The sequence below is a fragment of the Puntigrus tetrazona genome, unplaced genomic scaffold, assembly GCF_018831695.1.
Source record: "Puntigrus tetrazona isolate hp1 unplaced genomic scaffold, ASM1883169v1 S000000270, whole genome shotgun sequence".
NCBI classification, from domain to species: domain Eukaryota; kingdom Metazoa; phylum Chordata; class Actinopteri; order Cypriniformes; family Cyprinidae; genus Puntigrus; species Puntigrus tetrazona.
This window is the reverse complement of record NW_025047932.1, coordinates 574671-646759: the sequence shown is the minus strand read 5'-3', so window position 1 is coordinate 646759 and position 72089 is coordinate 574671. Positions and strand designations below refer to the sequence as shown.

Below are 72089 nucleotides of genomic sequence, written 5' to 3'. Positions count from 1 at the left end.
TCAAAATACGATTTTTGACCACTTCTACAAGCTTCAGATGCGTCTGTTTCAGTGAAGTATGTACTGTGTGTATCCCAGCTTCAACCTGTTCCTCAAGCGTGCAATAAAGACCGAAGTGGATCAAAGAAATGTTCTAAACGTTCTTAATCTTAGAAATGAATAGATGTGAATAACAGATTATTGTGACTATTATTTTTTATTCATTATATACTACATGCACTGCATGAAGCTAACTGAGACATAGCACTTCGCATAAAGCACTTGCATAATATTGCTCTTTAGTTGTTTTCGATTGCTTTCATTTCAAGCCTCTTTGGAGAACAGCATCTGCTAAATGACTTCGTATAAATGCAATGCAAATAAAAGAATGGAGAACAGAACAACCGATAGATTGAAAGAGCAAAGAAATGAATGACAGAACTCAACAAATGATAGAGAGAACAAGTGAATGAACAACAGATGATAGAACTAAAAAAAGACAATAGAATGAACAACAGAAATGAGAATGGAAGGATGGAGGAATTTTTGTGGATGGATGGATGTTTTGATGGGTGGGTGATTGTTTTTGGGTGGATGCACTGAAAGTGAGATGAAGGAGTGTGGGTGGAGTGGATGGATGAAGGTGAATGGATGGATTTATGTTTTTGGGTGGATGCACTGATGAAGGAGTTAGTGAGTGGATGGATGGATGGATGGATGGGTTTATGTTTTTTGGGTGGATGCATTGATGGAGTTAGTGGGTGGATGGATGGATGGATGCATGGATGGATGGATGGATGGATGGATGGAGTAATGGATGGATGGATGGATGTTTTGTAGGTGAATGGATGGATGGGTTTATGTTTTTTGGGTGGATGCATTGATGAAGGAGTTAGTGGGTGGATGGATGGATGGATGGATGGATGGATGGATGGATGGATGGATGGATGGATGGATGGATGTTTTGTAGGTGAATGGATGGATGGGTTTATGTTTTTTGGGTGGATGCATTGATAAAGGAGTTAGTGGATGGATGGATGGATGGATGTTTTGTAGGTGAATGGATGGATGGGTTTATGTTTTTTGGGTGGATGCATTGATGAAGGAGTTAGTGGATGGATGGATGGATGGATGGATGTTTTGTAGGTGAATGGATGGATGGGTTTATGTTTTTTGGGTGGATGCATTGATGAAGGAGTGAATGGGTGGATGGATGGATGGATGGATGGATGGATGGATAGATGTTTTGTAGGTGAATGGATGGATGAATGTTTTTGGGTGGATGCATTGATGAAGGAGTGAATGGGTGGATGGATGTTTTGTAGGTGGTTGGATGAATGAGATTATGTTTTTGGGTGGATGAACTGATGAAGGAGTTAGTGGGTGGATGGATGGATGGATGGACGTGGACTATCATTAATTAATTTTTTTTTAAATCCATTTCAGGAAATATATTTTGTTAATGTATCACGTAGATGTAAGTATAGTTTTTTCTCAGTGTGGTTAATAATGGTAATTTACATAAAACGGGAAAGGTCCACATTCACCTGATAATAAATGTTACGAGATTTTCTTGGCATTAGATGAGGTTAAAACTAAATATATACTTATCAAAAAGTAAGACTACTATATGGATCATATATTAAAAACCAAAAAAAAGTCCCAATAACAAATTTGTGATGATTAAATAAAAAAAACTATATATTTTTTATTTAAATCACATCCAAAATGTCTATGCACTGTATATATTTATTATGTATATATAAAGAGAGACAAATACAGCATATATTTAAAATATATTTATATGTATTTCAAAATCATATATAAATATATTTCATATATAAATTATTTTTTTAATATATACATGCACGTGTATTTATACGCACTAAATATAATGTATACATATATATTATGTAAACAAAAACTTTAATTTTGTATGCAATTAATCATGATTGATCATTTGACAGCTCATTTCTATGTTATAATAGTAATAATCTTTGACCAAAATGTCTAACTTGTTCTCAGCGTGTTTAAAGCTGTTTCTGTGAGAAGGGACCCTTCTCTTTTACAGGCCTTACACGATGACACTCCGGCTTTGCTTTCCATCCTCTATAACCTCAGTATTCTGCAGGTTTCCCGAGGAATAAATCACTCCGCTGTATCTGTCAGTGGAGCTCCGTAAAACCACCTCGGCTCCCAGTAAACGCTCACGTTCATTTCCACACTGGGATGCTTTTGGGTGGCCTGAGATCTTCCAGCATGGATGCCCGCGCAAGCGTTCACTGCAAGGAGGAAGTGAAGCTGATTAGAGTTCACCTGGAACGAGGACCGACCTCAAACAGACTCGTCTGAACGACTGCCACATAGACCGGTGCAATCGCTTTCATTTTCTGCATGCAACTCCAGACTAATCTACACTCGTGTTTCAAAAAAAACTAAATAAATAAACATTTATGTAATAAAATGCAATTGCCTTTAAAAGACGTTAGTCTTAAAGAAAACAAAAGATCTGAGTAGTTGTGTGCTGTTCTTTAATACGTGTGTAAATTAATGTCACACTGAAAGAAAGTTATTTATTGAATTTAAACATTTTTTTAAGGTTGGTGATGGCAATCAATTTACTTTAGCTAAAATCGTTCAAATGTAGCTAAAATAAATGGTTTGCAACCACTAATAAATAAATAAATATCTTTTGAATTAAATTCATTTGAATTAAAAGTTAGTAAACTAAATTTGTTTATTTCGATTAAAATAAAATACATTGATAGCAACCACGTTCCTTAAAAAAATCTATTTTATTAGTGTATTTGAAGCTGTTAAGTCTTTGTGATTAACTGAATTGCATTACAAAAAAGTAAGTAAACAGCTTCAATTAGTTTTTTTTCTAATGCAACATTTTCAACCGAGCACGTCCTCCAGTATTTCAGAGTTTCTTGTGTGTTGTTTGGGGTTGGGGACATTTTTGTAAAGATTCTGCATGTTTTTGAGGTCCTTTGACGGTTTCACGGCTGCGGAAGAGCATTTATTTGAAATCTGGAAACTATACTTGTGACTGTGACTCCGGATCAGTTTCACGCGTCCTCAGGGACGAAGAAAAGTGAGAACGGCATTTTCTGTGAGAAAGAAAAGGTCACACAGAGAGCTTGTTGCCGTGGATGTAGCTGGAAGCACGTCTAGATCAAATGATTAAAAAGCTACGTGTGCAGCCGTTCCAAGCAAAACAACAACAATTTGCTGATGCTTAACCAACGCCAAGGATGCGTTTATCATGAAGTAAATTACCAGCAGATGGTGCAGATGAGCCATGAAGAGCTATTTCGAGAACGGGAACAGATGAACAGCTTCAGGAGGAAACCCAGGGTTTCTTGAGTCAACACGGGGTCAGAGCTCACGTCTCGGTTTGTCATTTTTAGAAATCCACCGTGAAACGTCGGATGAGGAGGCATTTTTAATTCACCCAAAATATAATGATGCATAAAAGAAATTCTTTTAAATATAATAAAAGCCGATATGACGTTTACAGTACTACAGTACAAGAATTTTGATTCTAAATTGAATCGTTTCAGAAATGATTTTGCTTATTTAGACATTCAAAAGATGCCAGCCCTGTTTGTTCAGTGTCTCATCAACGGATGCTCTGAAGTGAATGGGTGCCGTCAGAATGAGAGTTAAAAAAACAATAATCCACAACACTCCAGTCCATCAGTTAAACACTATTTCTTAAGCTTTTAACTGAAGGATGAGTCCATGACCATAACCATTTGTAAGCACTAATCATCAAGCTTCTTCCAGTCGATGTCAGACACAACAGGAGACTATGCATGCTTTAGTTAAAAAACCTCTTAATGCTAGATTTGATCCAGCTTTTGTGTTCTCAAGATGTTAACTGATGGTCCGGAGTCGTGTGGATTATGTGAGAGATAATCAGCGGCTAGCCGCGCATTAAACATCGATTAAAGCAGCGTATTAATATGGAACGATGAATAAACTGACTTGGAACTACCTGTGCATTAAACGGTTCTACTGCATACCCGCCAGCCAATCAGAATCAAGTATTTAGACAGACCATGGAATAATGTTATTTACTCGAGGACTCTAATTCTGACGGCACCCATCCGCTCAAGAGCATCCATTGCTGAGACACTAATGCAGAGACATGCATTTCATTAAATTTTCATAAATTCAATAAATTACGTCAGGAAGGCCTTGGAGGTGACCACACTTCAGGTGGAGTGAGCCTTGACCCCTAGGGATGGCATCAACAATCCACCTACTGAGGGTCTGCTTTAGCGGGTGGATGTCTCTTGAAACGATCCACAGCAGACAAATAACTCTACACAGCAGCTCTGTGGACATACACGTCCACCATTTAGCTTCTGCTGGTCAGTGCATGAAGTACAAAAGCTTTGACCAAGCAGAGGGCAAATTCAAGGAAGGAGGAGGCAGATCTCAGACTCTCTTCAGCAAAGCGATGGCTAATAGGAAGGCAGTCTTTAGTGTCAGCATTCTATAGGGCCTGTTCCACCGCAGGAACCATTTCATAGCACCACCACTAACTTGCTGATGCAGTTCTAAAGTCAGTCTCTCGGTGTAATAACAGACCTCCTCAGAGAAAGCGAGCCCCCCAGAGCCGGTATTTTTTGGGACCCTGGAATGTGCACTTCTCTCCTTTTAATCTCCGACAGGGTCAATCAGAGATGATGGAGATTTCAGAGGAGTGAGATAGCCCGCGAGCATCTGTTCAAGCTGGGGCATTGCTCTGTAACTGATTCTGCTAAGTTAGATGTGCTCCTAGGCCAACATATTTTGCTGAGCCCAGAAACGACGTTTTAATAAAAAAAAATTATGTATGATTTTGCCCATGATCTCAAAATCTCGGTGTGGAGATCAGAGAAAAATGGCTAGGAAGGGCTTAAAATATTAAGTTAATATAATACTGCATTATTTATATATATATATATATATATATATATATATATATATATATATATATATATATATATATATAATGTTAACTAAACAATAAATAATATAATAAAATAAATAATAAAATTTTGTAAACATATTTATAATTTTTTTATTTACATTTTTTGTATTTAGTAATTTAGGAAGGGCTTAAAATATTAAGCTAATATACTACATTATATATATATATATATATATATATATATATATATATATATATATATATAAAATTTTGTAAACATACATTTTTTTTTGTATTTAGTAATTTATTTGAGCTGCATTTTATTTAATAAGTCTTTTATAATCACCGACAGCTAAGCATTATGACAAAAAAATAATAAAATAATTAAGCGAATCAATAAAATAATAACAATTCTGTGTGTTTCACATGCACAGCATCACCACACACTCACAAAACACGGCAGCGCTGCTCTCACAGCCCGCTGATTTGGACACAGACTCTGCGGTGGGCCTGCGTTATCAGGGGAACAGCAGCCGGTATGGGTGGTCAAGAGGACGCCCGCAGGCCTCCAGTCTGGCAAAACACCCCCGCTGCTCCCCAAAAACAAACAGCTCTAAAACAGCCTTTGTCTTTACATTACACACTTCCATCCGTCAAGCTGCGCTCCGGCGGCTTAGAAACAAAGCGTCCCATCAACGAGGAGAACCGTAAACACTTTGCATGCTTCGTGGAGGTGTGCGTCCTGCGCTCCGAATATGCGCTCGCCAATGCAACAATTAAGGGAAATCTTGGGTGTAATTTTGCGAGTTAATGGCCGACGCAAGTTCTCGAAAAACAGCCTGTGGCGACTTCTGGCCAAACGTCAAGAAGTTTGTGGCTCTGAATCAACTCTTTCTAAAAAACTCATGCGATGCTTTCGCATGCGGAATCAACTACCCAGCAACGCCGAATCATGATCGCTGTCATTCATTAAAGACTTTCCATAAACAGATGAACAAGCCACTAAAAGTAGGGCATTGGCTATTTTCTATTTTCTACATTTTGTTTCACAATACGATGCCGCTTTGCGGAGTAAGTGATATTAAAATATTTTATTGAATAGATTTTAAAAGCTCTTACCTAAACTTAAATGGGGTTTGATGAAGCAGACGTGCTTTAAGTTACATGCCATGCAAAACGTATATTCAAAATGAGCTGTCTTTCTGAAATCTGCTCTTAATGACGGCGACTGTAAGTTTTGAGAGGCGCTGACGAAACCGCATCTACCTTTCAACGGGCAAGAAAGCGGGCAGCAATGCAACTGTGGCTCTTTTGTGCTCGCGTCCGATCGAGCAGAACGATCTGGAGACGAGGGACGGGTTTAACGGATGAGTGAAGAGGAGCTTGTAAAGACACAACCAAGAGAACTTTATGACTTTTCAGAATAACGAGACAAAGCAGAGGAAGAAAGGCACTTTTACGCGCCTTTCTTTTGTCTGCTTCTCTCTGTGTGCAGTGACATGTTGAATATATATCTCGAAAGGGCTTCTGAGGAAAACACAGCTATTACCTAGCGCTCGTTTAAGACCGCGTCGGTTCTTTTGTCACTGCATTTTATCCTTCTGCGCTGCTTCTTGGTGTCCATCCAACGTCAAGTCACATCACAACCCTTGGCATATCAAAAGTAATGCTAAAAGTGCTCTTAAAAACAGGCACACTTGAAAAAGAAGTGCACTTTATTGTGCTACAGATCTTAAACATATATACGAAAGAGTTGAAACATTGGAACCATACGAAAGATAGATGCATATATATGATTTCTTTTATGGCCAAACAATGGAAATCAATGGGGTCCAAAATAACTTTCACGATGGACCTAAAATGATAGTTTTGTAAATAATGACCTAATTCTCATCTTTGTGGTAAACTGTCCCTTTGAGATGCTGTTGGATCAAGTAGTCCTTGGTGAAACTTCTTCCAGTACAGTTGCCATATTGTTTCTCTTCTGATTCCCAGCGAGGGAAGTGACAACATGACGGAGTGATTGGGGACAAATTCCTGCTCCTGCCTAGACAACTTCCCAGCAGGACGACGTCTGCTTTGTCTTCGCAACAGAGATCTTACTGTGATGCTCTTTCTGGACCGTCCCAGAACCACGAAGAGCCTCAAGAACCTTCAGCTTCCTCACGCACTGAAAGCATTGAGGCAACGTTAATGGTTCAGTTCTGTACATCATTCGCATTATTTCACACTCGCATGCAGTTTGAGAGAAGGACATTTCGTACTGACTGCAGAAAACTACATAAAAGCAGTCAGTTCAGCAATGCCTTTATAAAGAGGAAGTTATTAAAACATGCATAATAAATATCAATACTATTTTTTTCACTTGCAAATGTGACATGTCTGGTGTCTGGTTAGTTATGAAAATACAATCACCTTTAAAGTTGTCCAAATGAATTTCTTAGCAATGCATACTATTAAATCAAAAATGAAGTGTTAATATATATGCATATACTTAATATCCTAAATTTATTGTTGGCCAATGCTTACGACTGCTGTTGTGCTCCAGGGTTGCAAAGGTTTGCATTGTGCTCTTTCAATCACACGAAGACCTGAAATATAGTATTTTCTAATGCACAGACTCACAAAACAGCCCAAGGTCCAAGAGCGTGTCTATTTCCTTGTATTTATTTACTGCAACTGAACTTCATCAAACATGATAAATGCATGCAAATGAGGGAAAAGCTAAGAAATAAGGCATCGTGTCAGTGAACCGCCTCGAGACTGAGCAGAACACCGACCGTGAATTTGATGGATTAGATGAAAATGATTTTATTTTGGCGTAACGAGTGGTATGTTTTAGGACTAAACAGTGCTGGAACGGGAAAGAAAGAGGCCGCAGAGACTTTACAAAAGCACAGTCGAGGCCTAAAGAAAGGCCGCGTACTGAAGGCTGAAATGTGGCTGGGAAAATACGAGATAGAGAATGACAAATACGTTATCCAGAGTAGGTGTGAACTGGGACTTTCTGGAAGCTTTCCTGTCGTAATATCTCACAGTTGGCTCTGGTTAGGGTTTCTCCGCCTGGTGGTCTAAGCTCAGTTCAGAGGATAAATCTGGGCATGTAAGTGAAGGCGCACCAAGAGATTCAGTAGTGATCTTAGTTTTCATCACACGTCGCTCCCAAATACCCGTTAAGCCCGTCCAGACAGCGACATATTAGAGGCCAAACCACATCAGCGTGCCATTATTAACAGCAGGTTTTACGCTCCTCTAAAGCCGGCGAATACGCTCCTTGTTATTGCGGCTCAGCGAGAGCGTGAGCTTGTTGAGAGTTCGTTTCAATCTGACTTACGCCTCACCAGACGCTTCAACACACGCAGGAATGAACTCCGACACAGCTTCCCTTCGCTGGCGTCAGAGGCGCGCATGCTCTCGGGAGCGACGCCGGCTCTTTCGCAGACAACTTGCGAGCTGATCTTTATCGAGGGGTCTGGCTTGGCCGCGCGAGCTATTATTCTGAAGCGTAACGGAGGAGGGGAATGATGAAAGACACGCTCCATACGCTGCTTCTGAGTTATTAAAACTTTGCTTGAAGCGAACACGTCGATGTTCAGACCCTCCTATGGCGTCGGCTAGGGCCCTAATTGGGGCCCCTTGAGATGGTTCATAACAAATGAGCAGATTTGTGTTTCAAGGCCCTTCACCCATTCTACGTCAAACGCCACATCATATCACAATAACCAGGACTATTAAAACTAATATCAGAAATACACAGAATGCACACTTTATTTATCTCATACTCTGCACCAGCGAGCTGACTCTGGGTTTTGATGCATTAAACATTTAGTCTACATATTTACGCAGATAACCTGAAAGAATTGGTAAGTTGTATTTAACAGAAACACTGCGTAAAACAGAGCTCAAGAGTAAGGCTGGAGAAAGACTGCTATGGTTATAGAAACAAAAAATAATCGTAGAAAACTCCTACAAAAACAAGTTCAAAAATTTTTGATTTAATATTAATATTAAAACACAAGATAACAATAACGAGTAATCCAAAATATGAATATATATCTTAATGATACTAAAATACCACTGGAATGAAGCTGTCGAAAGTCTGCCGTATGACACAAAATGAGGTTTATTTTATTTTTTATAATTTTTCTTTATTTATTTTTATTAATATCGCTGCAAAACACCAAGCACAAAATTGATCTATTATATTCTGATATATTCAGCATTTTTCACTGCGCTCCCATAATCTAGGAATATATCAAAATCATTAATATTTTGCATCCAGCAAGAGTGCATTAATGCATTTACAATTACAGTTACAATTTTTCAGCTTGTTTCATATTTTCATTTGAACTATTTGTAAAGAAACGGTAACACTTAAAAATGAAATGTTTATAGCTAATATAAAAATGCTTTGCTTTAAAATAACAAAAATGCATTCATTTTTAATTGTAGAGCCAGTAAAAATATTGTCAGCAGAAAATCTGAAAGATGTTTACATTTCATGGATTAATTCATAATTATGAAAGAAAGTATCATGATGTGCTGCTGAATGGATCATTTCACACTTGTGGGGCCCGCTTTCACGATCAGGCCCCGGGGCCACGAAAACCCACAGACCGGCCCTGATCCAAGGCTCTTCAGAGCTTGATATTATAAAAAGCTTGATATCGTCACTGACACTGTTTACTGTTTTTTTACCACGTCTGCTTCAATCCGAGCACATATACGCAGGTTTGGTTTCGTGGAGAGGGGTGAATATTTTCACCTGCACACACCCACAGCCTGACTAATAAAACATTCACAGGAGGACAGGAATTTCCCTCTGTCTGTGGTAACTGGCTTCCTGATGGGACCCCCTACGGACCTCCATTCTGGGTGCGAAACAATGGCCCAGTGTTTCATCACAAGAAACACATCTCAGGGAGCCGCACGCCCCCATCATACTCTTAATTATCATTTAACAGAGCTGCAGGCCGTATGTGACGCACAGGAATAATATGATACGATATCATAACATTATATAGAAAGAAATGAATCGGACATTAATGAGTTCATCGGATTTGTAAAAATACGTCTCAGTGTCTCAGCAATGGATGTGAATGGGTGCCGTCAGAACAGCTGATAAAAACACACAGTTAATGTTGGGAGAATACAAACGCTGCATGTTTAACGTTAATATGCTGGACAAAATACGAGTCTAACTGGAAAAAGTCCACCTCTTGTTGTTTTCTCACATCGAAATCCAGGCACGTGTTTGTTCTGAACAGTTTTGGTTTGTAAGCGCTGCTTGATCTGTGCAGATTTCTCTCCTGACTCAGACCAGAACGCTTTTTAATGGAGGAAATGTCATTATGGATAATGGACTCGTATTTCAGTCAGAATCAAGGGGTTTTTTTGGCCTGGTTCTGGCGGCACCCATTCACCGCAGACACTGGCGCGGAGACACATCCCTACAAATCTGAAGCAGTCATCTAGATCTTGGACGTGCGCATTTTAAACGGTGCGAACTCCACCACCTTTCCACATTATCCTGATACTATTTGACCGCAGGTTTTGAGATCAGAAATTCGTGGAAGTAAAAAGCCACACAAAGGCGCAACTTTAAGATGTCAGTTTCCTCGCAAAACCGCATTTAACGCAACAGCCTTCGAAGTGGCATCTTACCGACAACAGCGACAAAGTCAAAGTCAATCTTTACAAAAAGCTCAGCCTCACGTTGAGCTCATTCCCGTCCAACACCGCGCTGACCTCCGCCTCATTACCGATCACACTGGGGCTAAACACTTACAGAAATAATTCTGCCAAAATTCATTTCGTTATTTCAGTTTTACAATGCCAGAGATTAGTCTGCACGGTTGACGTTTCCCTCAAACAAAGAAACATTTGTTCAAGCACTGTACCTCGTAAAACCCTACTGCAAAGGAAAAGGAAAAAGCAGGAAAAATATCCTCTTTTTTATTGAAATCATGTGACGGTTATGGATTCGAAAGAGCAAAGAGTGGGTGCGTAATTAGATTGATTTGACTACAAGCTTGTTTTACGTCTCAAGCATGGATATCAGCCTGAGACACATCGTAAAATCTCACGCCGTTATTTACTGCCAGTAATTGTTGCGGAGCTATTGAAAAACTCTCGCGTCTGGCCAGATGTGCCCGGCCACTTCTTAAACTCAAAATACAGAGCGCTGTATAACACAGCTCCCTCCATCCATCAACTCGGTGAAGTCATTCGCAACTCTTTCTCGCAAAACACAGTCTAGGGCTTTGAAGAAGCCCGTTTCCATGATTGATTCTTGTTTCTGTGATGAAACGCTAGATTGGTTCGTATGCGATCTGCAGATGTCAACACTCTGCCGCAGTAAATCACTCGGAGACAGATGTGGGACAGCCGAGCGAAAAAATACCAATGTTCTGACTCCAAATGGATCGCGATCACTGGGAAAGTGAACTGTGCCTCTATCACTTTGTGTCAAAGCATAAAAACCAAAACCTGGGGAAAAACAAGAGAGTTTTGGAGCCTAGGACTCGCTTCTTTAAAGTAAAAGCTAATTGAACGCAGGTCTGGTGGAAGGCACCAGAGGAAACGAGTATTTATGGTTCTCAAAATAAATGCAGATTCTTTTCGAAATAAAAACAGGTTCACGCTCAGATTTTTCTGTTTAAAGATGACATCTGAAAATCACACAGCAGCTGAAAATAGATTTATTTAGCATCTTGTATTTATTCATTTAGCCCAGTCATGACAAGTGTTTTTCGTTTTAGCTACGTCGACTTAACACGAGAATGAAAAATGCTGCTTTTGGCAACTAGCTGACACAAGTTTACTTTATTATATATACATTTCATTTGAGTGTTGATGCTTATTATTTCAAGTAAAGAAAATGTTAATATGGTTTTAGTTTTTAGTTAACGATAATAACCTGAGTGAGTTTCGAACAACAGCACGAATGCATAAAATAAACGTTACGCAATATGCATGTCATGCTAATCATTTAATCATCACAGTTTAGCCAGCTCCCCTCGATCAAGGGCAGTTATTAATTCAAGGATGCAGTTCTGATGATTCTTTAAACTTCTTTTTAATCAATTTAGGGATTTCAAGTGCCCTGTTATGAGTTATGAAAGGTTTGTGTTTTGGTTTTGTGAGGACGACGTGCATGCAAGGTCAAAAAACACAACTCAAGTCATTTTATTGTGATATGCTTTTTTTTTTACCTTATTTGCTCAGTGATTCCCAAACGATTTGTTCAGTGAGTCATGTTTCCAAACCCCTCCTAATTGGTGATTGGCCGGTTTCATTTAAAGCCATGTTTTTAATTTTAACGCTGCAAAGGCGGCACCTAGTGGCAAAGAATGAATTAGCGTTTTCTTTCAGACCAACGGGAAAATCCATGTTGACCCAGGTCTGCGCGTGCAACAAGTGGGCGGGCTATATGCTAATGTTTCACTTTGACATCATCATGAAACGCCTCGGGAATCGTTTTTTTGAGAGAGACAATAACTTTATACCCAGTGCACTTTCAGATTTAAAACTAGGCAGGACGTTATCGTTCACTTAGAGCTGCGTTACAAAAAGCTCATTTTTCCAACTATATTTCCAACCAGTACCAGCTGATGAAAGCACGTTAACCCGTCTGAGCTGTTAACTCGGTGCTCGTATTCAATATTTCAGCCCCTCATCTGGTTCAAATATCTTCCTTTGATAAACCGGGCAAGTCTCCACTGCACCAAGATTTGCCCGAGTGGTGTAAGTCTTGGAACAACACTGTATTTATGACTGCCTGTGGTCAGGATTTTGTAGTTCATTATTTCATTTTATTATTGTTTTTTCTAACCGTGTTCTGAAGTTTCACAGTATTGTCTATCCTCCTTTGGCAGCGGCGCTCGCATAATCTTTAGCAGTTCCTCAAGACTCCGGGTTCAGAAGGGACCATCGGATGTTATGATGTCTGGACAAAGGTGTAGCTGTACTTCATTGTTAGCTTTTGAAACGCGATCTAACAAAACCTACCTCTCGAGATGCCATGACGTACGTTTCGAGCGTTTCCTCTCATATCTACAAGGTCATATTGAGTGTAAGTATAGAACTTGGGCTGCAAAAAGACACAAGATAGCTATGTGAAAGAAATATCCTTCAACCGCAAGCTTCCTCTGACCGAACGTTTGCCAAGTCGCAAATTAACATTGATTTAGTAACAACAGAAGCCTTTTGTTTAAATGCCTTCCCCCGAAACAAAAAAAAGACGAGAAAATCACAGCGCTCGGGTTTCCTTCTTGTTATTTTTCTGCACATAAAAATTTCACGATGAAATAAAGCAGTCCGCGCTTCGGCTGAAGAGACGGATGACTTGCTGGAGCTGGTCAGCGCGCTCGACTGATGGCCGTTGAGCAAACATTGTCATCGCTCTGATGAAGCGCGAGAGCTGTTTAAACAATCACTTATCTTACACTTCATTGTTTCGCACACATGCGGGAGGACAACGGGAGAGATGCGGAGGGAAGGAAACGTCCTGAAAGAAACGTCGGAATACTTCACGCTTATCGGGAAGGAAAAGAAAAGCGAAAAAGACATCCATATGGAAATAAAGAAGTGGAATGTTATCCATCCCCAGACAAATAAATTACCGACTCGGTCTTTGGGAACCCGAGCCTGACGTCTGGGGAATGTCAAAAAGTAACGATAATCAAATATTTCAGCCGCTGCGTTTCTATTCATCGCTGAATGGGAATAGCAACAGTCGACATCACCTTCGCCCAAACGTCTGATCAGCTTCACATATGCTGGCTGGACCTCTGCTTTTGCTGGCCTCCGATTCAAAGGAATTCATTGAGGAAAGCGAGAAAGAGCAGGTGGAGAAAGAGGGACCGTTTCTGGTGTTTATCTGTGATTTTGCACCAACGTGTTTTGCATTTTCATGGGTTTAAATAAAAAGTAGACACACTGGGAGAGACGAGCAAAACGACTTTGCGCATCAAGACCAATCCTGATTTTTTCCTAAAAACGCCATTGCATAAAATAACTGGAATGCAAAAAGCATGTTTTATAATTGCGCGAGAATCAAACATAGGTCATTCCTCGCCTACGTTATCATCATGTCTGTCAAAAAGCTGGCTGTTGGGTGAAATATTAGAAATAAAAACACGCATCAATCATTGGACAAGAAATAAACAGCCTAGTTATTGATCTTACGATCGGCCTCCTTTCAATTCCACAACATGTGAATATCATAACATATCATTCACGAATGTTGATTAAGCAAAACTAAACGTAGCATAGCATTTGCTGCGTATCGTCTAGTTTCGCATCACATGTCGGTTACAATGACTTTAAATCAATTACAATTTTGCTCTACTTAGCTATGCATTTTCCTACAGTGTTCAGTTAGGTCTGCATGAACTGAAATCGGTGTATCGGTCAACTTTGCCAAACTTTTGCAATGTTTAAAACAACTCAGTTAAGTAAGTCCAAACAGCGGCGTAAGCCAGTGAGACATATTGTTCACATTTCGTTATTTGGAACGTTTTTATGCCGTCAGTTACATTCGCGCCGATTGACGCAAAGGTAATGCAATGCAAAGACTTGTGTTAAAAATGTCCATACATTTACAATATATGTCGTCAGTGTCGTGTAGTTTTTCAGCTTCAACCTCTAGAGGGCAAGCGGTTTTAAAAAGCAGTCTACTATTCTTTATATTTTTAGACGCCCCAGCAAAAATGACTATTGAAAGTGAAGCAGAGTTATCCATAGATTGTTGAGTTGTTAAATCAGGGAATATCCCTTCTTGATATTTCACGGCGTCTCTATGATTGAAGAGATATGAAGAGATCAGCTACTGGGAAGTGTGTATGATTTTTCTGGAGATTGAGCATTGCAGGTTTTCTTGACACCCGGGAGCAGGAACATAGAGTATAAGTGCCCTGAATCAGCGAGGCACCCTTCAGCTTAATGACAAATGCAGCAGTCGCCGCTCGAGGCTCGTACTCTCCAATGATTCGATGCTGAGGGTTCATCCAAGGGTCACACGATAATTCTTGGAAATCAGCGAAGGCCTCCGTCAAGAGCACGCGCCGAGAGGATTCAGGTAAAACAAGATATCGTGGTTATTGTCGAGCCCTAATTAAAGAGAGGTCCGTGTCTCGTAACTGGTGTGCTTAGATCAATTACATTTTCTCCACAATGTTTTACAAGTCACTTTTTAAAAAGCCTAACCCGAATAAATCCGCTTCTTCATCGTGTTGCTTTTATTTTTACATCGCCGTCTCTTTTCTTACTGCTTCATTTATGTCTTGCACAAATGTGGCAGCGAGTGTGCGTTTGTATGAAATACGTACGGTTTGTCGCCACGCAGCGATCTTTACGTTAGGAAATAAAGAAACCCTCAGCAGTGATGTTCAGGAGGCTCATGAAAGCTGTATTAAAGCAGAACTAATGAAGACTGACAGCAGTCCAGAGTTCTGTTCAGACTCACTTTAATGAGGATTCTGGTCCTGAATGAGCTGGTTTACATTCATTTGAATATGATATATATATATATGTATATGCATGCACACACACAAACATTTGTTTGTTTTCACTAGTGCTGTCAAATTATTAAGTAAGATGTATACTGTATCTGTGTATTTAGAATGATTCATGATTCAATATGATTCAATATGGTTCATCTTTTGACAGCACTAATAAAAAGAGTCAAAGTTAAGCCTATTAATGTATAAAATACACATGCTTAAATGTCATTTTGATTAGCTTTACATTTATATTTTTTTTGGGCTTTAGCCCTCATATTGAAGTATTAGCGTTCATGTCACTTTTTCTACAAAGCAAACACATTTAAAGCGCCGCCCGTGACACACAGGTCCCGTCAGCCGTGATCCAGCGTGTCCTCTGACACACCAAACCTGCTTCTCATCTGTGATTCTGACAGCAAAATTGCAATAAATTATGACCTGTGCGGCTTCACGGGAAAGAATCGACTTGAGAAGTGTACGGTTTTGAAGATGATTTCTGAAAATAAATGCTGGATAATTGTGGTGGAGGTTTGCAGACAGAACGTGCCTCTGGAGAAGATTCCTGCCTGACCCTTCTCGTGGTCAGCGTTCCTGTGGTCTGACTCCTGATGATTGATGATCCGTTTTATATGTCTGTATTATTGTGGAAATTACAGTAATAGTCGCAACTGTATCTGCAAGTCTGTGCTGCACTCAACAGATATCTTTATATTTTTATATTGTATGTCATGGTTGTTTTCTGTTTAAAATCTCCTATTAAGCAAAACTGAAGCATGGGAACTATGTATGACCAAAAAAAAGACAAAATAATAAGCGCTTTTTTTATTTATAGCTTGTCTCTTACAACAAAAAAAGTGTTCGAAATTAAATATTTAAATATATTGCCACAATTTAGATTTTTCAATCATTTTTCTAAAATCAGAAATAAATATGATAACTATTTTCGCCATTTATACTAGTGTTGTCAAATAATAAATCATCATTAAAAGTTTTTTCTTAAATAATAAATGTGTTCTGTGTGAATATATATATATATATATATATATACAAACACATACAGCATATAAAAATATTCACATCAATTTAATTTATATATATACATATATTTATATGCTAACATATATATTTTTATATATATATTTATATATACATGCATGTTTGTCTATATACATAATAAATATACAGAACGCACCCACTTTCATTACGTAAGCGACAACATTTTCCTTTTTGACGTAATTAACCGCCATTAATATTTCACAATACTAATATGTATATTTTTATACTTTGTATCACTTTGAATTCTCCCAATGACAAATAATTTATTTTTTTCAAATATACAATTAAAAATAAATCAGGCACAATGTCCATGTTTGGTAAACAGTACCTTATTGAAATGTTCCCCATTAAAAACTACATGATATTTGCATAATGACTTTTCATCGCTCTTCTATTTGCAGAAAAACAGTAAAGTGTAAGACGTCTCTGAATTCCTTTTTTTGTCCCATTCAAGACCTAGTGTGTAATTCAGGAGATGCAAGTACAGTTCATCTAGCTGTATTCATCAGCCCGGTCCGCATGACTGGTCTCCATAGAGAGACTGGACCTGTCAGAAAGCAGGCCGCTGATGTGCAAGAGAACAGAGGTCAAGCCAAACATTGATGAGTCTTGGCAGAGCCGGAGGTTTTCACATCCATGACCGAATCGGTCAAAATGGTCATTTAGCTGGAGCCAGTGGGGGGCTGGTGAGGGTCCAGAATCAACGTCGCTTACACCGTCTTTTAGTTTAGATGCAAAAACTCAATAATGAGAGCGTTCGGTCCAGAGAGCCTTACCAGACATGTTCGTCATGTTCAGACCAAAACACTGCAAACATTGAACGGTTTGGCGGCCATTTATTACTTTGAAGACTTCTTGATCTGGGAGTTTGCTTTTTCCGTTGTGTATCTGTTAAACAGTCACGAAAAGTTCTGAAACTCTGAAACTCAGCAAATCTGAAACTCTTTCGCTCCTTTAAGTTGAACGTTTATGGCTGCACGGCGCATAAAGTCACGCTTATTTATCATTATAGCGGCATTTTTAAGTATCGGGATGAAGTCTACCAAACTCTGCATCTATAAAGTCAGCCTGACAGAAATGAATGCGGTGTTGTAAGATGTTGTATAATCACAAACCGCTTTGCTTCATCGTTCATTATGGGGCAAACTCAAGAACAAAACGAGGGCATGTCGAGCCCAGCGTGAAAAGAAACCTCTAACTGCGTTGAAGAGAGCAGCTGGAAGTGTTTTAGCAGCTTGTCAGCACCTCATTCACTCTCCCTGCTGTCTGTCCTCCTCGCGCTGGTCATGCATTGACTTTTTTTAAGAGTTTGCACAGAAAATCTTTACCCGTCACACAGTTTCTGAAAGCAGCAAAAAACTAACTTGATTTTCAGTTTCACGAAACACTTTTTGCAAAACATCTGACACGAGGTGTCTTGATTTCCGCTTTCAGAACACAACCAATCCATCACTAACTCCTCACTTCGCTGAACACCAACCAATCAGAGCTTTAGAACAGGCCTATAAACACGCATCTTAAAACTACTTTTCTTTGGTAGGGCTACTGTATAATGCTCTATCCACGGCCGCAATTTCAACATCTTTCTACCAGTTACTTTCAGTCTTGCACGTTGTGAGCCCTGTCTCAAGTAAAGGTGAATGCGCTAAATAAAAACGAAAACTCGTGGTACTGATGCAAAAAAGCACACGCGCGCACGTGTTTCCGCGTGCATGTGATACCTATCGCGTGACAGTTACACGCCAAAGTCATTTTTTGCGCATCTATACCATGCGTTTTAATTATTGTTTATTTGGCGTGCTATTTATGCGCACGTTCACGGAAAAGTGATGTGCACAGGAGAGCTTTGGGTTTTGAATAACTAGGATATGCAAAAATATAATATAACGGCAAAAGCGTTAGTGGTTGCGTTTGAGATGCGTGCGCGACATTTTAAGTGCGCTGCTTCTTCTTGCGTTCTTGGCTTTGCGCGTAAAGTTTTCAGTTAGTGTAATTTCAAAACGTTTTTAAAATGAAAAGTGCCACGCCAAATGCAGAAAAGTGAACGTCAGAGGAACAGAGCGAGTGCGTCGCAGCGCGTGCTTTCAGGATGATGCGTCACGCTCCTGGTCGGCTGCGGGCGTCATCATCTGTCATCTGCTGCGAGAAACAAGTGTATGAGCACCGAGCACCAGCCTTCCTCCAACGACACGCGGATTTCAGCAGCTTTCCGTCACTCCGCGTTAAAGGGACTGCGCGCGACAAACCGTGAATATGGCATCAGTGTGCGCGGTGGCACGCGCTCTTCTCTGCCTGAACATCGTCAAAGTTTACTTCGTGAACTCGTCTGAACCGAACGGAGATGTTCCTGCGACCCAGCCGTCGTTCCACAGCCCTGCTCGAGACATGATGACTGTTAACATGTACAGAGTTTATGATAAATACAGCAAGAAGCATCATCATCATCATCATCATCATCATCAACAGAACATAAACACCGTCCGAAGCTTTAAAGGAGTCCCGGGTGAGAGAAACTAAATCTAAAAACTATATATATATATATATATATATGTGTGTGTGTGTGTGTGTGTATTATATATGTGTTATATATGTGTTATATATGTATATATATGTTATGCATGTGTGTGTATATATAATATAATATAATTCCGTTTTATGCATTCGCTATGTGTGCTAATTATAATATTTTAAACTCTTAAGTAGACCTCAAAAAGATTAACTATAATCCAGCATTACATAAATCCTTGGTGCTATAAATGCATCTGGATTCAAAATCAATTAGCCTCTGTATGATAAACATAGATGAATGCATGCACAGAAAGCACTTTCCCATTATTCTAGTTTTAGTGGCCATATATTCAGAGAGCTGCTAAGTTTCCACTGGAGGTGCGTTATTAAAACACCGAGAGGGCATTAGTGGAAAGAGAAAAAAAGAAAGAAAGAGACCTTGAGAGTCGCTCGCTAAACACTTCCATATGTCCAGAGACTGATTCGGGAGCCGTGTTTATCTTTTTATTAAACTACCTCGTAAATCGCAGAAAGCGGTCGCATATTGAATGTAGAATGTGAAAAACGTGTTGTTTACGAGGATGCAGTCTGGAAGGTCAATCGCATGCATGCATGAGCGCTAAACCCATCTCGTTCCGTTTTCAGAGATCTCGCGCCACAAGGTGGTGTTCCGCTTCAACCTGACCTCCATCCCCGATTCGGAGGCGATACTGATGTCAACTCTGCACTTTCTCGACCAACAAGCTCGCCCGCGGCCTTGGGCCTGCCGTCGTTCCCGAGGAGCCCCGTGCCGTCTCCAGCACCTCCAGTCCCCGACCATCACGCATCTCATCATCGAGGGAACGTCCCCAAACGCCGCCGTCCCCTCGCAGCTGAGCAACATCACGCTGTCTCCTAACAGAAAGGGGCTTTGGCAGATTACAGACGTATCATCAGCTATCAAACAAGCGCACGCGAACGGCGAGCTCTCGATTACCGTCGAGTTCGACTTCGGCCATCGGAGACGTCCGGATCGCTCGTCTCCTCAAAGCCTGCCGTTCGTGCTCGTGTACGCCGATGACGGAGCGATAACGGAGCCCAACAGTGTGGCTGCGAGTCTGCAGAGATACAGTCCGTCTCCTGCGCACGAGGACGCCAGGACCGAAGCACCGGCATCTTCACTCAACTCTAGAATCAGAAGGGAAGTAGACCACCTGCAGAGTAACCACCTGCCTGACCTCCGGTACAACGATCTGAAGAGCGGGGAGATGTGGGAGGGAGCTTTTTTTGTGAAAAAGCCCAAATCCTTGTCGAAAGGTCCGGAAAATCACGGAGGGCTGAGGGGGTCGAGGGAGCTCAGCTTCGACGAGAAGACCATGAAAAAAGCCAGACGCAAGCAGTGGAGCGAGCCGCGAATGTGTTCTCGCCGCTACCTGAGGGTGGACTTCGCCGACATCGGCTGGAGCGAATGGATATTGGCGCCGAAGGCATTCGACGCCTACTACTGCGCAGGAACGTGCGGCTTCCCGATCCCAAAGGTCAGTTTATTACAAGGACGGTCCGTTTTAGCCTACGAGGCGATCGTCTGAGGCGAGACGAGCACTGAGCTTTCACGAAGGCCAATCATAAAGCTGAGACAGGGAGTAGATAAACTGTGGTCAACTTAAATTTAGTGTGCACTGACATACGGTTGAAATAAAACACTTTCTGGTGTTTCATAAATAATCGTAAATGTGAAAAGTTGATCAGTACACGTGCCATTTAAACGGAGGCAATACGGAAACCTGCCACAACACCACAAAGAGCCAGAAAATGGTGTTCATTGTTGACATTTCTTAAAAAAAAGACCAAATCTGAAAGCTATGACCTTGTTTCTTATCTTATCTTGTCTTGTCTGGCAGGGTTTTGTAGAGGGTCAGTTGTAAAAGAGTTAAAAAAAAGAGTTGCACGATGGTGCCAGCTAATAAGTTGACCCTTATTAAAATGAACGACCGTTTAACTGTTTATTACCGTTTTAATAACCACAGTTTTACTACATGGTTAAACTAGCCATCGTTTATACTGTATTTAACTACAGTAACCATGGTGTTATTCATAGCAAAACCTTGATAAGGCAAACTATCAGGTTAATCAGCTTTAGGGAGCGATAGTATGTAAGCTGACTAAAACATGACATAGTTCAGGTGAAGTATATCATAAGGCGATTTTGTAGGATTTGCAATCAGGTGTTAAAGAGAGAGTGCATTAAAAGTTCTTTGGGATCAGGTCCTAATGGGCCATTCACACAGAAATGCAAGATACGGTACTCAGGAAAGCTGCTGTTGTAGTTTTTTTTGGACCTCCTTCACTGTGTTTGCAGTCAAATAAAACGCCAATGTGCATCGCTTGCCCCGCCTCCGGGGTCTCCTGATTGGTCCACTGTTTTGGAGCCGATACTGATGAGTGATGCTGACGGTAAAAGATAATAATAATTTAATCATTTTTAAGACGAGGCATCTTGAAAACGCAGTGCTCATTTACGAGATGCTGTCCTTTTAATACGTGTTTGCGAAGAGTGTTCGCCCCCTAATAATATAACTGACCAATCAGAATAAGGAACGTATTGCATAGACCAAATATAATCATATAATCACTGGGTAAATCTGTTAGTAAAACATGGCATCTTCAAGTGATGTTGGATCTTTGGAGGATGGCAGTGAAAAAAAGATGTAATGGATACAGCACCTGCATTGATGGTAAATTTGCTCAAAAGATTTATATATATATATATCATATATATTGTAGATTATTAAACGTTATTCTGTTATCTGAGTTATAAAGGTGTTATTATGTTACTGTTACAATACAAACACGTTACAAGACTTTAGCATGGACTGATAGCATGCAGGATTATTACTTTTACGAAACACATTACTGTCCAAATTCCCAACTTTTATTGTCATCTAAACCTCTTTCACCTGATATGTTTTCTTGAATTACTCTTCAAAGTTTATAATTAATATGTCAATCATTCTCACATTTGCATGTTCACAGTCCTCTGATGTTTATTAACGATCACATGGCATGCAAGTAAACAACTCAAATATATATATTTTTTAGTAAATGTTTTAATTTAATTGATGTTATTTTGATTGTTTTATCTTCATAAACCCCAGTTTAGGAAGCGTTGTTAAAGTAATGTAATATTCAGTGCACTTCATCTTGTTAATTACAATGAATGCAATATATTTGACTTATTTATATCAGTAGGGTGCAAGATGATCCTGCTTAAATCAGTGTGATGAACGAGAAGATGTCAAAAGAAATCACAAAGTAGTCCGATTATATTACCTGCTGTAAAATGTTAATGTACTGGATTGTGTTACTAACTAAAATTTTTCTCATGTTATTTGGAATCAGTAATGGATTGCAATTTATATCTGTATATAAAAATAAGTTGCATGTACAAAAAACAATGCCACGACGGTGACGAACAAACACACCGGAGACGATAACGAAAACAGGACACAGATACGGTATCGTTGGGATATTTTTTTCCGTTAAAAAACGAGCATTTAAAGTCAAAGAAGATGCGCCAGTCGTTGCCGTGGTAACACAACTGTTTACATATGATATGAGGCGTATCAGTAACACAGCGTTATGGAGGATGATCAGAAATGTCTTTAGATGTTATTACTCGTTAGTGTTTACAGTGCCGAGAATTCTGGTCCGAGAACCGTTAAAGTAGTGGAAATGATTCAGAGTCGACTCTTTCTTTCGAGAGACAATAACTTTATACACAGCGCTCTTTCAGACAAGCTTTGCTGGATGTTTTCACTTGAGAATAAAACACGCTACGCACTGCATGTAAGATCGTTTTCGAAAATCCATAAGAAAGCCGCTAACAGGCACCGGTTTTCCTCCAACATTTGCTTCTTTAAATGCAGGTGGTCCGTCCGTCCAACCACGCCACCATCCAGAGCATCGTGAGAGCCGTGGGGATCGTCCCCGGGGTCCCAGAGCCCTGCTGCGTCCCGGACGAGATGAGCTCTCTGACTGTGCTCTTCCTGGACTCCGGCAGGAACATGGTGGTAAAGATCTATCCCGGCATGTCCGTGGAGACCTGCGCCTGTCGATAACTAAACACAAAGGGACCGCTATCTCTGCGAGCAAGACCTGGAAACCTCAAATAATCACACAAACATTGTATCCTCTCCACTCTTTCTTTTGTATATAAACCTCGTTGTAACATATGGTGAGCGGTTTTCGTTTTGATCGTGCATTTCTGTAAATAAATCCTGTAACACTTTGCAACAGCGTTCCGTTTGTTAATGCATTAGGCCGAAATTCAACTATATTTTGTTAATATATGTTTGTTAATAAAAATACAGTTTGTTAGCACTATGAACAGATGACTTTAGCAGAAGAAGGTTTAATAACACTTCAGTCAGTTACTAATAAAGTAGTTAACTAATGCTACCATAAATCCTCAGAAAGCGGAGGTTTTTATTGGCTTTGGAGCTTGCTAGCTAAATTCAGGGTTTAAACTGCAGATTATTCGTGAGAAGACGGATGATATGAACCAAATTCAGCATAATGCTGCCATCTAGTGCTTCCATACATGAGCAATATCCGTAGAAAAGCAATTCAATTACAGATCATTCATTGCTGTAGAGTAAGTTTTAAATAACATCCTCGAGGTAAAGTCAAAGATTCGAGATACTTTTTGTATTTAATGGAATCTTCATGTCAACATGTTACGGTATTTATTTTTTAAAACGCTATGGTTTACAGTTTTTTTTTATGCAAACGTTTCTTTACCCAGATTCTTAAACCACCGTTGCCTCATTTTTTTTTGAGGAAATCCTTTTTCTGTGAATAAACACTAACGGGTTATATTAGGAATGTTTGCAACAACAGAGCAAAGTTCAACTCGTTAACCCTCGCACAACCAGACTCCAGCTTTTGAATTTTAGCGGGTGATTGACTAAATGAAGACGAAGGGAAGCGCTGGAATCTATAATGTTAATATTTATCGTAGCTGAGGCTGATTAGCAACAACACACACGCAAAACATACAAAGGGGTTGCTTTTGAAAGAGCAGCCTGAAGTCTGACCTTGTAAATAAGGGTTGTTAAATCTCGCTCATTAGTTTTCATAAGTCTGTTCCCGAAGTGTTTACAGAACCCTCATTAACTACGAGCTTCCTCGAGATAACTACGACATCTATGTCAAAGATAAGGACGGCTATGCTACTATTTTGGTTTCCAGAGAGTGTGGGGCATGGGAGTGAACCTCGAGGAACCCCGATTTCAAAAGATCGTCCGCAAACGAAAGCCAGCAGAACATCACCTATCCATTTTAGCCACCAAACGAAGATGCGGGGTTTGCGCTATTTGTTCCTCCTGACCTCCATCAATTTTGTCGCTTCGGTTGGGCTTTGCGAGGGGAAGCCTTTAGGAGAGATCTCCAGTCTGGAAGATGCCTTGATCGTTCAGGAAGAAGAGCGAGACCTTGAGGACGAAAATGACTTGGAGAACTATTTGGGCTTCATGAAGGAAGATTTTCTGAGGAAGCTGAATTTATCGAGCGTGCCGCAAGAGCACCGAAAGGTTCAGCCTCCTCAGTTCATGATGGAGCTCTATAATAAATACGCTTCTGACAAGACTTCCATCCCTCGGTCGGATGTCATCCGGAGCTTCGTCGTCCAGGGTAAGTACATGATGATCTCCGAGGCAGACGCGTCAGATCCTGGGAAGACGAGGAGGCAATGCTTCTGTGTCCGAACCTGAGCGTTTACGTTTCCTTTCCGATAATGAGGTTTATTAGCGAAAGGAAGTGCTGTCAAATGAACGACCGTGATATATCGCATTGAAAATTAAAGTTTTGTTTACATAATATGAGGATGTAGTGTGTATTTTTATGATGTATTTGTAAATACACACATACACATTATATATATATATATATATATATATATATATATATATATATATATATATATATATATATAAAAACATTATTAACATTATATATGTGTGTATTGTGTATATTATGTATATATAAACACACACATATAAAGCAGATATTTAAAAATATTCACATGTATATATTTGTATTCAAATAAATTATATCACATATAAATTTTTAATATATTTAATAAATAAACTGGTGCTTTAAAATGGTTAATTGCGATTAATCGCATCCAATATAAAAGGTTTAGTTTAAATTATATGCGTGTGTACCGTGCATAATTATTGTGTTTATGTCAATGCACACACATACAGTATATATTTTGAAGTATATTGATATATTCATCTTCTTATATTTTATATATTTAATATTTAATCATTTTTGTATGAGTTTGTACTTATATTTTATGTATACATAATAAAAATACACGGCATACACACATTTGTGTAAACAAAAACGTTCATTTTGGATGCGACCACGTTAATATAAAATATTGTACATGCATGTGCACGCACAGCATACAAACATTTAAACAAAAATTATGCATTTATGGATGCATTTACTTATGATCGATTATTTGACAGCACTAATATAAATGTGTAATTTTTTTAATATACATGAATGTCTATATATATATATATATATATATATATATATATATATATATATATATATACACAGCACACACACATATGTAAACAAAAACGGATATGATTAATGGCGATTAATTAATTAATCTCTGTCACGTGTTCTCTGCAGATGTTATTTTTTCCATCAGACAGGCCAATAAAACACAGCACAGGCTTCTATTCAACATTTCCATCCCGAATCACGAGGAGATCACGTCGGTGCAGCTCAGGCTCTTCACTCTCTGGGAGAAGAGTAAAGTCACCTGCGCCGACCCGCTCGCGTCCGTCAACGTTTACGAAGTGGAGTACGAGCAGAGCGCGAACATATTAAACCTTCTGGACGGGAGAGACGTGACCGAGGGCAGAAGCGCTTGGGAGGCCTTCGACGTGAGCGGGGCCGTCAGGAGCTGGCAGGAGTCTGGACGCGGGGCCGGAGAACTCCAGGTGGAGATCCAACAAGACTGCCAAGCCCTGGACGTCAGCCTGGCGTTAGAGCGCAACAGCTCGGTGGTCTTGATCGTTTTCTCCGATGATCTCGGGAACAGAAAGGGAGAGGCGATGAAAGAGGTTAAAGACATGCTTCTTCACGAGAAGGAGCGCGGGTTTCTGGACGTGAACCAGCATCTCCGGAGAAAGAGGAAAGCCACGAACAATTACTGCCGGAGGACTTCTCTGAAGGTCAACTTCAAGGACATCGGATGGGACAAATGGATCGTGGCTCCGCCTGAGTACGATGCTTACGAGTGTAAAGGAGTGTGTTACTACCCCCTCACAGATGATCTGACCCCCTCCAAGCATGCCATCATACAAACTCTGGTGAACCTGAGCAATCCTAAGAAAGCGAGCATGGCGTGCTGCGTCCCGACCAAGCTGGATCCGATCACCGTCATGTATCAAGAAAAGGGGGTCATTACGGTCCGACACCTGTACGAGGAGATGAAAGTAGCTAAGTGTGGATGCAGGTAGTTCTGGGCATGCCTTTATGTAGTGAATTATTTTAAAGCAGACAGGGTTAACCTTAGACTATAGAGCTCGACGCTGATCACTATTAAAATCCTTTATCACTTGAAGTAGTCCTCTCAGCTGCTTGTGCACTAAACCTTCTCCGTCACACAGCAGAAACACACCAAACCTACCAAACCATATGCTTTTTAGACTCGCTGGTTTCGTGAAACACTTCTTGTGTTTTGTGAGACATAAACCTTACGGGAATTAATATTATGGTGTTTGCTTTTGAGATGCGTTTGATGTTTTGAATGCAGCGCTCCATTTTGCCTTTCGCATTGTGTGTGCAGTTCAATTATTTCACTCCTTTAACTAGGTGCTCCCGGGACAGTCCTTTAGTGAAATACACTTCAAGTAAATGATGCAAATACATATATACTCTAAAGGGGGTGTAGCAACGCCACAGAACCATTTCGGGTTCCCAAAGAACCTTTTAGTGAGCAGTTTTTATATTTAGAAAAAGCTATTTTTTTGATGACATCGATGGTTTCATTGAGAGCCTTTAACCTCCGTGGAACTTTTCCATTGCACAAACATTTACTTCAGATGTTTAAAATTTTCTTCACACCTAAAACCCTTTTAAGACGTTCATTTTTTAAAAAGAAAAAAATTAACTTTTGTGAAATGGACAATAAAGACCCATTTTTAAGAGTGTAGCGGTTATAGTAAGTAAACTATGAAATTAAGAGGTCGGCTTCCCTTACGTGATTAAAATGTTTGTGTTTTTATTTCATTGAATTTAGAGTTTGAAAGCATTTTGGGACATAGACCAAAAATTAGCGATGCTCTCTCCTAAGCATTTTACATTTAGGCACAGAAACATACTCTCCACAAGTACACAGACGTCAGTGCTTGGCCAAGCGTGCAGTGCGTACTATCAAGACACCTCAAGAGGGAGACAGAGCCGTGGCACTAAACGCTTGTGGCGTATGTTCAGCTAGACTTGCAACGAAAGCAGAAGAAGCTGACGGTGTTGTCACATCTAGAGTTCATTTCAGGTCCACATCTAAAAGTTCTCAAGTACTTTAATATTAAATCTAGGGTCACTTTAATCTACTTCTCCACTCATTCCATCCATAGTAGACTTCCATAGTATAGGAAAAATACTATTGAAGTCAAAGGTGTCCCAAAACTCAAAATGTCTTCCTTTGTGTTTTGACAGAACAGAAAAAAATTATACAGGTTTGGAACTACTCCAGGGTGAGAATATGATTTTTCTTTTTTGGTTGAACTGTTCCTTTAACAAATTGTGTGGCATTTTTGTATGTAAGAAAACTACGTATTAATAATGAGACTTTTTCCAGAAATATGCCTGCATTCGCTCTTTTTTTGTACTTATTGTGCTCACATACATTTTCCAGCAGACTATTTATTTTTTCATTTATTAATTTATTTTTTCCTTCCAAAAAGAAAAGTGTATATAATCCATTATTTTTGCTTTTTGCGATGTATTTCTAGCGTATATATATATTTATATTTGCATACAAACTATTTAGTTTTACAATGGTTATTTTGTAAATTGTTTTATATTTCATTATCAATAAAATACATCAAAGCCATTTCGGTTTGGGCTTCTTTTATTTAGGCGGGGCGAAGCAATTCAATTCAGTGTTAAGTTGCATGATCCTCAAACAACAAAATCTACCTTTGCACGGACATCATAGCATCCGAACACTTCTGGTACATTCTTGCTTTGTTCGATTGCTTTAAAAACAAAAACAGACCAATCATAAAGAACTCAAGGACTGATAAATCAAGGTAACCTGTTTCTGTCTCCAGCTTAGAAGCATTTCTTCACATCAGATGCACTGCACAAAACTTAAAAAGAGATTGGCAATTCCTGATTGGCCACATGGAATCAGCAGATAGAATTACATAAGACTCTGAGCATTAAAAGATAAAGCAAGATTAACAGCGCAGCACCAATTAGTGTTGAGTGAATGTGGAGTTATATAATTTCATCCTGTAAAAGTGGCCAGGGCCTCTAAATTCACTCTAATGCTCCGATGTTCAGGTCAATGCTAGAAAAGAACGGAGGGAGAAAATCTATAAGCAGATTTTTAAAAACAACAACGACACACATTCTTTGCCAACGAGTGAATGAATGATCTTATTTTAGAAAAACAGTAATATGTTGATTATTATACAATCAAATCCTTCACAGTTACGGTAAGCAATCTGTGTTACGGTTTCATGTAACGAGGCCAGCTAATTGCATCTTAGTGTTCGTTAAATAGACGACTGTTTACCTGTGAAATAATGTCATTAGCCTAACCCAGACGTTCAAAGCTTGACCTTATTTTCCTCATGCTGTGATGACCACGCTGCGAGGACCGTAGAGAAGAGAATATACTGCATTTAGACTATTGCTATTGCTTAAATGCTTTCAGCAAAACCAAAGGCGTTTAAAACGTTGAGCCAAAAAAATGGCTAAACTTTTCAAATCGATATATTTTGCACTTAAGCGTTTTGTCTCATGATTCGATTTCCTTACAAACGAACAACTAGCTTTTACCCAAACATTAAAATCGTCATTTGTCATCTGTCATCACCTTCTTGTCATTACAAAAATATATAAAACACAAGTTTTAAAAAATGTTTACAGTTAAAGTCAGTGGGGTCCAAACAACCTCCTTTATACGCTTACATATAGCAGTTTTAACAATACAGATCAAGTCAAAGCACTTAACAGTATTAAATAGGAGAATAGAGTGTCAGTAATGCATAATTAAACACAGTTAAAGGCATCTCATTATTGAATTCAGAGACGGCCAGCTTAAATTAAGTGGAAGTTATGTAGCGCTTTTTTACGATACAAATCATTGTATTGCATTAAGTGTCCCCATGTAAGCAAGCAAACTATTGACTTTCATTATTTGGACAAAAGAAAAAAGACATTTTGCTAAATGTGTTCCATAGACATATGTAGTATGTGAGATTTGGGTGTGAACCAAGCCCTTAGTCATGATGAAAGCCAGAGATTTGATATTCTCTGACATTTTCAGTTATTGATTTTTATCTGTGATTGCATTGCTGATGCACTTCAGTTAATGCGATTAAAGGTTTATTCCGAGCAAAATCCTCTTATGCGGGTTGCTGTTGTCAAAAACCTAGTAGAGAAAACAGTGTCGTTTAACAAAGGACCTCTTCGGGCAAAAGATGGCAGGAACTGTAGGACTTTTTGCTCTGTTCGTAGTCGCTTGCCAGGTCCTGCTCATCGATGCATCGTTTCAGCCCGCACTTGTCCTGGACATGGCTAAAATTCTGCTCGAAAACTATTGCTTCCCAGAGAATCTAGTTGGCATGCGGGAGGCGATCCAACAAGCCATAAGCAGCGGAGAGATCTTACTCATCTCTGATCGGAAAACCCTGGCAGCTGTACTGAGTGCCGGCGTTCAAGGTGCACTCAATGACCCCAGACTGACCGTGTCTTACGAGCCTAATTATACTCCGATCACGCCACCCGCGCTCCAGTCGCTGCCCACGGAACAGCTGATACGGCTAATCAGGAATACTGTTAAACTGGAGCTGATGGATAACGACGTCGGTTACCTGAGGATTGACCGTATTATAGGTCAGGAGACTGCTGCAAAATTGGGACGCCTCCTTCACGACAACATCTGGAAGAAGGTCGCCCATACATCTGCGATGATCTTTGATCTGCGTTTCAGCACAGCAGGAGAGATCTCCGGCGTGCCATACATTATTTCATACTTTTCGGACTCTGAGCCGCTTTTGCACATAGACACAATCTATGAACGACCCACCAACACTACTAAGGAGTTATGGACGATGCCGAATCTTCTGGGTGAACGATATGGGAAATTAAAAGAGCTAATCGTTTTAATCAGCAAGCGCACTACGGGGGCAGCAGAAGCTGTAGCCTACATCCTAAAACACCTAAAAAGAGCCATTATTGTTGGAGAAAGGTCGGCTGGTGGGTCGGTTAAGGTTGATAAGTTAAGGGTTGGCAATTCTGGGTTTTATATAACAGTCCCTGTTGCTAAATCCGTGAACCCCATCACGGGACAGAGTTGGGAGGTGACCGGGGTGTCTCCATCCGTTAACATTAACCCAAAGGAAGGGATCTCCAAAGCCAAATCCCTCATCACCATCAGAAAATCAATCCTGAAAGCGGTTCAAAGAGTGTCAGATATCATTCAACGATTTTATGCATTCAAAGATAAAATCCCAGCTTTGCTCAACCACCTTTCTAAAACAGATTTTTCCACAGTGATTTCTGAAGAGGATTTGGCGTCGAAACTTAATTACGAGCTGCAGTCCATCTTTGAAGACCCTCGTTTAAATATTAAGACTTTGCAAGGATCATCCGACAAGGGGCAAGAACCACCGACAACACCTTCATCTGTTGGTAATCTAAACGATGCATCCTTCAAACTGGAAATTATATCAGGAAACATTGGATATCTGCGATTCGACAGGTTCCCGACAGCTACAGTTTTGATAGAACTAGAGGATCAAATGAAAGAGAAGATCTGGCAACCAGTCAGAGACACAGAAAACCTGATTATTGACCTGCGCTATAACACCGGCGGATCCACCGAGGCCTTGCCCATTCTGCTTTCCTACATGTTTGACGTCTCATCAAAAACCCACCTCTTTTCAATCTACGACAGCATCCAGAACGTGACCGTTGATTTTCACACCCTCCGTAACATCAGTGGGCCTTCCTATGGTTCCAGGAAAGGTGTTTATATTTTGACAAGCTACAACACAGCTGAAGCTGGAGAAGAGTTTGCGTACCTGATGCAGTCCTTGCACCGAGGCACTGTTGTAGGAGAAATCACTTCCGGAATGCTCCTTCATTCCAGGACTTTTCCAGTCGAGGAAACAAGCCTCGGCATTACCGTCCCTGTTGTGAATTTCATCGATATACACGGGGAATGCTGGCTTGGAGGTGGAGTCGTTCCAGATGCCATAGTGCTTGCCGAAGATGCAGTTGAGCGAGGTCAAGAAATCATTGCGTTTCACAAAGATATTCCAGCTTTGGTGCGAGAAGCTGGAGAGCTCTTGGAAAAACATTACACTGGAGCTGAGATTGCAGCTAAAGCGAGTAAACTGCTACAGTCCAAACTAACAGAAGGACTTTATCGCTCAGTCGTTGACTATGAATCTCTTGCATCTCAACTCACCGCAGATCTCCAAGAGATCTCAGGGGATCACAGGCTGCACATTTTTAACTGTGAAATTGAACCAGAATCCCTTCACAGTGTTCCCAAAATCCCTTCTCCTGAAGAGGCAGGGTTCATCATTGATGCTATGTTCAAAGTAGAGGTATTGCCTGGAAATATTGGCTATTTGAGATCCGACATGATGGAAGACATAAAGGTTCTGCGAGCAATTGGTCCCCAGCTTGTCAGAGTTGTATGGAACAAACTGGTGAACACGGAAATGCTCATAATTGATCTGAGATATAACACAGGCGGCTATTCCACAGCTATTCCACTCCTTTGTACCTATTTCTTTGACGCACAACCCTTGAAACACCTTTACACTATTTTTGATCCCCCCAAAAGAAATGCAACAAAGGTTATGACCCTTCCCGAAGTGCTAGGACAAAGGTACGGCTCTCAGAAAGACATCTATATCTTGACAAGTCACATAACTGGATCAGCTGCTGAAGCGTTCACCAGAACAATGAAAGACCTGAAAAGGGCCACTGTTATTGGAGAGCCCACTGTCGGAGGTGCCCTCTCGAGTGGAACGTACCAAATTGGGAACAGCATCCTATATGTTTCCATTCCCAACCAAGCCGTTTTGAGCGCGGTTACTGGAAAAGCATGGAGCGTGTCTGGTGTTGAACCACATATAGCCGCTCAATCAAGTGAGGCGCTCAGTGTTGCCCAGAAAATTATTAGTGCAAAAGACCAAAAGAAAAAGTCAGGGAAATAGTACTATAGGCTTCATTATGAGCAATGTACGATGAACAAAATAATATAAATAAGTTAACAGAAGTTAATCCTTTAAATGTTATATCTGGTGTATATAATTGCATAGCAATAATCATTCTTGAAAATAAAATGAGCTTTTGATGGTGTGCTTGTTTGCATAATCAAACTGACGTAACAAATAGACATGATAATAGAATAAAATTAAATAGAAGACACCATTTTTAAAATAATTCTTCTCTGCTCAGCAAGCTTGCATTTATTTAACCCAAAATTAGTAATATTGTGAAATATTTTTATTATTTAAAATTACTGCTGTGTATTTGTTCCTGTGCAAGATGAATTTTCAGTATCCTGTCTTCAGTATCATGTGATCCTTTAGAAATTATTCTAATAAGATAATTTGATTTTCAAGAAACATTATTATTATTATTATTATTATTCAAAGGCAGAGTCCTTTTTTTCAGGATTCTTTGATGAACACAAAGATCCAGAGATCCAAAGCAATAAAGCAGAGATAAAAAGCTTTTGTAACATTATACACTATACCATTCAAAAGCTTATAATTAAAGTTAAATATTAAAAGCCATTTATAATTTTACAAAGTATTTCTATTTCATTTAAATGCAATTCTTCTGATCTTTCTATTCATCAAAGAAACCTGAAAAATTCTACTCAATGTAATGTAAACTTTTTTAAGCATTAAATCAAAATATTAGAATTATTTTAGAAGGATGTGACTGGAACAACGATCCTAAAATTTCAGCTTTGAAGTCACAGGAATAAATTACATTTTAAAATATATTCAAATACAAAACAGTTATTTTAAATAGTAAAAATATTTCACAGTATTACTGCTTTGGCAGTATTTTTGGCTCAGGCTTGTTGAGCAGAAGAGAATTCTTTAAAAAAAACCTTATTGTAAAAAAAAATCTTATTGTTCAAAAAAATCTTTTAACTGGTAGTATATGTAACATACATATTTAGCTTGTTATTGTCTAACTGAAGAACTTTGGCTAATGAGATTAAGGTTTTATTGTGAGGAAAAGCTTCTTATGCATGTGTTAACAGAAACCTGACGGTCGAAGCAGACTCAGTAGACAAACCTCCTCGGAGAAGCACTGTTCGGCTGCTCAGTATTAGCAGCAATCCAAATCAGAGCACAATGGCTCAAGCTCTGCTTCTACTAGCATCGCTGCTGGTCTTCAGCAATGTGGCTCACTGTAATTTCTCTCCAACACTTATCGCGGACATGGCAAAAATTCTGATGGACAACTACTGCTCACCAGAAAAACTCGCCGGCATGGAAGAGGCAATCGACGCTGCCAGCAGTAACACGGAGATCCTCAGCATTTCAGATCCTGCGTCCCTTGCCAGTGTTCTGACTGATGGGGTCAAACAAACAATTTTTGATTCCAGAGTACAAGTCACATACGAGCCAGGTTTCGTGCCTCTAAAACCCCCAGCTATGCCTGACATCCCACCGGAGCAGCTGGCGGAAATGATCAAAGCCACAGTCAAAGTCGAGGTCCTGGATGGAAACATTGGTTACCTGAGGATCCAGCACATCATTGGAGAGGAGATGGCTCAGAAAGTTGGACCTATTTTGCTGGAGTACATCTGGGATAAAATCCTTCCAACATCCGCCATGATTCTTGACTTGCGTAGCGCAGTCACTGGTGAGCTGTCTGGAATCCCATACATCGTGTCCTACTACACCGATCCCGAGCCTCTACTCCACATTGATTCTGTGTACGATCGCACCTCTGATGTCACCATAGAGCTGTGGTCCATGCCGACCCTATTGGGAAAGAGGTATGGCACCTCCAAACCCTTGATTATTCTGACGAGCAAGAATACTCTCGGGATTGCAGAAGATGTGGCATACTGCCTTAAAAACCTTAAAAGGGCCACCGTCGTTGGGGAGAACACGGCTGGGGGAAGTATAAAAATCAACAAAATCAAGGTGGGTGACACTGACTTCTATGTGACGGTGCCGGTTGCTAAGTCTATAAACCCCATCACTGGAAAGAGCTGGGAGGTCAACGGAGTGGCACCAGATGTTGAAGTTGCTGCAGAAGATGCCCTTGACGCTGCCATTGCAATCATTAAACTCCGTGCTGAAATCCCAGAGTTGCTCCAGACTGCAGCCACACTGGTCGCAGACAACTACGCGTTTCCGAGCATCGGGGATGATGTTGCTGAGAAGCTGGGAGCTGTCGCGGCTGGCGGGGAATACCATCTGATCTCCACAAAGAAAGAACTGGAAGCAAAGCTCTCGGCTGACCTCCTAAAACTGTCAGGAGACAAGTGTCTGAAGGCCACCAGCAACATCCCCGCACTTCCTCCGAAGGTAAGTCACCAAATCATCAATAAAACGATAAATTGGCCGTCGGGCCAAAATTACGAACGAAACTGTCCTTTAAATTCCAGAATCTCACACCTGAGATGTTCGTTGAGCTCATCAAAGTTTCTTTCCACACTGATGTATTGGAAAACAATGTTGGCTACCTTCGCTTTGACATGTTTGGAGATTTTGAACATGTTGCTAAGATCATTGCGGAGCATGTCTGGAATAAAGTGGTGGACACTGATGCGCTGATCATCGATTTGAGGTGATTTTTCTATTGGATATGTGTATGTCGCTCTAATGTGTACAAATTTAGTCCATAATGTGTATGATCATTTTATATTTTAAGGAACAATGTTGGTGGGTCCACCTCCTCCATTGCTGGCTTTTGCTCATACTTCTTTGAAGATGACAAGCAGATTGCGCTAGACCACGTGTACGACAGACCCTCCAACACCACAAGAGATCTTCTGACCCTCACAGAACTTACAGGTACATTAAGTTTTCCTATTTCTGTCCTATTCCTTACATGTTAATAATTTTACATTAGATTGTTTGATCTATACCCAAGAAGTGCAGTGTCCTATATGCCATATCCATAGAACACTAGTATTTCCAGAAGCTAAAGAACGGTTTTAAGTCAGTTATTTCTGTCTTTTGCTGCAGTGTGTCACTAACAAATACAATTTTACATTAACAAGCATTAATTTTGCCATTAAAGGAACATGGGACCTTTCTATACTGCCCAGCAATTTCAGGCGCTGTGTAATATCATTGAACCTGCTGCAGCCTTGGTTCCTTGATTATTATGAAAGATTATTGATTATTATATCAGCCTAGAAAAATCGCATGTTTTCATTTTTCGCTGGTCTTGGTACACAATGTAACTACAGAAGTTAGTTTTAAATAGAAAAAATAACAAAACTATTTAGTCGTTTTTCAGCGTGATGCTAACGGTCTAATCAGATTCAATGATCTATGCTAAGCTATGCTAAATGTGCTACCTCCAGACCCGGAGATCGGCTGAATGAATTCAAAAACGTTAAAACTCGTTTTAAAAACGTTTAGTCTGTCTCGGTTTGTTCTGGTTCTTCATGTCATTTGAGACTGACTGATGAGGATCAGATCAGATCTCAGTGTGAAGCAAACTAAAATCAATGGCAAAAAGAATGTTTGGAAAGATATTTCCTACGGACACACTAGACTTAAAATCATTCTTTAGCTGTATGTTCTAATCATTCTGGCTACCGTTGTATAAAACTGCAAAACTAACAGTGCATTTCTGCTCTTTATAGGCAGGAGATACGGCAGTAAAAAGAGTGTGATAGTCGTCACTAGCGGTGCGACCGCTGGAGCCGCTGAGGAGTTTGTTTTCATCATGAAGAGGCTGGGACGTGCAATGATTATCGGTGAGACAACCCACGGAGGCTGTCACCCCCCAGAGACCTTCAGTGTTGGCGAAAGCGACATCTTTCTGTCTATTCCAATCAGCCATTCAGACACTGCTCAGGGCCCTTCCTGGGAGGGTGCTGGCATCGCCCCTCATATTCCCGTACCCGCTGATGCTGCCCTCGACACGGCAAAGGGCATCCTCAATAAGCATTTTTCTGGCCAAAAATAAGTCATTCTTCTGGGCCTGGTATGGAAGCCAAATGATACTGCAAATTAGTTATTTGGAAGGATGCCATGTTTTGAAGACGCTGTCATAATCTGTGTAGAAAGTCCCTTTTTCTATTCCTTTGCTTTTTTCTGTATTATTTCTAACCCAAAGCGTGCATTCTCTACAGCACACTTAGTAGAGGAGAATGCAATAAATGTTCTCAAAGTGATATTCAGACTAGGCCTGTTCTTGAACATATGTGTTGGGTTCTTTGTGCAGATTAATATTCGTTTATGCTTGTGTCGTATTAACAAACTCATAAAACTTGTCTTGTTCCAAAAGCAACTTGAATCTTTTTCAGTATAACCCAGGTGGAAAAGTGTTATATTTGGAGTTATATTGCAATCAAATGATAATAAAAACCACATGGAAACCTTTGGTATTGTGGGTAAAATGGGTTTAACAAACATAAACCAATTCCAGACATGCTTATTTATTTGAAAGCCTCTTGTAATTCTTCCAGATTATTTGTGAGCGGATTATTTACCTCTACTTATCCGCTTGCAGTCTCAACAAAAATCAGTTACAACATTCACACACTCACTCAACAATGCTCATATTTGGTACGTACAAAAAAAAAACCCTTTTTGCTCACTTGAGGTCATCACAAACCTATTTACCACATCTTTTCTTTGAGATATTAGCAGCAAAGAACCAGAAGATGGCAGCACATCTTCTTTAACTGATGGCCAAAGTAAACTGCTGTCAAGCACATCCACTGCCATACTAAAATTACAATTATACAGCACCTGCTGGCCACAGACTTTACTGGATGATAAATACTATCCTCAATACTAATGGTACGTTTCAAAGCAATAAACATGCAATGTAAGCTTTGTGTTGCTTCATGATAAACAAGAAGTTGTTACTGGTGGTTATAAGTTTTGAGCACACTTATTGGATTATTGTCATTGGTATTACCACAGTTTTACTACAAACACCATAAACTATGGTTAATTTGTGGTTAAAATGGTTGAATTTAACTGTGGTTTTGGGGATTTTTTATTTGTAGTAAAACCATGGTTAATTTTTCTAAGGGCTATGGTCAAGACAACCTCACAGCTAATATCTCCCTGCTGTTTTTTTTTTTTTTTTTTTTTTTTTTTAAATAGCCACAAGATAAAATCAAGATGAATTTTTATTGTAACTAATGGACTGTGTTGACAAAAGTGCTGTAGACATTTTTATCATGAAATGGTAAACCCTTAGTAAACTAATTTCACAGTTAATTATCTAATTTTGCAGCAGTAAAATATATGATATGATATGATAACATGAAATATATGATATAATAACAGCATGACCTGTAGATAGGGAATATGTGTTATGTATTAAAAATATAATTAAATGACATCATGTTTTTCTCAAACATAGTGAGTGTGGTAAAAGCCCCCAGCGGACAATGAGCAATTACTGTAGGAACATCACATCCTTTGTTTTTTCATCAAATGCATTAGCTGTTTGAATAAAAATAGTTGGGTTTTACATTTAAAAATGACCTCAAGTTAGCATCAGCTAACAAAATGTTTAAAATAGACTGCTGTAATCATTACTGATTATATTAATTTTAGTGTTAAACTGCCTGTATTCTTATTTAGTATAAAGGAAGTTGTTTGTCAGACTCGGGGGTACAAATAAAATCTTTGTTCTAATAACTTGGTTTATAATTTTATGCCATTGCCACTAAAACTACGATATATACATTCACTTTTTTCACAGAAAAAAGACAATCTTTAAAGACCTCCAGGTCTAGCGGAAGGAATTTTAGCTGTAGCTTAGCATACATCATTGAATCTGATTGGACCGTTAGCATCACGCTTAAAACTGACACTTTAAAAAAGAGCTTCAATATTTTTCCTATTTAGAACTTGATTAGTTCAATTGTGTACCGACGTAAAATGAAAAGGTGAGCTTTTCTAGGCTAATATAACTAGGAACTATACTCTTCATGTTATATAATAAAGGTTTTCACTCAACTTGTGTGTGTCTGAAGTCATAGGGGTTATGCTCATTTAATGCACCACGATACAAGTTTTCAGCTCACTCCTTGAATAGAGATGCCCTGTTAAACTGTAGTCTTATAAAGAGTCAGTCCTGTTTCTTAATCTAGTTGAAAGGCTGAATTCACTGTATTTATGTAACGTTTTGCCGAAAGCTTATGACTATAGAGTTAAGAGAGTTTTGAACAAATCCGTTGACTGATTGATTCAATGACTCACAACATCAAAAAAAACCTCTCTTACGCCAACTACTGGTAGCGATGTAGACTGATGAAAAAAACAGACAAAGTAGCCTACACATAAGAAAAGGAGGAACAAATCAAACAGAAACGATCATTTATTATAGAGGTCCATTGTTGGTAATAAAATTATTGTTTCTAAAATGGGCAAAAGTAAATATTTCTCTATTGCAGTTTTACATTTACTTCCTCAATCAGCAGACAAGCAGAAAAAAGCATGGTAAAACCCCTATATTTCGCCTATCCAAAGGAAGGGAGGAAACCTTCAAGGAGCAGGAGAAGAAACTGACCCAATTTTTTTTTTTCTGCAAGGGTAGAAATATGACACCAGCTCGTCTTCTGCCAGCTCCGAGCCTGGGCTCTTTTCTCAAACGACTCGGTCTTTGCTTTGCACATTACCATCAAACATCAAGAGCTTGAACGAAACGCATCTGGCCTTTTTTAAACACGTGGATTTCGCGCAGCAACAGTTTTCCAAACCCCCCACAAAAACAACAAACCGGCTAGTTTTGTGTGTGTTTTTTTTACACAAAGAAATCCAAACAGACGCTTGGGAAGTCGTTTCTTTTGGTGTTTTTTCCTGGACGTCGTCTTGCATTTTGGGAATAGCGCGTTTTGCTCTTCTCTCAAGCCCGGAGTTACTCTTTTCAGACCGATGTGAGCAAGGACTGCGTCAACATCCGCAAAACTGCTCTTCTTTGTGTGCATCCTTCCCTCAGGATCTCAGTAGGGGATGATGTGAATGGCCGTCGGCTTTCTCGAGGATTGATGTGTTTGTGTTAAGAAACGATGGCTCGTTCAGTAGTAAAAATGTGTTTCGGCGTACTTTTCTTTGGACTTTTGTTGTTGGCGCTTCCATCCGCGAGAGCGCAAGAAGATGTGGAGGAGGAGAGATCATGTCAGGGCGCCTTTGACTTGTATTTCGTCCTTGACAAGTAAGTAACGTACAATTCAATCGTCCGTGCACTTTTTCTGAACAAAGAATCCCGTCTCTCTCTCTCTCTAAGCGTAAAAGAAAGTTGGTCTGTGAGCCATATCTTTAGTCTCTCTGCTCTAACAGCTGGCGAACCTTCTGGCCTCCAACATAAAGCCTTCAGTCGCATATAAAGTGCAAATGTTAGGGATGTTTTTGCGGTCTGTCGGCCTGATGTTTTCCACACTGAGAGGTACTGCCTGGGTAAAGTAGGCCAGGAACTTTTCCATTCACATCCTCCGTCTTTTCCCAAAATTTCTCACATTCGGCGTCGCCAAAACAGAAAATCACCAGATGTCCATTGTTTGGCATGGCTTTGCTGGGTTCAGTGAGAGTTCAGGGGTATATCGATGACTGTTTAACAGAAGGCATCCCGTTTATTTCTATTGTGCCAGCTTGTTGTTTTGTGCTCTGTCTGTGTAAAGATGAGAAGAGGGTGGTACGAGCCAAGTCTGCTGAATAAGCACTTCATTCCTCTGTGGTTCTCTTTTCCTGCCTCTTGTCCTTTACCATTGTTAAACAGACCCAGAAATCAACATCCTTTCCCACGATTCGACCGGGAAGATTCTTTACAGGATGTTTAGTCTGATTTTTCTTCACCTTTTTGCATGCATGCGTAAAACGAGAGGGTCCTTAAGTAAACCCAACTTGTGTTTTTACATAAACTCGTCTAAATAAATTGGGGGATTTCAGCTTTTTATATAAGATGAAGTTGAGCTTGATTAATGTTAGTTGGAATAACTCGTGCAACCGAGTTGATCATACTTGAAAAATGTGTGAAAAACCCAGATAAACTCAATGCAACAATTTAAGTTGAAATAGTTGAAAATTGTGTCTTCAGCAAAATGTGAGTTGAGCAAAACCGACCAGGCTGTCTTTACAATCATATATAGCTTCATGAGACTCACGTGTTGATGTGTGGGTTGTCTGAAACTGCAAAAATATCAATTGGATTTCTTTGTTTAGATGCTTTAGATGGTTTTGATCCATGAATGTGTAGTTCAAGGCCCTTTGATGAAAGGATATTTATATTATTTGACCGTGTGTCAGAAGTTCAGCATGTGCTGCTGAAGAAATATTTTAGGTCATACTGGATAAAATTAGCAGTGAAAACATTAGAAACCATCAAATGCACCATAAATCCTGTGTGCTATATGTCATTTAATTTTCATGTGTCATGCAACATGCTCTGGAACTGATCAGCTGAGAAAAACTATATAACTCATGCGAGGTCCTTTTCCACCCAGTTTTTTCTCATGATGTGATGGCAGAAGACAGAGCCAACCCAAGCACCCCCTCTTTTTTCACTTTACAGACTTTGGAAAAACTGACATTTAGTGAAATCGCATGCACACGAACATCTGTAGCCCTTACAGAACATTACAAGCCTTCAGCTTCAACAATTTAAGTCATTTCCTGTGCATGCATTATTGAATATTTTTAATCACCGTGCCATTGCGTGCATAGACGTCGGTGTCACTTTATCTGTTTTATCACCAAGTAAGCTGAAGATGAAACATCACAAACAACAGCTCTATTGCACAAGAGCGTTTGGCTTAAGGTGCACCGTTATTGGACTTCTGAGAAGGGGCTTTCCTGGATTTGTTTTCGAGGAATTGGCATGTTTATCTGTCAAAAAGGATCCATCTCACCACAACCTCACAAAAGAGGTCCTTAAAATCACTTGGGAAGTTTGAACATCTTTTACCTTAAAAAAAATAGTATTTTAAACCAATTACCAACTCAAGCAGACAGACCAGAAGGTTAAAATTAAATATCCTCTTAGTCAATTTAAAAGTAGGCATCATTGTGGAAAGTCCCAGCATATCATTGGAATATCGGTTACATAAATAGAAAACGTGGGGTTAAAAAAAGGCTAGATTTACAGAAATTATTACGTAAATCGTCTTCGAGATTGTCCTTTGCCTGGCATCATTGCTTCCACTTCTGCTTTGATGTGGCCCAAAGGCTTTCTGGGAAGTTGTGGCCTTGGGAAGTGATTCAGAACCAGTCTACCAGTTCATGGCCTGCTGTTTAACAAGTTGAATAAAACAGAAAAGAGAGAAACTGTCTGTGTGCTTAGTGTGCTATTTGCACTGAACATCTCGGCTGAATTTTGCCGGTGCTTTCTCATGTGAAACACAAACAATGTTTGGTCCATATCATGGGGACAATTTATTGTCCGTGTAATGCATTCTTGTTGCATTAGCAACACCAAAGTCAGGGTTTGACTCCCAGTGAAATCCATTAAATAAAATTGAATCTAATCTACACTTTAAAGGCAATGTAAGTCACTTCAGATAAAACCACGTGCCAAATGCACACGTTAAAGATATTATAATGCAATAAAGGGCTTAATAACATCGGATCCCATTGAAGACCTTGTCAAAAGTCATGGAGTAAATGATGACAAGACATTTTTTGGCCACCTGAGACCACCTGACTCTTTGGATTGGTAATTGTTTATTAAAATCTTTGTCCATAAACAATGACACACGTTGTCGTCTGTTTTACTTTATGATCATTGTGAAACATCACTGCGTTAATCATAGTTTTGTTTCCACTAACTGTTGTTTAGCTTAAGATAACCCAGGCGTTGAGTCATCTCTTTCAAAACAGCCAGAATAACAGCTGTAGTGTGCCAAGGATTCAGAAATGTCGAGAGAGCCCTGTCGAGTTTCTCCCCAATGCACCCAAGTTCAGCTTCACCTACGGGTAAAGCTCCTGGAACAGTTTTAGGAGACATGCATTCCTAGTTAAATGTTATCACACACCACAAATCTCCTTTCTGGATCCAGACCAGAGACTGCTGTGAAGTTTACCCAGGGCGTAAAAGAGTATTCGGATATGCAGAAAACTTGTGTTTTCCAGCACAGAAAACTGAAAGACTAAAAGCGAGAAATTCAGAAGCATAAGCTCAGATTCCCAGCACGGATCCTAAAAAATGTTAATGGTTTTTCAGTTGAACTGCCGTTCAGTCATTCATCAACATAGAACGGGATGCATTAACCAAATTGGACAATTGTAAAAGTTTTTTTTTCTTGACACATCACCATTTTCATAGCTTGCGAGATTTACAGTAAAAAAGAAAAAGCGAGAATCCCATTCTTTTAACTACAGCTCCTTTTCCCCAGACAACCCAAAGTCTGCAAACATGTATGAGTAAAATGAATGACATGATATATGCATACGTATATGTTTTATTAACTCTTCTGTACGCACATTTTTCTGAAAGCATCAACAAATCCAGTAAATTCATCTGTTTATTCTCTGTAATGCCTCTGTAATGTAATTCACCCCTGCAATGCACCCATGCTTTATACCTACACTTAAATGCGAAAGGTAGTGTTTCGTCTTTAATTATACTTAACAGAATGATCTTGCATTGCTTCTTTGACACTTTTACAGTCAAATGACCAGTAAGTGATTCCAAAAACACATTTAGTTTAGTTTCGAAAGCAGATGAATGTGAATCTGGAATCATTTTATCACGTTGGTTGCTGCACATATTGCATGCTAAAGTAACGTATAGCCTACACTAAAGTTAACCGACAGTGCTAAGAAAAGGAATGGGATGAAAACACAAATAATCTTTGAGCTCTTTTACGTACGAGACAGATTCATATCACCAGCGCAGTGTTGTACCGGGTGTGCTACTGAGTAAGTTTACCACATCAGTAAAGCCAAATATATATGAAGCTGGAACTAGTGTTAGCTTAGTAATGTTCAAGGAACTGCGCAAAAACAAGTCTAAGTTTATTAATCGATAATCTGTAATCAGAATTTGCGTGAAAAGGAACAAAGTTGCTGGTGTTTTACTGCCACTAGTGTTCAGCTGGAAACTGTATGTATAGGATGGGCTTCCAAATGTGAGCCAATGTTGTCCGAATCTAAAAAAAAAGAAGCAGAAGGACTCACAGGAAACAGCTGCTAATTCAGCAAAAATCTTAAATGTGATTTATTGGTTGTTTACTGAGTTTAGGGGTGTCACAAAAAAACCTCACCACACCTATTTGTTTGAATATTTCATGCGTGCTATTGCAAGATGCTGTTTATAAACACTGAGGAGATCACCCGGACGTGTTCTGTTAAACTTCTCTGGGCCTAGAAGATGTTTGAGGGCCCGGAGGAGCCGTTAAAGCAGCAGCGTCAGGGAGTTGTCGCCGTAATATCCTTACCATGTCTCAGGCATCACAAAGCAGGCTGCTAATGCTGACTTCACATAAACCTTCACCCGTCCTCCTTGAACATTATTATTAGCGCTTCACAAACCCCTTTAATCTGAAACACCGACAGGTAACTGCACTCGACAGCTAAGAGAAGCTGTGTTTTGGTTTCTGATATGAAAAGCCAGATTAGGATTCGATCTCGAGGGAAGGCCGAACTCAGAGACCTATAAGAAAGAGCAACACGCTCTTCTAATTAGCCCCTTTCCAAATATTACTCCAATGAGTCTTTCCGTCTTGGCTCTTGTTGCATCAAACCGCAATGACTTTCACATGTCTTAACATATGTGCAATTATATACCAAGAGTTGTGTAACTGTAGAAAACACGAGTTTTGGGGGTCGTTTAAAGGATGACGTCGCTGTTCCCAGATCGCTCGTAACTCCTTTCTCTGCGAATTAGGATCATCTTCCGAGTGGGAATCTTGCTGGCTCTATAGGGTTTGGTATAACCCATTAAAATTAGATCAAAGGAGGGCACCGCAACATATTTCATCGAGGATCTCACTTGAGAATAGACCACTTCCTTTCCTAACGCTGTTTGCACAGGTGAGAAATCTGCAAGCTAGGCACCAATCCCACGATTGCCGTTACCTCAAGAAAGTCCTGCTTCCAACACAAACAGTGTCCATTGTGATGTTCGAAAATCTGAAGTTTAAAACCGCGGCAAGCCCTTAGCATGACCTGCGTATTCTCGCCAGCGTTCACCTCTGTGTTTCTTATGGTCTGTCTTGCAGTTTCAGAGCGTGCTGGCTGTGCGCTGGCCCATCTTTTGTTGACTGTGTTATAAAAACATCTTCCTCCCACGCCGTTCCAGAAAGAGCTTTTCGAGAGCATTCATCACTCTCCTTCAGGATAAAACAAAGCCATTAGCTTAGCATTTCTCTGAAGGAACACAAACAGCTTTTTAAGATGGGTCATTTTATAAAAAATATAAAATTCGATTTAGAGAGTTGGGTCAAATAGGTTATAATATGTGCAATGATTGTCAAATTTTACTGTTTTAATGGTAACACTTTACAGTAAGGTTCATTAGTGAACCTGAATTAAGAATGAACTATACTTGTACATGATATATTAATGTTAATTTCAGCATTATTAAATTTTGTTAGTGTGAATGCACTGTGAGCCCACACGAACAAACAACAAATTATATTATTTACACTAAAAAAGATTTCTAAATAGTGTGATACATGTATTGTTTTATTGTTTGTTCATGTTAGTTAATACATTAATGTTAACAAATAACAGTTTATTGTAAAGTGTTACCATTTTAATACACGCTACCACTCAAAAACATTAATTAATTTTTGAAATAATATTTTATTGTATGTTTTTGTAATGTAAAAGTTGCATGGAAAGATAAATCTCATCTGCTGCATTTATTTGATCATAAATAAAGTATAAACGGTAATACTGTGAAGCTATTTTTTGTTTGAATGTTATAAATGAAAACTGGATTAATGATGTTGAAAATGCAACTATATAGATGTAAATGACATTAAAATAGTCCAAGTGTTGCAGTTTTTACAGTTTTTATAATCTAATAAATGCTTATTATTTTTAATCTTTAGTGCATCACAGAGAGTTTTTCTTATTTTAACCTTTTATTAAAAATCTAGTAACTAATTTAATTGCAATTTTATGTCGTCCCCCCTTTGTCTTCATGAAAATGTCCTTTTGTTCTGCCCCGATCACTAGCACTTATTTTTGTAGGAGCAAATAAACAAAAAACTCTTTGCATTGCGTTTCAGCTCTGTTACCTTCATATTTTCCCATTACGTCAATAGATAACGATATTTCGCTGTAGTTTCAGGAATTAAACTCACCATGGAAAAGTTAGCATGCACCCATTCTATCATTTTATCTTACATTTTGTTGTTTTTTTAGTAGAGATTGATAGTAGCATCAACCCTATTACGTTTCACAATCTTGATAAAATAAATGTTATGTTACCATCAGCTGGTCTGACACAATGCATAATCACTTCATCTGACATCTTACAGAAACGTACTTAAAAGTCACCTTGTCAGACGGCCAGTGGCACCGGCTTCATTACTGTTATGTCTGGCGTGTTACATCAGTCTGTGAATGCCATTTACACAACGCAGAGCCTGTTTCTGCCGCGTGTTTCACCAATTAGTCAAACTGACTCAAGAGCAGATCAGTAGAGCCAATTAGCTCGTTTCCCATTTGTCATCCAGAACTAACGAATTAGCACAGGTCGCCTCTCGGGGCTGAGACGGGAAATGACCAGCTGTCATAAAGCATTTACAGCTGCGCCTCGGGGAGAAAACAACGTAGGGGGCGAAATTAGATGGCTTTTTATAAGTTGAAAGCGTGGATGACTAATTGGATGAACTGTCAGCCGTATTGATCCGATGCATTAAGAGCAGAAGCATCCCATTCACTGATTGTTTGACCTCTTTCTCTTCAGGTCAGGGAGCGTCAAACACCACTGGCTCGAAATCTACACTTTTGTCGAACACTTGGCCGAGAAGTTCACCAGGTACTAAAGCATCTCTCGAGCAAGCGCATTATAGGAATCAGCGGAACGGCATGTTTTTGTTGACATGATCCAATTGCGTAAGATTGGCGAAGTAGGCCACGGATGATTTTGCGAATGCATTTTAGAGATTTCTGCAAACTGTAAACATTTCTGGTCTGTTTTTCATCGCCTCTCAGCCCAATGCTGCGGATGTCCTTCATCGTGTTCTCAACCAGAGGAAACACAATCATGAGACTCACGGAAAACAGGTGCGGAAAGACACGTCTTCTGGTGCTGCACATTTTTGGTTGTCTATTATCTTAATCTTCTCTTTTTTTTCTTTTCTCAAAGGGAGACCATAAGAAAAGGCCTTAATGCTCTCAGACGAGAGATCCCAGGCGGTGATACATTCATGCATCTTGGTCTAGAAAAGGTAAAATGTTCGAATGAAATATGTTTGTCATTCAGATGTACTAATTTTAATGTCTTTTAACAATATTATTTACATTTATTCGCAGGCAAACGAGCAAATACACCAGGAAAACTTTGGTAGGTTTACATTAATGACAAGTCAAGTCATCTTAAAAAAATCGAAATGCATACATGTCAAGTATACTACAAACATATTTATGTGATTAATGAAATGCCTTGCGACTGTGCTTGTAGTATACGAATATGGTATAGTTAAAGTCTTTTAAATCAAACTTAAATGCACTTTCATTGTGTGAAAGTAGTACAAGAAGTGCAATTAAATGTATGCTAAGTATATCTGTTTGTGGTGGGAACGTTTGCAAGAACACTTTGAATATTTAGCATTTAGCATTTAGCATTTTAGGCTTAATTTTAAGAAATGTGCATTGTGCATTTATAATTGCATTTATATCAGTAAGCCTCAAGTTATCAGTAAATATGTTAGTTGAATTTAACTATACTTAGTATGTAATGTATTTTTAAAAAGGTTTTTATGAGGGTTTATATATTACGAATATAATTTTTTGAAGCAGCTTTACAGGATTATAACAGAATCAAAGATGCAAATGTCTTCAATTCAGCTGTAAAGCAAGTCTAAAAAGTCAATATTTGAAGTCACAGTTCACCCCAAAATAACAATTTTCAACAATCATCGTATTTTATGTTCAGTCAGTCAACCAGCATTCTTCAAAATGTCTTCTTTTGTGTTCAACAGTAATATAGGTTTGGAACAACTTAAGTAAACAGTAGCAGAATTTGCAATATTTTGAGTGAACTGTTCCTTTAGGTCAGTTAGTCAGCTATACAGAAGACAGAGTCATCAAGTCAGTGCTAAACTCTATTACAGTTTGCTCTGAGCTGAACATCTTGACTTTGTAGGAACCGCGAGTGTCATAATTGCTCTGACGGACGGCGAGCTTCAAGAACATCAGCTGATAGCAGCTCAGCAGGAGGTACGTGACGCTCGGCGTTCATTTTGCAGACGTTTAGAAAGCTAAAAATGCACAGTATTTAATTATGATTGCATGATGTCTGATCAGGCAGCACGAGCTCGGACGTTGGGTGCCATCGTGTATTGCGTCGGCGTTAAGGACTTCAATGAGACGCAGGTGCTGATAATCTACCGTTGATGACTTATTTGTCTTGCATTAAAGCAGCAATAAATACTAACAAACAATGATGGAGAATCCTCCAAAAATGAACTGAACCAGGGAATGAAAACTATGCACTTTATACGAAGGAAACTGATCAGCTGTAAATAATGATGGTTTTGTCCTGTTCTAGCTGGCTACCATCGCAGACACCAGTAAGCATGTGTTTCCGGTCTTGGGAGGATTCCAGGCGCTGAGAGGAATGATCGACTCGGTAAACTCCGGCATTTGGTTATGTGGAAGATTCATTAAAAAAATTGCGTATTGTACAGATTCGAGTTCCTGCTTTTAGCTCTTTTCAGAGGCAGTTCTGTCCAAGCGTCTCCAAAAATGAAATTCTTTCATCGTTTGCTTTCCCTCATGTTGACTTTAGTTTATCTTTAGTAAACAACTGAGATCCTTTTAATGAGAGCTTTCTGTCCCTTCATTGAAAGTCCAGATAATCAAAACTGGTGATAAAGTCACTGAAAATGAAAATGAACCTAAACGAATGGTTTATTTAATAAAAAAAACCTAAATTAAATCAGTTTACGAATCTTGAATTAATGTGCATATGGATTCAATTGTGTTTCATAGTGTCCTATGTTTTGAAACTGGTGGAGTTTTTTTTATTTTGCTATATTTCCCAATGATGATTGATGAAATTTGAATAAATGATGTGTATGACATATTTTTCTGTTTTTAGATCATCAAAAAATCCTGCATTGAGATTTTGGCAGCGGAGCCGTCCAGCGTATGTGCAGGAGGTATGAAAATGATATATATGAGCAGTTTATTTGCAAAAACAGTTAACAGTTCTCATAAATCATGTTTTTTTAATTGTGCATTCCAATTAATCTCAATCAAGCATTCAAACTGCAGTTGGGTTATTTTGACTAGGTTCAAAAACAGCCACAGTCACAATAAAAAGACTTTTGATCAAGAAATATGAATTCACGTCTCCTCGTGGATTATGCACGTGCCATAAATCTTTTGAACCCATTAAGTCTGTAACACTTAATGACTGATTTAATTTCCATTCCCAGAACGTCACTCTCCTGGACTAGATTTCTGTTTAAACATCAGCGTTGTACATCATAATTACTCAAATAGAAATGAGCACGGAAGGGAAACATAAGGGAAGACTTGAACATGAGTTTGGAGCACACTTCAATCGTTTACCCAGCATTCCTTGAGCTCTGATGATTTCAGCAGGAAGACAATGACCCAAGTGCTGAAAATACAGTTGATATTTGTGAGGACAATGACTTCGTTTATCAGCAGCGTCTGTGGGAATCTGTGTTTCAGAGTCGTTTCAGGTGGTGGTGAGAGGAAACGGGTTTCGACACGCCAGGAACATCGACCAGGTCCTGTGCAGCTTCAAAATCAACGACACGGTCACGCTCAGTGAGTGTCTCCTGTTACGACCCATTTTAAAGAGTGAGGTGCAAACAAGACGTTCTAACGGGATTCCAGCCACAGTCAACAGATGAACAAACCAACATGAGCATTTGAAGTTATTTATTGGGTTAACAAGTAAAATTAATATATAGAAGGAGCATTGATTTCAGAGAGACCCAAGGCCAAAACAATAAACCAAAAGGGCTTAATAAAATAAAATATATAAATTACCTAAGGATAAGGAAAAGAAAATACAAATCAACTTCCCTAACTCCCTAGGCAAAAACACATCGCCAAAATTATATCAAAAATAAAGGGCAGATCTCTCCTACGCTCCAGAGTGGTTACTTCAACATTACACTTCTTTTGTTGTTAACTGAAACCGACAAAAACATAACGGCGAGGGAGGTAGACGTCTGTTGGCTGTGGTGGAATCCGGAGCTCTTCACGCCATAGCCGCAAACGCCGAAGTGAGCTCGCCATGTTTTGGGAGCGCCGCCCTTTTAAAGACGTCCCCATCAGGATTCGTCCAATCACGTCCCTCGAAGAACAGCCAATCCCTGCACACATACATTCAAAATACACAAACCCCGATGCCGGGTACCGTAACACTCCAAATGAACCTTTAACCACACGCAAAATGAACATAATATATATGTGTGTGTGTGTGTGTGTGTGTGCTATGTATATTTATTAAGTATATATGCATGTATATATTCAAGGAAAATATGTTGTTTATATGTTAATACATTTATATATATAATATAAATCAGCGGATCATAAAGTGTGATACGAGTACTCAGGCTCTGTTTATTGGTGCGCAGATTAATATCAAAAGAAATTCCCAACAGTGACTTTGTGTCTATAGAAAGCACTTTAAATGTAAGCAAAGTGTCTAAATGTAAGGTTTCAGATACGTTTTTGGAGAATAAAATGTCAAAATTAGTTTGAAAACAACATACAAATACATTGTCATTCAGTCTAAAAATTCAAAAATGTACAATTTTGGGCTGAGCGTAATATGATGTGCCATAAATCGATTTTTGTTGTAAATATGCCTGACAAAATCAGGGAAAAATGTGTGATATTTATTTTTGTCTCAGAAAAACAAAATTGCAATACATATTTTATTATTTGGGGAAAAATCAACAAACAACAATTTAAATCAGTATTAGACTTATTATTTATTTAGTTGAACCATTTTGAATTTTTCCGTCTTTGACCAATATACATGTAAATATTCTCAAAATATATGCTGTATGTGTGTGTGTATTATATATATATATATATACACACTGTACACACACACATATAAACAAAAGCTTTTATTTTGAATTAATGGTTTGACGGCTCTCAAACATTTGATCCTTCTGTTTACAGACGAGAAGCCTGCGAGCGTTGAAGACACGTTCCTGCTGTGTCCTGCTCCCGTTATAGATGAAGTTGGAAAGTAAGTGTGAGGTCTGCCATGCATTAGGCCGTGTTTACGATCCGTGTCAAAGGTCACATTCCACTTCCTGTGCAGCCCTCTGTTCTCAGCTATGAGGTCATGCTGCCATGGCTTTCTTTTTCCTGTCAAAACTGAAGAATGATGTCAGCGGCTCTGAGGAGCCACTAAAAGCAGATAGTTCCTCAGAAATCGTTGTGTTCATCACACCTACTCTTTCTCTGTTTTTTCGTCTTTCCCTTTACTGCACCCATAAACCCTTAAGGATCCATATTTTCTCAGAAAAAGAAAAAAAATAATTGGTGGGGAAAAATATGTATGTAAGATCTTTACAATTACAATAAAATTTTTGCAGTTGTAAATAAAACTATTTGTACTTCAAGGTTAACTCGAAATAGAAATGCTGAAAAAAAAAGTTTAATAAAATATATATATATATTTTAAATAAATGTTACTTAATGTTTGAATTAACTGGATATTAATGCGATGTTTAACAGTTTTTAAAAATAATCAATATAAATCTTCTGATCAGAGTTTTTGGTCCATCAGTGTTTGTTTGGTGCGAAAGTTTATTCAGTTTCCAGCAAAAACGTAGCTTTTCTTCTCATTAATGATCGCGTGGCCAAACATCATCATTTTTTTGCGCCGGGGAATGTGAAGCTAATCTGAAGTAGATGCTCTCCATCAGAGAAAACGGTCTTATCTGTGAGAAACGCAGACTTGGCCTCTGTGTGTCAGGAGACAAACCTCGGCGGGAATGCTGAGCATTTGCAAAGCTGTTTTTATCAAATGTTTGAGACGCTAGACAGCTGACTTCAACAAAAGTTAACCAGCACCCCGCGGAGCTCTGTGAGGCTGCCAATTATGGTCTGCGAGGCATTTTTCATACAACTAAACATCTTTGTGTAAAAAATGTAAGAGGAATCTAGCGGGGTTGTTTTTGGCACTCAGGCCCCTCTGAATCCCGTCGGTCTGGTTTAGTGCTTTTTTGGACCCTGCTGTGCAACGTTACAGGATTTGCTGGCTTTCAAAGTGACAAATATGGGTATGAAAATTGATGTTTGTTCTTTGCGCTTCAGGGTGGTGTACCTGCAAGTCAGCATGAACGAGGGTTTGTCGTTCATCACCAGCTCCGTTCACATCACTACAACCGAGTGTGTAAGTCTGAGCCACCTTTTCCATGCAGTGGTGCTTACACCATTTTACGATTAATAATTGTCTATGGCAGCCCTATGTTGGGAATGTAGGAAAATGATGAAAATTGGCACACTTGTAGCGATGGTCATTAATAGTGATCTGACCAACTTTTGGCATCCTAGGACTAACTCAGTTCAAATATTCACTTTTCAAGCATTCTAGAAAAATCTGGCTTTTGCTCCTGATTATGCTCCTCAAACTGATGAAATTTTTATCTACTGCTCCTTATAAATTGGTCCAATTCTTCTCAAAATCGGAAGATACGATCTTTGGACCGAGCCGCATCGAAATGACAGAACAGATATTTTTGACCTAGTGGTAAAAGTTGTGACCTTAACGAGGTTGACTCAAAATCGGTTCAGATCCTGTATCTCGCCTAAACCTTGTTCAATCAAAATTAAACTTGGTACGCTTTATCAATACCAGGATCTGAGGGTCCATACCAAATTTTGAGCCAGTGCCACCTACGGGTCTGGAGATATACTAAAAATGCCTCTTTTGGCTAATAACTTTTGAATAGTTATAATCTTGGATACAGATTTACTAAACATTCTCGTCGGAATGTGTTTAGGTGTCACTTTTTAATTACTTCCATTCAATCAAAGCAGTTGCTATATCTAAATATAGATTGCAATTATGCTAGATCATAAATCATTGGAGAGTTAAAGGGTGGTCTTTAGTTCGTAACCCCTTATTTTCTTTGCATTCTGCTCTCCTCACGTTCAGGTCGTCCCCTATCATCATTTTCTCTTCACGAACCCCTTCACCCCACAAACACACACACATCGAGGGCCAAACCGCAGACAAAGCCCCAGAACGATGCCGTCTCTGATTCTCACTGCGCGGGCTTCAGGCCACAACCACAGAGTCACTTTTATGAAGCATTTCTTCTCCAGATCCTTCACAAATGCACTGTGCGCTTCCCGTTCTTTTCCCGTGAATTACTTTCTAAAATTAAGGATACACAGTTTTTGGTTTGCCATAGCTGGTCTTTGGATGAAAATCAGTATTTTTAAAAGATCATTTCGCATTTTACTGGAAAATATGACACGCAAATTCTAATAATTGTGTTAATAGTGCTTTAATATTTAAACACTATTTGGTGTCGTAATGATGTGAATATATGCACTAGTGAAGACACATTCATGATGCACAAGTCTTCATTATTACCAGTATATTGTTAGTTAAATAGTTCAATTAAATTGAAGGTCAAATTACAGTATGGCATGAATCTTGTATCCGTGAATGATAATAATTGTGTGTTTTTCAGTTTGACGGCACTATCCTCCTGATCACCCTGCTGGTGCTGTTTCTTCTGCTGGCTCTGCTGTTTATGTGGTGGTTCTGGCCGCTTTGCTGCACTGTAGTAAGTCATCGCCTCATTTCCTGTAAAAATCAGTCTTCATACGTTCTCACATAACATCTTCCAGCACTGTGTTCACCTGGGGGACAAAGTCCTATAGATTTGCGGTAAAGACTGAAGTTGAACGATTTAAGTTGGTAGATTGGTCAGCTCGTCTACAGCTGCTCTGTTTTTGTGTGTAATGTGACTTGTGCCTGTGGTCGTGTGATTATTTGACACAACGTCTTTCCGCAGGTGATCAAGGAACCTCCGCCTCCTCCTCCACCGGAACCGGTAAGTTACAGCTTTATCTGCTACTAAAGCGTTAAACATCACAGACAGCGCACATTGATGAATATGTACGGGTCTCTGGAGAGAGAGAGACTGTATGAGCTGAGATTACCTGCTTCTGATAAAGCATCCATTTTTCATCTCAATCTCATATTCACAATAAAACATTGAATGTCCATATCTTTGTCATACTATCCTTTCATGAGTATTACTTATATATACATAATAATACAAATATTGTCAACTTTTGATTTATTTACATTTTATTTTTAAGTACTGCTATTATTAGTATGAGTATTACTTATAGCAATTTATATATGCGCTACAACATGCATGTGTGTAGTACTACAATAACAATAGTTATCATTAATTGTTAACAGTTCTAATATTGTCAACTTTTTTATTTAAATCAATACATTTTATTATATTATTTTACTAAATAATATATCAACTTATTACATTTTATGCAATACTGATTTATTTTACACAATTTTACATTTCATGGTAAAAAAATGCATGTAATTTTGAAATAATATGTAAATCGTGATGGCAATAATGACATTTTGAAAACTCTTTATGGCAATCATATTTCGTAGAAAGTAAATACCTTTCATAGTATACACATTTTTTTAGCATATATATTTATTTTATAAAAACACATAACTGCGTTCTTAGGGATATGAGCTAAAAAAATATTAAAACAAGATGTATTGTGAAGTCTTCAGTCTTCTGTGTCAGTCTGCTCCCTATTTCAGTAATAAGTGCACTAAATTTTGCAGTAAATTACAGTAAGTGTGACTGTAGTTGAACTACTGTAAATAAGTATGCATGTAGTTGAAAAGGTACAGTTTGAAATCAGATCAGATCAGAGTCTCATCTTCTGTATTCAGTAGCAAAACCCATGCCAGCATTAAACCACAGCAGAGTTAGAAGGAACTGAATTTTCTTGAGATTCATGAAGAGGCTTTAATGAAAACCATCAGATGATTTTGAGTGTAACAACATCAACATGTCAGAGAAGCGCTGGCAGATGTTTCCCACCTGTCGTGTTTCTGTAAATGATGTGCAATGTTTTTGGTCTTCAGGAGTCAGATGATGAAGACGGGATGCCGAAGAAGAAATGGCCCACGGTGGACGCCTCGTATTACGGCGGTCGAGGAGTCGGAGGAATTAAACGAATGGAGGTGGGATTCCTCAAAAGAGGAGATGGAATCTTAGAAAAAATGTGTTGTGTGATTATTATTGAAATAACTTGAACTGAACTTCATTAAATAAAATGTAGCCGTCGGAGGAAGAAATGAAATTGTCTTGTAGTGATTGTGAAAGAAGTCTCTTCTGCTCACCAAGGCTGTATTTATTTGATAAAAAATACAGTAATATTGTCAAACATTATCAGAATGTCAAATAGCAAATAGTATATATATTAGGGATGCACCGAAATGAAAATTCTTGGCCAAAAGCGAAAACCGAAAAATAGGAAACCAAGGCCGAAAACTAAAACACTGAAATAAATTATGTAAAATTATGTGAAATTATGCCTCCTGAAAGGTTGTAAAATGAAATGAAAAGTGCATTAAAATTTTTTCTCCGTAGGACTACTACAAGAAAGTGCATTCAGAACAAGTGCAACTGCTTAAAGATACAACAATATTTTCCCTGTAGGCCTTCAAACATAATGGTGTTTCAAAAAAACACTGCCGTAGCCCATATGTTAAGTGTAGAATCTTAACAACAACAAATGCACCAAGAATTGCCTCGCCTTTTCTAAAACGTCCTCCACACGGAGTGGGCATGCTCGGAGGCGTTTTCTGTTTCTGTGTCGCGTTCCTCTCGTATTCAGCGTAGCGATCGGAATGCTTTGAAACCAGACGTGGAGAAAGTCTTTGCAGATGCATCCCTTCTTGAAATTTTGGCGTTACATGTCTTGCAAATCGCTGTCTGTGTGTCTTTCTCAGATATACTGAAATACATCCACACAGATACGTTCAGACAAGCACATGCAGGTCGCGGTTTTGGGCCGTTTTCGGCCAAGTATTTTCTGTGGGCCGAATATTCGGTGCATCCCTAATATACATGCGTACACACAACTAGATTTCTCTCAAATTTATAATAAAAATTCATTTGAAGTTTTTAGAAGTGTAGCATCAAAACATCTTAGAAGGAGAACCAAAAACTGCGTTGGCGTAAGATCTGTAACCGGTTTCAGAAGATCTGATCGGATGTTTTGTCTCTGGTCCAGGTTCGCTGGGGAGGGAAGGGCTCTACCGAGGAGGGGGCCAAGCTGGAAAAACCCAAAAACGCTGTCATAAAGATGCCCGAGCAGGAGTTTGAACCCTTTGAACCCAAGCCCAAAAAACCAAACAGAAAGCCAGCTCAAGACAGGAAGTGGTACTCTCCCATTAGGGTAAAGAAGCTTCGTCATCATCGTCGTTTACTGAAGTTTCTGAAGTTCAAAGCACATCGTAAGTGTTATTCTCTTCTTTTTAGGGTAAACTCGACGCGATCCTGGCTCTTTTCCGACGTGGATATGATCAAGTTTCACTTATGAGGCCGCAGCCGGGAGATCATGTGAGTATCTCCGTGATCAAAGACTCTTTAAGGGCTTAGCATTGTCTTTCATCCAGAAGTATGATGTCAAACAAACTCCTCCAACAACAAACAGTCTGAGCCAAAGCTTTCAAGGCGTTGGAGCCTCATAAATCAAGGTCCTGTGGACGTTTAGACTCATTCCTCTTGGCCTCGGCCAGACGTTTCCTTACCTTTCATTGACCAGCAAGAAACTTCATAGGCACAGCGCGCCACCTGCGTCAAATCAGTAGCCATAAAAGTGAAATAAAACACAAATGTAGACGCTTTCCAGACAGGCCGACCCTTACATATGCAGAGCAGCCACATGCTCTGACTTCTCGATTTTGTCAAATCGCAGGTCATCGGAACTGATTTGGAGTTTTGAGATGAACTATCTCCAGGTGTGAGATAAACTGTTTAATGTGTGTGCGTGTGAGAAAAACCTTTTTAACTAGAATTCCTTGTTTAAGAGTATCTGGCAAATTTAGCAAGCAAGGAGTCGTTAAGCCTTTCATAATCAATGCATGCTTTGGTTCTGGTGGGGTTTTTGAGCCGGCTGGTTTTAATCGCCTCGAGCGAAAGGTTGCATGACGCAAAGGAATGGTTTTCACCTCCTCGTCCTGTAATGCCTGGGCCTCTCCGCTGCTCTGTGGTTTGTGACGAGAGGCCTGAAAAATGCCCAGACCGACTCTTTTCTCTCGCTCTCGTTCTTTCTGAGTATGGAAAACAAATGAAACGGGCATCATTTCCTGTCTAAAATTGCATTAAGAGGACATAAAATATATCCAGCAGTGCTTGTGCTGTGGAGGAAGAACTCGCTGCGTCGGTTAAAACAAGGTCATCTCTTAAAGTTTTACTTGGGAAAGCGTAGAAAAGTGAAGAAAAATCGGTTTCACTAGATATATGTTATTAGTATTAATTAATACATAAATATGCAGTGCCATACCACAAAGGTTTGGAATAATTTAGATAATGCTTCTGAAAGGAGATTCTTCTGCACATGAATAATGCAAAAGCAGTTGTTGTGAACAGGTTTGTTATAGTTAACAATAAAAATACACAAATAAATTACTTGAAGTAAAATAAACACTATAAATGAAATGTAAAAAAAGAATATATAATGTAATAATTATAAAAACATTTTCGGCTATTTGCAAAAGCAACATTAAACAGAAATTAAAATACACAAATCACATAGACTCAAAATTGTGAAAAAAATACACAACAAAATTGCTAAAACAATACATTGTATAATATATATATATATATATATATATATATATATATATATATATATATATATATATATATATATATATATATATACAACAAAATGATTAAAACTTTAAAATAAAGATAAGGCAGAAAATGCAAAACATAAAAAAATAAAAGAATTTTAATACTATAATTTTATAGCAATGATACCCTAATTATGAAACATTTTTGCTTTGTATTTAAATATATTTCAAAACAAATGTAATCTGCATGATTTCCTGACTAAAACTGTATTAAGAGAACAAAATTGTCATCAGTTTCTGTTTAATACATAATTCATTACATATGCACTACCGCTCAAACATTTGGAATAATGATGTTTTTGTTACACCCTACAAAACTGAATTAATTTGACCAACAATATAATAAAAACAATAATATAGTGAACAGGGCTATTAAACATACCTAAAAGCATAAAATCCTCATTACATGAACATTAAACTGTGTAAAATTGCATAAAGTCGACACAAACTCTATCCAGCGGCGCTTGTTCTGTGGAAGAAGTTGAAAACAAGGTCATGGCAATGCTTTTACTCTCGTAATGCAATTTTTCTCTTTCTTAAACAAGCAAATTCTCTTTCTGTACTTTGCTCTCAGGTTTGGCTTCACCGTGTGTGTCTGGAGTGGAAAGCAGCACTTCTTCCAGGGGTTCATGTTGTTTCTGCTTGGTTTCAGAGTTTGTGTGTGCATATGTCTCCTATAGTGTATCATTATCTGCGCGCGGCCTGTTTTTCTCATTTGTTCCCGGGTTTAAGCTCTCTTCCTCGTGCCTCTGTGTCCCATAATGCACAGGGATCAGCTTTCCTCTGACGTCAAAGCTTTAGGTTTGCGTCGTCCCCTCCTCCACCGTGATACAGATGTTACAGTCACCTCAGACTGCTTTCTGACCCCAGCTACAGCTGCTGATGTGTCAGGAGGTCGTTCTCCTTTAAAACACCTACTTCACCCGTCATTAAGGGGGCCTTAACAACTCTTAATGTGAGGAAAACACACGTAAAACACTGAGCTGGAGTTCAGGACTTTTTCACATTTTTAAGCATGTTTAAGTACCAGAACAATACCAAAACAATTATTAGAAAAATAAAAATGATATACATAGATAAATTAGATACATTTTCTGATTTTTAAACACAAAAGTCAGCTTGTTGTACTCTTTATATATTCATATATATATTTGTCACGTTATGAAAGTTGCACGCAATAAGGCCGGAAATATTTAGCACGTAAAATGTATTAATAATATCTGATTTCATTTTAGATTTCAATTCTGTTTAATTATGAGAGGTAAAGTGAAAGTAAATAAAAATTGTTTTGATTCAATTATTATATTTATTACATATTTAATATTCTTTGGTGAATTGTGCACAATAATACCAGGAATATTTATTAGAAAAATAACCTGATAAATAAATACTCTATTTTAATTAGATATTAAAATATGTTAAGACGATGCAATGATTTGTGTACAGCAAGGAAGTGTATCAAGGAAGTAAATATTAATATAATTTAATTTTATATTTAATATCATTTTATTTAAATATATAATCATGTTTTTGTTTTAGCTAAATTAAAGTGAGAAAGTTGCCATGACAGCTAGCTGAAATAAAAACAAGTTATAATATTAAGTATTTATGTTTCTTAAATTTACATTTAACATTTCATTTATTTAAAGTCACAAAAGTATTGTTTTAGTTTTAGTTTTTAATGATAAAAACCCTGGTTTAAAGGTGTCCAGGCGTTTTGGTTGGTTGTTTTTTTTTTTAACAGGGTTTGGGGTTATAGAGGACTTTCAGAGTCTTTCCATGATGCATAATTTGCAATTCTGGGTGATTTCATCTGTGGTTTTCACAGAGCTCCAGCCAGTGTGTGTGTGTGTGTGTGTGTGTGTGTGTGTGTGTGTGTGTGTGTGTGTGTGTGTGTGTGTGTGTGTGTGTGTGTGTGTGTGTGTGTGTGTGTGTGTGTGTGTGTGTGTGTGTGTGTGTGTGTGTGTGTGTGTGTGTGTGTGTGTGTGTGTGTGTGTGTGTGTGTGTGTGTGTGTGTGTGTGTGTGTGTGTGTGTGTGTGTGTGTGTGTGTGTGTGTGTGTGTGTGTGTGTGTGTGTGTGTGTGTGTGTGTGTGTGTGTGTGTGTGTGTGTGTGTGAGTGTGTGTGTGTGTGTGTGTGTGTGTGTGTGTGTGTGTGTGTGTGTGTGTGAGCTAAAGAAAGAACAGCTCAGAGTTGGGCGTCATTCTGGAAGCGGGAGCGAGTAATGCTGGAGCGTCCAGCAGATGAGCTCAGCGGTGTGACCTGCTTCTTCTTCTCTCCTCAGGGTCGGTGCATCAACTTCCAGCGAGTTAAAGAAGAGGCGGCGGCGGCCAAAGCAGCTCCTCGCGCTCAGAGCCCAGCTCCACCTCCTCCAGACTATCAGCCCGAGCCCAGCCCCGTCAGCTCACCTCCGAACCGAGGCCCTCCGCTGCCCCAGCCTCCGCCCGGACCCCCGCCCGCCCGGGCCCCGCCCTGTCCCCCTCCGGCCCGGGCCCCGCCGAGACCCTGAGACAAACACCCAGCCCTCAGAGCATCCTACGGCCAAAACAAGCCAGGCTAGCAGAAGCGCACCTCCGCAGTGCACTTAAAGTGCTGCTTCCACACACTAGCTTTGTACTTAATACACTAAAAATGATTCTTTAGCACCGCTTAAGATCAACTAAGAGCACTCAACTGTGCTATTCCGGGACACCGTGAACATGAAGTAAACAATCGTCGATTAGCAGACGGCAATAGAAGCTTTCCGAATGAAAATGTAAGTGCTAAGACAAGTCTGTGAACTAAATGCTAACAGACTTAATATATGGGTAATGTATGTGAGTCTATTTTTTCACACACAAAGAAAACAAGTGCATAGAGTAGAAAAAGAACATTTGTTTGTTGTCGTCAAGTGCTTTTTTTAATACAAGAACAAATAGAATAGATCGAGTAAGAGGGTCAAATAAAGATGGAAGCGGTGTGTTTTTAGCAGTTTCGAGTTTCTCAGGAGCTTATCTTTCTTGAAGCGTCTCGGAGACGCAGTTCTTCTGGATCGAGTCTGTCTCGGTGTGTTTCTTCACGTCCTTCCAGAGAGACTGATGACGATCAGATCTCAGACATCTCACTGGATTCTTCCAATTAATGGCTAAACGAATGTTTGAAAAGTAAACTGATATACAGTTAGCGTATTCAGTTACCGCTTCCATCTTTCATACACTAGTACAACAACATAGTACGTTAAAAGCCCATTTCAGCTCATATTCACGGTGTCTGGTAATAGCACAGTTGAGGACGCGTTTAGTCGAGTACTAAGAAGCACTAAAGAATCATTTTCAGTGTATGAAGTACAAAATTATTGCGCAGAAATAGAGCACTTAAAATACATTATGGAAGTGCGTTTCTTTAACCAGGGAAACCAAAAAAATCCATGTGCTATTTATCACTCAGCTTCGATTAGGATGTGCTGTGTCGTTTGTTGCTGGACAGCAAAAAATGTAAGAAAAGCAAAAAAGAAATAACTGTCGTGACAAAAATTCAACTACTGAGTTTTCCGTAGGCAGAATAAGAGAGACCGCTTTCAGCTTCGTGCTCTTTTTCATCAGGCTTTTAAAGCACATATGAATCCTACGAGCTTCTGATATCATGCCAAAACGTCCAAAGTAACCAGTATTAGATGCTATGTTATATACTGTCCGTGCCTCTCGAGTATTTTGGGTTTTTTTTTTTTTTACACAGTGTTGAGTTGCAGGTTTTCTCAGGTGAGTCTCTGATCCTGTAGGAAGGGAATATGAGGAACGCGAGTGACGAACGCGAAAAGACGGGGTTTCTTTTCGACTGTGGATTGAGGATGAGCGTGCCGCAGGTTCCTCGGTTTAGGTTTAGGTTTAGGGTTGCTCTTAAATCACGCGGTTGCTGGAATTCCGACAGATTCTGGAAGGTGCAAAAGTGGGATTTAAGAACGGTTTCCATTTTATCACGGATCTTTATCTGCACTGAAATATACGGTAACCTAAAATGTAAATGTAGTGTTTTTTTGTTTAAATCAGCGCGTATAGCGTCAACGAATCAACCTAAATATATGCGTTTTTTTACCAGCGAAAGCCATTTTATAGGGTTAAAACTGCTTTTTAAGGTAACGACTTCCAGTTACCGGTTTACAGTGTGGGTAAATGTCACGAAAATAAGGCCGGGTCACGTTTCACACCGAGATGAAAAGAAAAACCTTTTTAATGACATTATTTTGACATTATAGCCCCAAATTCTCATTACCGTATTGCATCCAAAAAAATAACACCATGATTGTCAATAGTGTTTTTTATTACATTATCGGTATCATAATACAACACTTTTAGTGAATGTATAAACCAATTTGCATATTGCAAAATTCAGAGATTCTGAGTGTTTTTTTTCCTCAGAATTCAGATTTCGTTTTGTTTTCCGTATTTGCAATCTTACTATTCTCACTCTTTATTTTTGTCTGAATTCTGGCTTTATGCTGACTAGGGAGATGAGTTCAGAACGGTGAGATAAACACTTGCAGGGTTTTTTTTTTTTATATATATCTTGTGGAAGAAACACAATGCAATATTTATAGCTGCAGATATTAAAGGAAGCACGACAAATATTACTATGACGTGTAAGTACAAAATAGAATTCGTTTGAAATTATCCATACAACATTATAATGAGTGTGTGTGTGTGTGTGTGTGTGCGTTACGGTAATGAGAATAAGGGCCGCTTCCTAAATGCTAAATGTCTGAAAGATAGACTGAGTATTTTTGTCCTCTGATGAAGGCGGGTTCTTGATGGGTTCATGAGATCAGGTTTGTTTATTGTGAAGGTTGAAGGTCAGGTCAGTTCTCGTCACGTTTTCTGTATTCCGCAGCTGTACTGTACGTATGTTGATATTCATCTTGTTTCCTTTGCGTTTCATCATCAAACATATTGCAACTGCAGGGCAGTTCACAGCATTTAATTTATTATCCCCACGCCTGAAGGAAGGTACTTGAAAACGACAAGGTGTCCTCTGATACGAACAGGACTCCACAGAACCAGAAAAAAAATCAAAAAAATCACTTAGACTCAGATAACAGCCAGTGCCTTCTGTGTGTCTTGTTTTTTTTATTTTATCAGATTCTTTTGTTTATATGTCATTCAAGTATGATACGGTAGCACTGTTTATGCTTTCGTTGCATTAAAGAAAGATTGGTGCATGAGTTCTGTGTCCCGTCCTCCCCGTCCTGTCATGAAAGTCAAACAGTGCTCCGCTGTGAACGAGCAAACACCTCCATCTCATCTCAGTTAGTAAAATGAGGTATAATGTGGTCCAAACCGAAGCCATTGATGACGACAGCTGCAGTGCGATGCTATAGGTTTGTGCTTTTGTTTGGATTTGTGTTGTTTTATTTGCTTGTGGCGATCGTTTGAACCCTCGTGATCTGTACTCCTCCACAAAAAAAGTTGATACCAGAATTATGAATCACAATTGTATTGTGTTATGATGTAGCGAGTGTATTAACAACGATACTGATGCATCTATTGAAAGGCTCATAAAGTTTAATTTTTCACAGTATTAATAAAGGGCGACTTTCCAGCTTTTACTGCGATCGTCTGGTTATTGGAGCTTGAGTTATTAGGAATGAATCAAGCACTAAAGCTGCTGTATTGCGAGACGATGCACTAAATATGAGAGCGATGGGAGTTTCACCTCCTACTGACCCTTAGAGCAGGTTCATAGTCCACTAAACCTTCTCTGTCTTCTCATATCGTGTTCTTTTAGACAATAATCCAAGGGAAATTAAAAGTGGATAAACTGAATATGATGGAAGAATGAAGTAAACTGAAATCACTGTGTGTGTGTGTGTGTGTGTGTGTGTGTGTGTGTGTGTGTGTGTGTGTGTGTGTGTGTGTGTGTGTGTGTGTGTGTGTGTGTGTGTGTGTGTGTGTGTGTGTGTGTGTGTGTGTGTGTGTGTGTGTGTGTGTGTGTGTGTGTGTGTGTGTGTGTGTGTGTGTGTGTGTGTGTGTGTGTGTGTGTGTGTGTGTGTGTGTGTGTGTGTGTGTGTGTGTGTGTGTGTGTGTGTGTGTGTGTGTGTGTGTGTGTGTGTGTGTGTGTGTGTGTGTGTGTGTGTGTGTGTCTGTGTGTGTGTGTGTGTTAACAATTTGGGTAATTTTTTTATGGCGGGGGTGAAATTGATGGGATTTAATGGGATTCAATATAATTTAAAAAAGGGTTATTCCTGACCATTCAGAATCAATATGGGCTGAATAACTATTTAATAATTCAAAGGCATTCAAGTAATTTTTAAATGTGACCAGAGTTATTTTTTTTTTACTATAGATATACTATTAGAGTTATTACTATATTTTATTGTGATTCTTAAATACTTTTTTTAATATGCAAATAAAGTTTAGCTTTAGTTCGATTGATACTCTGCCTTAAAATAAGTTCAATGTTGCTGTAGCTGAAATATTGTTTACAATTCTATTTCGGATCATTTAAGTTTCATCAAGTATTTCATCTTTTATGGTTTCGCTTTTAGTCAAGTTATAACCCTGAACAGATATTTTGTGCAGAAACTACAGACACGTGTCTGCTGGTGGAGGCTGTTTTCCGCTCTGGAATTCTGGGAATGAGGAGGAGCGGCTCACATGTGCTGAACACAGGTGTGAGAAAACAGAGCAAAACAAGCACTGTTCACACGTTTACAGTACATACAGTAGTCAACATTTGAAGTGGATCAAAAAACTTAAAGTTGTCCAAAAACAAGAACGCCTTTTGCTTTTAGGACAATTTTAGCGAAAGGTTTCATTTGCAAAAACAGATCAAAAATCATGTTTTTTTTTTCACTACGAACACCAATGAATCCCAATCAAACTGCAGTTGGGTTATTTTGATTAGGTTTAAGAAATAGCCGAAAAATACAACCAACTAACACAATAAAATTCAACAAAAGATTGTTCCAAAAAATTTTTTTACAATTTTGCAAAAAAAACTCTTTATATATATTATGTCCTGGCAAATAATAATGTGTATTTTTATTTTGGAAAAAAAATATTTTAGCACACTATTTTTAAAAATCTGTAATCTGAAGGTGCAATAAAAAATATTCAAATATTACCAAAAAAAAATTTAAGTTGAAATGAAATCCTTAGCGATGCACATTACTTGTTGGAAAATCAAGTTTTGATATATTTACAGTAGGAAGATTTACTAAATATCTTTTGTACATGATCTTTACTTCATGTGATTTTTGGCATAAAAGAAAAGTGTATCATTTTGACCCACTATTGTTAAAAATACCTGCGTGCTGATGACTGGGTCAGAAATGACAAACGAAGAAAGCGTCCTCGAATGTTATTTTTTCCGGTTGTGCGCGCTCTTCCTCCTCCTCCTCCTCCTCCTCCGTGCTCATGCGCAGCAGGCCGAGCTGTAAATCCCCCTCGTCTCTGTTTATGCAGGGCCTGACCGCGTCCACCGACACTCGCTGATATTTTTCTGCTCAAAAACCCCGGGCCGAGGGAATGTGCTGATTGTCAGGCTTTTTCGGAGCCGTTCTCACATTGCAACCCCATCTGAACTCCTCCTGCTGTTTGGATGCCCTCGTCTCCAAGGTAACACACAGAGACAGATGTTTCTCGGTTAGCCGAAGCAATTTGTGAGGACAGACGGAGCGCAGAAGACAAGTATAGAGAGCGCAGTCTGACGAGACGTTTTGGAGTGAAAACACTGTAATCAAGACATGACATGAACCCAGCATAAAGCCTTTACCAGGAATGTGAGCGTTTTCATCAAGACATTTGCATAATGTCTGGCTTGTCTGGAGTTCTGTATGTGAAAACATTTGGATGCAAGCCTCTGCTTTTTTTTTTTTGTCAATTATTACTCTCGTGCTTAATAACAGCTAGTCTGAGTGACTTGAAACTTTTTAACATCTCAGCACTGGAAAGATTTTATTTATATATATACATATATATAGATAGATAGATAGATAGATAGATAGATAGATATAGATAGATAGATAGATAGATAGATAGAGAGAAGTCTGGTTTGTCATAAATGAATGAATTCGTAAAGTTGCACCACATGACATTTTTTCAACTAACCTTGGCTTGCCATGAAAAGAACAAATTATCTGATAAAACCTTGTCGAAATGGGTCATCTGCCTGATGTCATTTCCTGTTTTATCATTTTAACTTAATGAACGTGAAAATGTCATGTGGTGTAACCATTAAATAAGTTTTAAACATAAATCATCATTGCGAACACACACGCCATGTCTCTGTACCATTATTATATATTATTTTTATTTATATGAAATATTGTTATAAAAGTTGGCAGGCAGCTGAACGCACAAAGGCAGTACGATGGCGCTGAATTTAAATAAAAATGATACGATTTGATAACTATTTGCTCTTTAACAAATAACAGCTTAATGAGACCAAAGACCTCATCTTTAGTAACAAACTGCTCATTTAAAGTCCAAGCAAGCACATAAACGCTTTAAAAAAAAAGCTCTTAAAGTAACATGCCACTTTTTTTCCAGCTCCTCTACAGTTTGACCATTTTTGAATAATCGATAAATCATCAAGTACTTCCATGCATTCCCTGAGACAAAAGAGTATTGCTTGTTTTTTCTTTAATCAGCCAATCAGATCGAAGAACCAGGAAGAACTCTTTATAGATAAATATATTTATATAATAAATGATGAATTCCGAAACAGTCGCACCACATGACTTAACGTCTTTCAACTAATATTGCCTTCCTATGAAAATGACTAATTATTGTAGAAAATCTGTATGATTTCTGCATGTTTCACGTTCCTCCTCATTGATTTCACATGTTTTTCACAGTCAAGTCGTTTCTTCATCCTGAGTGGACCACACGAGTTTAATATTATATTACATTATATTATATTATATTTAGTGCCGTCAAACATCCAAGCTAAAGGTTTGTGTACAGTGTGTATATTCATTATGTGCATATACATACAAACACATGAATGAATATATTTAAAAGAAATACACACAGCATGCACACATTGTCACGTCTTTGGACTCATTTTTGTGTGCCCTACCTTCCGTTCCTCTTAATCGGATCATTGTCTTCAGCTGTTTCTTGTTCATTTAGTCAATTACCTTGTATATTTAAGTCCTGTGTGTTTGAGTTGTGGTCTATACATGCGGTTTATGTTCTGCCTGCCTGTATATTATGATTTTGTCCGTTTGAAGAGGATTAAAACTATTTAAGTTGATTTATTCTGATCGAGCGCTCCTTCACGCTAAACCACGCCGTATACACACATATATATATATATATATATATATATATATATATATATATATAAAACTAAATACTTGTTTTGGATGTGATTAATCATTTGAAAGCACTGATTATATTACATTAAATACAGTATTATTTTTATTTTCTGAATAGTTAAACTAATGACTCTGTTTCATGCTATTTAAATTTTTCTAATGAAGCCTGTAATAAAATATCATGTCGCACGTTGACGGGATTTTCATTCTAACATCAAAACATCTGATTTCATGAGGTGTCCAGATGAACGTAATCCCGCTCCCTCAGATGTGTGGCGTCGGAGGTGTTACCGCTGAAAGCTGAGGAACGGGCCGTCATGCAAACGTGGCACCCTCCTCTCCTCCCCTTTACTGGCAGCGGCAGACCGCCGGGGCCCCGGGGCCACCGGCTCGGGGAGATTACGCTGACTCCTGCTGGTCAGAGAAGGCCGGCCGCTGCCCGCTCCAGATGTCCACCTCCACAGCAGTCTGAGGCTGGACTCAAGGAGAAAGAAAGCTAAAAACAGCAGAGAAATCTGATCCTAGGTCTAGAAGACGTGGAAAGCAGGGGAAAGATGAGAGAAACAAAAGAGATGGATGAGAAATGAATCATACAATTAGCTTTCTGTCAGTCAAAATGGGGATTTTTTTTTATTATTTAAAGTATTTATTTACTGTGTTTTGGGGTTTAATTCTTAGATAATAATAAGATTATTCTTGACTTATTTTCGACATTTATTTAATGATTTTACAGGGTTTGTATATATTTCATTTTTTTATATTTTCAGAAGTTGGGGTAATGTCTGTAAAATTTAAATTTGTTAATAAATTACGAAATTGATTTATCGGCATTAAACCTATCCACATATACATCTAGTGAGTATATAGCTTACTATATATAACTTAAATACTGTAAAGTGTGTGTGTGTGTGTGTGTGTGTGTGTGTGTGTGTGTGTGTGTGTGTGTGTGTGTGTGTGTTAAAAACACTGCACTCTTTCTTTAAGAATCCAATCCAGGCCAAGACAGTAAACAAGTGGCATGAGTTTGGGGAGGAACTTCCTTTTTTCTGACCAATGGTTGACAAGGGGTGTGTTCAGAAAAACATGTCTGAAAACAATCATTTATAACGAAATTGCAAGCATTTTTTTTTACATTTCCTGGCTAATGCTAAGATAAATTTGAATTTAATATATATTATACTTAATATTTATAATAAATATATTAATAAAAATATTTGTATTATTATACACTGTACAAAAAAGTCGTTTCAACCTGAAATGACTTGTTCCTCGCTGCCTAAAATTTTTAGTTTAGTCGACTAAAATATATTAGTTGTCACTTAAATTAACTTTAAGCACCAAAACATTTTAAGTTGACTCAACAAAAAAATAGGAATTGGGGGTAACAAGTTATTTCAAGTTGAAACTACTTTTTAAGGCGTATTTTCATATTATTGACAGTCAGGAAAGTTACAAACACGTTTTTGAAATAAAATAACATTTTGTGTGTGTGTGTGTGTGTGTTTATATATTATATATTATATTTATTTAGATGAACTCACCATTCACTTTTGTTGTGAAAATGGCAGCCTGGACGTATCTTCCCCACAAAACATACAGAATGGAGATGAGTAAATATATTGTATTAAATATCGGTGTGTTGCTGTATGTTTGAAAATAGAAAATGAAAAGGGCTCTAAACGCAGAGCAGATGCGGGACGTGATGAAGAGTGATGCTGCGTCACACAATAAATCATACAGAATAGAAGCAAATAAAAACACACGTAGAAAGACAGGGTGAGCGTATCTCTAATCATCTTCTTCCGGTCTGGGATCTCAGCGCTTTACGACACACAATTACTGCGGCTCTGGCCTCTTGAAGCAGCATGAGGTGCTCACTTAAAATAATTACAGCCAGGAAGCATTAAGATCAACATTCATGGGTCCAAGCCCTGCTTCACTCACCCATCATTCATGCAGTACTGAGATTTATCAGTCAGGCAGCTTTTACTGCTTCGGCTGAAGATGGGTTTCCATCACCGAGCAGAACTATAAATAAAGAACGTTTTTAAAAAACTGTTTTCTCAAACTTCACAGATGTAGGTGACTCGAGATTTTAAGTCAAACTGTTGCAGTCATATAACGGACTCACTAATAATACACAGTTATCTGTCTGTGTGAAAAACTGAACAGTATTTTTGGGTCACCATTGACTCCCATAGTATTTTCGTTCCTAGTATGGGAGTCAATGGTGACCCAAAAATGGCCGGAACAAACGTTTCTCAAAACATCTTTCTTTGTCTTCTGAAAAACAAAGAAATTCATACAGGTTTGTCTGGGGTTCTGTATATGATTTTTAGATGAACTATTCCTTTAACAAAATCACGTTAATTGATTCATTAGCATATTACACATTCATGAATAAATCAGTGTATATATAAAATGTGTCACATTTGTTTAGTTTTTTAAAATCATGTTTGCTATAGTTTCTGAGCCTTTAAATCAAAACATACTCTTGACTTTATTAAATCGTTACTGCTTTATTTAATCAGAAACACCGCCTAAATGTGTATTTTACCTTTATTTTATTAAAAGTAGGCCAACAGCGCTTCTTCTAAGAGCACATGTAAGTTAACATTTTCCTCTTATCTGCAACACATATTGGCATAATTTTTTATATTTGGCCGACACCGATATTTACATTTAAATCCATTATCGGTCAAATCCGATATCGGTCCAATAATATTGTGCACCCCTAATATATAACACACTGCTCTATAGCAGGGACCAGTATGACCTCTTCTACATTATTTCTTTCCCTGGCTGTGCAGAGATATGCAAATACATTTATGAATTATTAGCAAATACATTATTTTTTTACATTTTCATAAATCATGTTTTTGTTAATCCTGTTATCGTGTTTTTATTGTTTTAATTAGCTGTATTTTTAGTTGTTGTTTTTTTTGTGACCTAATCAAAATAACCCAACCGCAGTTTGATTGAGATCAACTGGAGCGCGCAATGAAATTTTTTTTTAAAAACTGCTACAAAACTGTTTTTGTAAATAAACTCTTGGAATGGCAGGTAAAATGTCCTACAACAGCAATGCAATAGAAATCAATCATTAAAGTGGTCTGTTTAAAGTACTCTAGCTTTAACTGAGTGGAAATAAAGCAGGTCTGAGCTGGTGTGATCGGGTGGGGCGTGGTCTAATTAGCATATTCATGAACCCGCCCACACTAAAGGAGGTGAATGTGTGGAGTTACATTCAAGTCATTTTAAGACATTGGGAAATTATTTTCATGGGGAAAAGGGTGTTCTGCGAGGTTTTTCTGGCTGAAGTGAGTTTGTACTGAAAACAGAAAGAGAGCGAGAGATCAGACGGGTTCTGTCTGCTTTACAAACCTCTCTAATCCAGATTAAACGCATCCAATGTACTGTACCCCACACGCTCATACACAGCTCTACTAAGCCTGATCCGGGACAAAATGTGTGTCACAGTCACATCAGATTTACAACTAAAATCTATTTTTCTGAACCAAAAATAGATCTTTTGTTGGTTAATTGAACAAGTGTTAACACGGTCTCTCTGCAGCAGTATAAAAACACTGCACTGTTTCTTTAAGAATCCAATCCAGGCCAAGACAGTAAACAAGTGGCATGAGTTTGGGGAGGAACTTCCTTTTTTCTGACCAATGGCTGACAAGGGGTGTGTTCAGAAAAACCTGTCTGAAAACAATCATTTATAACGACACTCATGGAATTATCATAGCTGAACATTCATCGTCTGCATCTGGAACATGGATAAATGAAAATCTACATAAAAGCATGCATGCACATTTCTTTTTAAGGTGTAATAGACAGTTCAAACACTTTTGAGAAACTAGATTCTAAATGCTATTTTTAATATACTAAAAAAATCATTTATAGACTTATAAGACCTTGAAGTCAAAATCAGTTTGTTTTAATAAAAATCGTGAGGTCTTAAAAGATGACTCCTTCTTTCCTTCATCCCTCTTCCACTGAAGCTCTCCAGTGTTTTATCTGTCTCTTTTTACAAAGCAGCGTTAAGTTCACCTGAGAAGGGTTTCTGTGACCAGAACAGAACAAAAATACACTCTGATACCGGAACTGAACAGAAACACCATCGCTGTTTGACGACAGAAATCTTCTTCTAGTAGTCTGTGAAACCCCGCCAGCCTCACAGATTCCAGCTGCATGCAGTCGACTCACTGGCTGGAGCGTTTAGAGAGAGTGGGTGGGAGGAAGCAGAACAGTTCAGTTACAGCAAAGCCAAGATCCTGCGCTCTCCAGAGAAGAGCCATCGACCCCTCGAGAGACCCACACGACAAAGCAGACATTAGTATGTGCAATGAACCAGAACACTGATTGCTTGGTTTCCAAACATCAGTCATTTCATTTCATACTCAGGTCGAATTTCCTTTGATCTTATTTCCTGGGCCTGATTTGAATGTTTTGCCAGTTTGCCTTTGTTCGTGCACTTTAATAAACCACTTTGCCTTGTGCTTTATTAACTCAAACATTCTTTAGCTAGTGCATTTATTAAAAAAGAAACCAACTTTACTTAAAGATTTTAAATATAATGCATTATAGAAGTGGTTATAAAGCATCTTATACGATCTCATGAAGAGCGCATTGTATTATTTATCTTGTCATCGATAACAACTTTGTTAAAACACACGTGAACCTTCGCATATTGCATTTTGACTTTGGTCGCAATTATTTAGGAAAATACATCATGCGTTCACAACCTTCATTATGAACACCTTCATGATGCATTACGTTACTGCATCATGCTGAAACCAAACGCAATCCCAACGGTTTGAGCTTCTATTTATCGTCTGCATTGTTCGAGGCAAAAGATAAAATCAACAACACTGAAGCGAAAATCGAATCGGTCCAATTCACGGCCAACATCTGACTGCGCAGACCCAACAAAAAGCCAAAAAGCTGACTTTCCGTTCAGTTTAGCGCTTTAAGGCTCTGAATAAGCTGGCCTGACACGGAGACTGTATGAAGGACTTCATATAAAGCAGAAATCTGGTGATTTAGACCTTCAGCTACAGCAGAAACACAAGAACACACAGCTCCTTGTGAGTTAACATCAATGGAGGCTTTTTCCCAGGCCTGGGGTGCCATGAATGCGTGTTTGCTCATGTGTAGGAGAGCGTGGAGACTCGATGAATGTGTCATTGAGACGCAGCGCACTTCCTCATCTCTCCCGCCTAGAAGCACTTTATCTCATTACTCATCATTCCCACCATTTT

General features: G+C 38.8%; 5 protein-coding genes and 1 long non-coding RNA gene across 6 annotated transcripts; all 6 read left to right on the top strand.

The window, feature by feature from the left end:
* The first annotated feature begins 16787 nt into the window (after positions 1–16787).
* gdf10b (growth differentiation factor 10b) lies at positions 16788–23249 on the top strand. Its single transcript, XM_043230933.1, has 3 exons — positions 16788–18970; positions 19621–20492; positions 22881–23249. The coding sequence occupies exons 1-3, from the start codon at positions 18721–18723 to the stop codon at positions 23070–23072; spliced, it is 1314 nt and encodes a 437-aa protein (XP_043086868.1). The 5' UTR covers positions 16788–18720; the 3' UTR covers positions 23073–23249.
* A 140-nt stretch (positions 23250–23389) lies between these two features.
* On the top strand, positions 23390–28080 carry gdf2 (growth differentiation factor 2). The gene is made up of 2 exons (XM_043230931.1): positions 23390–24645; positions 25666–28080. Exons 1-2 carry the CDS (start codon positions 24162–24164, stop codon positions 26499–26501), a joined length of 1320 nt encoding a protein of 439 aa, XP_043086866.1. The 5' UTR covers positions 23390–24161; the 3' UTR covers positions 26502–28080.
* Positions 28081–29699: 1619 nt separating this feature from the next.
* Positions 29700–32453, top strand: LOC122333378 (retinol-binding protein 3-like). The gene has a single exon (XM_043230950.1). The coding sequence runs from the start codon at positions 29700–29702 to the stop codon at positions 32451–32453; it is 2754 nt and encodes a 917-aa protein (XP_043086885.1).
* Positions 32454–33583: 1130 nt separating this feature from the next.
* rbp3 (retinol binding protein 3) lies at positions 33584–36798 on the top strand. The gene is made up of 4 exons (XM_043231003.1): positions 33584–34802; positions 34883–35064; positions 35149–35291; positions 36095–36798. Exons 1-4 carry the CDS (start codon positions 33615–33617, stop codon positions 36418–36420), a joined length of 1839 nt encoding a protein of 612 aa, XP_043086938.1. The 5' UTR covers positions 33584–33614; the 3' UTR covers positions 36421–36798.
* Positions 36799–38839: 2041 nt separating this feature from the next.
* Positions 38840–63105, top strand: antxr1c (ANTXR cell adhesion molecule 1c). The gene is made up of 18 exons (XM_043230986.1): positions 38840–39633; positions 46333–46404; positions 46581–46652; positions 46735–46816; positions 46902–46932; positions 47734–47807; positions 47895–47963; positions 48139–48219; positions 48691–48751; positions 49293–49391; positions 50766–50835; positions 51912–51990; positions 53300–53395; positions 53627–53665; positions 54748–54846; positions 55902–56066; positions 56150–56230; positions 59812–63105. Exons 1-18 carry the CDS (start codon positions 39488–39490, stop codon positions 60034–60036), a joined length of 1641 nt encoding a protein of 546 aa, XP_043086921.1. The 5' UTR covers positions 38840–39487; the 3' UTR covers positions 60037–63105.
* Positions 63106–64828: 1723 nt separating this feature from the next.
* Positions 64829–68308, top strand: LOC122333377. The gene is made up of 2 exons (XR_006248624.1): positions 64829–65116; positions 67059–68308. It is a non-coding gene; the product is annotated as an uncharacterized LOC122333377 (long non-coding RNA).
* The last annotated feature ends 3781 nt before the right edge of the window (positions 68309–72089 follow it).

Excerpts from the sequence above, each read along its gene's own strand:
- antxr1c (XM_043230986.1), top strand. The coding sequence starts at position 39,488 with ATGGCTCGTTCAGTAGTAAAAATGTGTTTCGGCGTACTTTTCTTTGGA. Across the intron at positions 39,634-46,332 it reads TTGTATTTCGTCCTTGACAA|GTCAGGGAGCGTCAAACACC; the intron begins GTAAGTAACGTA and ends CTTTCTCTTCAG. Across the intron at positions 46,817-46,901 it reads TGCATCTTGGTCTAGAAAAG|GCAAACGAGCAAATACACCA; the intron begins GTAAAATGTTCG and ends ATTTATTCGCAG.
- gdf2 (XM_043230931.1), top strand. The coding sequence starts at position 24,162 with ATGTCAAAGATAAGGACGGCTATGCTACTATTTTGGTTTCCAGAGAGT. Across the intron at positions 24,646-25,665 it reads CCGGAGCTTCGTCGTCCAGG|ATGTTATTTTTTCCATCAGA; the intron begins GTAAGTACATGA and ends TGTTCTCTGCAG.
- rbp3 (XM_043231003.1), top strand. The coding sequence starts at position 33,615 with ATGGCTCAAGCTCTGCTTCTACTAGCATCGCTGCTGGTCTTCAGCAAT. Across the intron at positions 34,803-34,882 it reads TCCCCGCACTTCCTCCGAAG|AATCTCACACCTGAGATGTT; the intron begins GTAAGTCACCAA and ends TTTAAATTCCAG. Across the intron at positions 35,292-36,094 it reads GACCCTCACAGAACTTACAG|GCAGGAGATACGGCAGTAAA; the intron begins GTACATTAAGTT and ends TGCTCTTTATAG.
- gdf10b (XM_043230933.1), top strand. The coding sequence starts at position 18,721 with ATGGCATCAGTGTGCGCGGTGGCACGCGCTCTTCTCTGCCTGAACATC. Across the intron at positions 18,971-19,620 it reads AAGCTTTAAAGGAGTCCCGG|AGATCTCGCGCCACAAGGTG; the intron begins GTGAGAGAAACT and ends TTCCGTTTTCAG. Across the intron at positions 20,493-22,880 it reads GCGGCTTCCCGATCCCAAAG|GTGGTCCGTCCGTCCAACCA; the intron begins GTCAGTTTATTA and ends CTTTAAATGCAG.
- LOC122333378 (XM_043230950.1), top strand. The coding sequence starts at position 29,700 with ATGGCAGGAACTGTAGGACTTTTTGCTCTGTTCGTAGTCGCTTGCCAG.